The 72,089-nt window shown below is 40.2% G+C and overlaps 1 protein-coding gene and 1 long non-coding RNA gene across 5 annotated transcripts in view; one reads left to right on the plus strand and one right to left on the minus strand.

The window, feature by feature from the left end:
• Positions 1-19,587: 19,587 nt before the first annotated feature.
• BCL6 (BCL6 transcription repressor) lies at positions 19,588-42,555 on the minus strand. 4 transcript variants are annotated; one of them, XM_089680137.1, is made up of 10 exons: positions 42,348-42,555; positions 30,697-30,735; positions 30,281-30,454; positions 29,296-29,517; positions 27,386-28,339; positions 26,668-26,843; positions 25,434-25,601; positions 24,532-24,662; positions 23,880-24,017; positions 19,588-22,504 (listed from the first exon to the last, which is right to left on the minus strand). In XM_089680137.1, exons 3-10 carry the CDS (start codon positions 30,439-30,441, stop codon positions 22,361-22,363), a joined length of 2,094 nt encoding a protein of 697 aa, XP_089536263.1. In that variant the 5' UTR covers positions 30,442-30,454; positions 30,697-30,735; positions 42,348-42,555; the 3' UTR covers positions 19,588-22,360. The 4 variants fall into 4 exon arrangements, with proteins under 4 accessions (XP_089536263.1, XP_089536262.1, XP_089536264.1 ...); XM_089680136.1 differs by lacking the exon at positions 42,348-42,555 and adding an exon at positions 42,244-42,335; XM_089680138.1 differs by lacking the exon at positions 42,348-42,555 and adding an exon at positions 41,820-42,151.
• Positions 42,556-65,637: 23,082 nt separating this feature from the next.
• The window catches only part of LOC149460114 (uncharacterized), an 8,574-nt gene continuing 2,122 nt past the window's right edge, over positions 65,638-72,089 (plus strand). Inside the window, exons 1-2 of the long non-coding RNA XR_016313146.1 lie at positions 65,638-68,430; positions 69,213-72,089. The exon at positions 69,213-72,089 is cut by the window's right edge and continues 2,122 nt beyond it. This is a non-coding gene — a long non-coding RNA (uncharacterized LOC149460114). The remainder of the gene's footprint in view (positions 68,431-69,212) is intronic.

Below are 72,089 nucleotides of genomic sequence, written 5' to 3' on the forward strand. Positions count from 1 at the left end.
TGTAAAGTGTTAGCGAACTGCAGCAGGTTAAAATCAAATCTCCTCTGCTAGAAAGGTTTGTGCTGTGTGGCAGAACTGAGTAAATCTGAGAAGTGAATGGACAGAAATAGAAATCCTTTGGCAGGTTAACCACTTGCCTACTGGGCATTTGTACCCCCTTCCTGCCCAGTCCAATTTTCATTTTTCAGCGCTGTCACACTTTGAATGACAATTGCGCGGTCATGCAACACTGTACCCATATGAAACATTTAGCAATTTTTTCACATAAATAGAGCTTTCTTTTGGTGGTATTTATTCGCCGCTGTGTGTTTTATTTTTTGCACTATAAACAAAAAAAGAGCAAAAAAAAGTTTTTCTTTGTTTCTATTATAAAATTTTGCAAACAGGTAATTTTTCTCCTTCAATGATGTGTGTTGATGAGGCTGCACTGATGGGCAGCACTGATGAGATGGCATGGATAGGCAGCACTGATAGGAGGCACTGATCAGCTGGCACTGATGAGGCTGCACTGATGATGCTGCATTGATATGCAACAATGATGGGCACTAATAGGCGGCACTGATGGGCAGCACTGATGGGTGGCACTGACTGACGGCACTGCTGGGCACTGACTGGTGGCACTGCTGGGCAGCACTGATGGGGGGAACTGCTGGGCACTGGTGGGTGGCACTGCTGGGCACAGGTGGGTGACACTGCTGGGCACTTGTAGGCGGCACTGCTGGGCACAGATGGACAGCACTGATGGGTGGCACTGCTGGGCACTGATCATCAGGGCACTGATGATCGGTGCCGATCCATCCTCTGACAATTGCCGGTTATCGGCAGTACTTTGCTCACGCTGTCACAGGAAAGTGCAGCCAATAACCGGCAACTGCATTTACCGGTGATATGCTGTGTAATTTTTTTCTACTAGTAATGGCAATGATCAGCGACTTTTAGCGGGACTGCGAACATTCTGACACTGGGGGGAAGTAACTTGGTGTTACTGACACCCCAGTGACACAAATACAGTGATCAGTGCTAAAAAAAAAAAGCACTGACACTGTACTAATGACACTGGGCAGGAAGGGGTTAATGTGAGGGGCGATCAAAGAGTTAACTGTGTGCTGGGAGTGTTTTACTAGGGAGCGGGGGGTGTGTTCTTCACTGTAAGCACACTTGATTGAGATGGCTGTACTGTGCACAGCCATCCCGAGCAGTGTGCTCGAGCTGACTGGGAGGCAGATTATTTGTAAACAAAACAATCTTCCTCCCCGTTGGAGATGCTCGGTAATCACCGGGTGCTGGCGGGTAATTACCGGCTGGGACCCGGTGATTGACATCCATGGCTGCGAATGGCGGTGTTGGTCAGGCATTCGCGCAGCTCGCGCGCACCCCCTACCCGGAACTGCAGAATGACGTATATATACGTGGTCCTGCGCACAGGTGCCACCCTGTAGTAGTATATCTGCTATAGAGCGGTCCTTAAGCAGTTACAGGCATAGTCAACTTTCTGCAAACATTTAATAAATGCACCCATAAATTAAAAATGGGCATTTATTACATTTTTGTTTTCAACCATGCAAAACATTTCAACTGTAAAGAAGAACCCCAAGAAGTAAACTGAAAAAGAGAAAAGGATTGTGTCAATGTCATGTGACCACAGCTTCAGGTAAGTAATATGGGCATTTGGATAGTTTTGTTCTCATACCAGTGGTTAGTTAGATGGGGTTGGGAGGGAAGGGTGGTAGGGAGGTTGCTAATATCCTTATGTTGAGTTATAAGTCTAACACCAAAAGCTGGAAGTATGTTTTTCATATGGACATTGCCAACTTTTCCTCTGTAAGTTAGAATCTCTTGGCTAAGATGTTCAAAATAGGTGAGTTCTGGCTATAAAAAGTGAAGAAAACCTGAACAGTAGAGTAAGTGCTGGCCTGGTGCCAACCATTACATCGCAAGCCTGAGCTGTACCATCAGAGTACTAGAAGCTTGTGCTTTTGGAGCATACATTTAGTTCAGTACACTTCAAAATATGAGCAGAATAATCTAGATGAGAAAATCAGTACAACACGTAGCCTAAGACATGCCACGTAAGGACACATGCTCTGTGGACTTTATCTCTCTTGGCTGAGTTTCAAAACATTTACCATTTTTGTTTAAACTAAATGTATGTTTATTATAGTCTGCTACAAGGCCTTGTCCATGTGGTTGCACCATGAACTTGTTTACAAGCCCTGCCTGTCCTCAAAGGAACTCTTAGTCACACAAAAACAAGGTGGGAAACACACTTCTTTTCTTCTTATATATATATGCTATAACTACTGTAGGCTGGCTTCTCTGCCTTTTACTGCATACTAGTCTGTTATTTTTTGTGTAATTCAATTATTAAAATTAACTTTTACATTTCCTATGCATGTATCCAAATGAATACCAGGCCTTTTCTGACACTTTTTGTTTACATGCAACAATCAGTGTTTTCTGCTAGAAAATTTCTTAGAACCCCCAAAATTACTTATTTTTGAAAGCAGAGGCCCTAGAGAATAAATTGGTGGGCTTTGCAATTTTGTATGCCACACGGTATTTGCGCAGCAGTTTCTCAAATGCAATTTGTTTGAAAAAAATCCACTTTTTTGAATTTTAATGCAAAAAAACTCACAAAATATAACCCACATTTTTGGTAATATAAAAGATGATGGTACACTTACTAAATAAATAACAAACATGTCACACTTTTTGGAGGAACACATAGGCCCATTAGCAGAGGAACTATGGGAGCAAGCCTTACAATCCTTCCCTATTGTATCCTTGTCACCGACGCAGAGACTCACCCAACTTTTTATTCTTCATGGAGTTTATCACACCCCATTTAAATTACATAGATGGAATTGTAGAGACACAGATCTGTGTCCTAGATGTGACAGAAGTCCAGCAGACGATCAGGCGGTGCCTGAAACTCCGTAGATATTGGCATGATATTGTTTCTGTTATATACTCTATTTACCAGGTTAACATAACAATAGAACCTAAAATATGTCTTCTTAACATGCTTGATGAGTCTATTGTGCCCACTGAGCTAGTACCTCCTGTCAAAACATAAACATGATCTCGCCCAGCCCTCCCTCAGTAACAGAGTGGAAAAATCAAGTTAATAATGTAATCTCCAGAGAAAAACTGATATTTCAACATAGAAATTGTATTAGAAAATTTGAAGCTATATGGAACCCCTGGTTGGCAATACCCAGTTTGGCTTCATTGCATATGATCGCAGATAGTCTGCTCTCTCTATAAATGTGAGGGGTGTTTTATATTACAACAGTTGAAATTTACACACACAGTTAGACAAATGCAGCATGACATTATTGGAAGAGGTAACAGACTGAGGCCAACTTGTGCTGGTATATCAGTTTTATAGTCTTAGGATATATGTTCATATGGTGTACATATTTGATTGGAAAGTTACTCTATATTTTATATACAATGCCAACTGAACGACAATGGCAGGAATACTGATGATTATTCCTGGAAATGATACTGCGGCACTACCAGTATGCTTACAGACTGGGACAAATGTCTTATTTACTGATTGCTGCTTTGTCACTGTATGTTATTTGATTTGTTTGTAGTTTGTCACGCACAAATTGTGCGTTTGTTTGTTTAAAAATAAAATGCAGAAAAAAAAGTAGAATGAAAAAAAATCTGATTAAAAAAGAAACGTCACAGTTTAAAATTACGCATGCCCGTGCAATTGCGACAAACATCATCATTTTTACCATCTATAGTCAATGCTTTAAAAGCCTTTACAAGTCACCATTTAGATTTACACAGGTCTGGTGACAAAATTACTGCCTGTGATCTGATGTTTACGGTGATACCTCACATGTGTGGGACGATCACTGTTTGCATGCATGAGGGACCTGTACGCATTGCACAAGGGGATGGGGGCACTTTAAACATTTTTTGAATTATTTATATATTTTATTTTTACACTGTTGCTTGAATTTTTTTATCACTTTCATTTTGTCACAAGAAATGTAAATATCCCTTGTGACAGGTACTCTTTATAGAAAAATCTGGGGTCTATAAGACCCCCCTCCTCTGTCCTTTAAAGCATTTGGTCACTCCTGGATCGGTGTAACCAAATGCTTTTCATTTTTAAAAATGACGCCGTTTCCATCCATGTAAACCAGAAGTGATGTAGGGTCATCACTTCTTGGTTAATGTTTAATAGAGCCAAACAAAGGCCAGCTTTGTTTCGCTCTATGATCAGCCAGTGGAAGTGTCAGCTGGTCGATCAGGACTCTCGGGGGGATGGAGATGCCGGTAAAGCCGTGGAGGTTGGGGTGTCCCCTCCCATGGCTTGTAAAAGCAATCCAGCAGCTAGCTAGCCACTAGGATTGCTTTTACAAGAGAGCCGACCACCAGCTCTTAAAAATGGTATCAGGATGATGCCTGCAGCTGCGGTATAACTACTCAAACTCCAGCAAGGTATGGGTACGTTGCTGGAGCTGAAGTACATAGTTGCCAACAGTCACAATTTGTCCAGGACACTCATGGATTTTTAACTCTTGTCCTGACATGACCTTGTCCAGGGCTCCATCCTGAAAATCATGACCAGCCACTAACAGTCAAGATTAGAGACATTTGGCTTGCCCACAAGCTCTGTTTGTTCATTGCAGTCAGAGCTGCACAATCTATATCGGGCACACATCCTTCCCTTACCTCCTCTGATCATCCTGCAGCTATTGGGAACTCTCTCTGGTGATGACATCTCTGAGGTGGAGCCTGCTGTGAGGCTCACAGTGATTGGGTGGGACATGTGAGAAGCTTTATAATAAGCTTACCTGTAGGTAAAATGAATTTTGTGAATATGCACGTTTAGAAGATATTCAGAGGTTTTTTAGCTGGGGCATGCGCTCTGAAGGAACAGCATACTCGTGCCATTCCTTCAGAGCACTGATCACTGTATTGGTGTCACTGGAGATGTCAGTTCCCCCCAGTGTCAGAATGCCCACCGCAGTCCCGCAGTCCCACTATAAGTCACTGAATGACGCCATTACTAGTAAAAAAAATAAATTCCAGTATCTATACCGCCATTTGTAAATGCTATAACTTTCGCGTAAACCAATTAATTTACATGTATTGAGATTTTTTTAGCAAAGACATGTAGCAGAATACATTTTGGCCTAGATTTATGACACAATTAGATTTTTTACATTTTTTACTGGACATGTTTAATACCAAAAAGTAAAAAATATAGTTTTTTTCTCAAAATTGTTGGGCTTTTTTTTATAGCGCAAAAAAAAAAAACGCACAGGCGATTAACTACCACCAAACGTAAGCTCAATTCGTGGGAAAAAAGGACATAAATTTCATTTGGGTGCAGCGTTGCATGACCGCGCAATTGTCAGTTAAAATAACATAGCACCGTAACGCAAAAAATGGCCTGGTCAGGAAGGGGGGTAAATCCTCAGGAGGGCAAGTGGCTAAAGTGGCAAGCAGCACTCCCAATAGGATCTGTGTTCAACATTTACAAACTGGAGCTGAATGGTACTTTAAAAGCTTCAGCAACGTTTGCTGAAAGCTCAGCAAATGCTTTGTCATAGCTTTCAGTTCAGACTGCTCTTATACAAGCTGAAGCCCATGTAAAACAGACCTAAGGACATAGACCAATATCCTCCTCTTAACTCAGCACTTGTGTGTACTAACACAGCCCATCCTTCATAGATGCCAACTGTTCCGATTTGCATGCCTCTCTGCATGGCTTCAGCAACCTCTCCCTCCACCTTTTCCCATTTATTCTGCTAAACTTGAGATAAACAAGCACAGACACAATGGGTGGGTTGTTATGTTCAACATGAAAACAGCACCATGATCTTGACTGAATTATTGGATCAGATATAGCTAGCCGTACGTGAGGTGTATTCATCTGTGCAAATGAAGGCAAAATTGAATGTTATTAGACTATTTACTCTCCACTATGGCCACTAGAACTGACAATCATAGTAAATAAAAATGTATTTCCTATGATCATCAGTTCCATCTAGTGGCCATAATGTTGTATTTTCCTGGTATACTTTATTCTGTATGTAATGAAAAACATTTAACCTGGATATAAAATAACCTCATAACTTTCTTTTTTGCCACCATTCACACAGAACAAACATACATAGCATGAATAGTTCTTCCATTTTTATTTTAAACACACCCCTTTAACTAGACACATAGGCTGAAGATATGTAGCAGTATAGACCACTTTTCTACCCTTAATAGCAGTGGGCCAAAAAAGAAAAATCGTGATGGATAATTGCCACAGTGTGCCACAGTGTGATCCCTCTTAACTAGTTTTATTACACAAGATTTTTGCCACCTGCCAAAACCTTCAACCCATCAGCAGCCACAGCAGGAGTTGTAGTACTGTGCAGAATGGTCAGTGACAAATGATGTTTCCAGAATATTGTTTGCAAAATGTGCTGGCAGTATACTTGGTGTTTATCACTGGATTCTCTGCAAGAGCTGTTGGGTTGCTGCACTGTAACTGCTTCCCAACCGCTCTATAGCAGATATACTGCTACAGGGCATCACGGGTGCGCAATATCAATATATATTTTGAACGCACTATCCGCGCCGCCATTCACGGCTGCAGCTGTTAATCACCGGGTCCCAGTCGGTGATTACTGTAAACAATACAGTTCTCCTTCCTGTCAGCTCGTGCACACTGCTTCGGTTGGCTGTGCACAGCACAGCCATCTGAAGCAGTGTGATTACAGTGAAGCACAAACACACAGACACAAGTAAAAAAGCACACAGTTAACCCTTTGATCGCCCCTTATGTTAACCCCTTCCTGCCCTTTGCTTTTTATTAGCACTGATCACTTTACTGGTGTCAATGGGGACGCAAAAAATGGCCTGGTCAGGAAGGGAGGTAAATCTTCAGGAGAGCAAGTGGATAAAGAGACTGTGCTGTTATGACTAAACAAATACATGAATAATGTTACCGATGAACAATATCTTCTTAGCTGTGTTTCTGACCTTATGATAAATCTCCCTGTATATACTGTACGTTATTTTAAAAATTAAGTGTTACATAGAGTATGTAAAGCACGGCATAACTTTTAGGCGCTACATATACAGTATGCCTTCATCAAATAAATGAATGTGTTAATGATATATTTCTTGTAAAACCACACTTATATTAAATGAATGCCCAACCCCTAATTAAAGTACATGCTCCATCTACAATGGCTTTCTGGGCACACAGAAAAAAAAGGTGTTCCTAAAAACTCTTTTGAAATGTTGACAGCTATGGAAGTGGGTATAAAAAGTGGTGCACTTATAATCTGCTCCCGCCCGCCATATAAGGAAATGATGGGAGGGCGGCAGCTCTCTCATTCTGAGAGGACAGCAAATGATGTCCTCCCACTCTAGCTCTACATGCGCGTCCTCGGCGGCGTGTGGCGATCGGTGGGGCTCTGTGTCCCTGGGACACAGTGGATCACCAATCGCAGTAAAGAGCTGATGACACAGGCTCTATCATGTGATCAGCTGTGTCCAATGAGAAGAGGAGAGCCGGTAAGTGGCAGTCCTCAGAGGGGACATTACACTGATCATCAGGGCACTGATCATCAGTGCCCTGATGGTCAGTGTAGCCCCATCAGTGCTGCCTTTCAGTGCCCATAATTGCCACCTCTCAGTGACCATCAATGCCACATACCAGTGCCCATCAGTGCACATCGATGCCACATATCAGTGCCCATCAATGCCACATATCAGTGCCCATCAGAGCTGCTTTTCAGTGCCAACTATCAGTGCCAGTCAGTGACACCTATCAGTGCTGCCTATCAGTGCCCCCAATCAGTGCCAGTCAGTGCTGCCTATCAGTGCCCGTAAGTGCCCCCTATCAGTGCCCATCAATGCTGCCTAACAGTTCCAATCAGTGCCACCTGTTAGTGCCAGTCAGTACCATATATAAGTGCTGCCTTTCAGTTCCCATCAGTGATGCCTGTCAATGCCCACCAGTGATGCCAGTCAGTGCCCATTAGTGCAGCCTATCAGTGCCCATCATCAATGCCTCTCAATGCCCACCAGTGATGCCAGTCAATGCCCATCAATGTCCATGCAGTGCAGCCTATCAGTGCTCGTTACTGCAGGCTCATTAGCGCACATCAGTGAAGGAGGAAAAATTACTTATTTACTAAATGCTATAACAGAGACTAAGAAAAAAATTCTTTTTTTTCAAAATTTTCAGTCTTTTTTTAGTTTGTTTAGCAAAACAACCAAATGGTAATTAAATACCACCAAAAGAAAGCTCTATCTGTCTAAAAAAATGATAAAAATTTTGTTTGGGTACAGTATTGCATGACCGCGCAATTGTCATTCAAAGTGCAACAGCACTGAAAGCTGAAAATTTGCCTGGGCAGGAAGGGGGTAAAAGAGCCCAGTAGGCAAGTGGTTAAATCACTAATTCATTCTCCAAACCCAAGCAGACTAAATTTTGACTACTTGTCAAAAGTCAGTAGTTGAGCCCTCAACTTCATCTCTAGCTACCGCTCCTGGCTGCTGAGATATCCAGAGAGCAGTGAAATGTCAGTGTCACAAGAAGGTGTTCTTGTACTGGGTACTGCGAATGATAGCCTGGCAACAAAAGCACCAAACGGGGAAAGCCCTGGGTCTCTGGCTCAGACTAGAGCACAGTTTTGGCCACTGATTACGTGTCAGCACATTTTTTTAAGCTCAATAGTTTTGCAGTGGTTTTTGCAATCATCACAAAAAAAGCGTATCAATAAAAGACATTATTGTTGCCAAGAAAGAAAAGAGTAAAGGATAACTGTATCCCCTGACAGTCCTCACTGGGTCATCTCAATGAGTCCTGCACATGCATGTCGTAGACCCATGACTGTAAAGAAGCATAGGCATAAAGCCATCTCCACATTCCACAAACAACCTTGCACCTTCATAACAAATAAAACACGGAAACATTTGTGAATTGGAAGGGCAAGGCCACAGCTTTATTTATCACTTATAATTACAACGTCTATAAATGCCCCAACATAAAACATAAGATTCCAAATTCAATGTGCCAGTCACAGCCAAGTTGTGAGCACCCAATACCAACATAGCATAGATGGCTGTCCCAACCATCAGTTCAGGACAGGCACTATCTTCACACAAACCACTGAGGTTATTAACCAGATCTTTGTAGCTGGCAAGGTAACAGTACACCAGTAAAGCCGATAAAACTGTGACAAAATATAAGATAGGTTAGCAAGGTGTTTTGTATTTTTTTACTTTTTTTTAACCCCTTCCCTGCCGCCCTATAGCAGAAATACTGCTACAGGGTGGCACGGCTGTGCAAAGTCATGTATATATATGTGATTTTGCATTTCCGGGTAGGGCATGTGCTCATCCTACCCGCGCTGCCATTCACGGCCTTGGCTGTCGATCACCGGGTCCCAGCCAGTGACTCCCCACCGGCATCAGCGAACTCCGAGTAGCTGACAGATCTCTCCCCTGTCAGCTCCTGCACACTGCTTTGTATTGTTAATCCTCTGCATTGTGTAAAAAGGATATTTTACCCTGACTCCTCTGATCCTCCCCTTCTTCTATTGTCCCCATCCCATCTCCTGTTAGAATAGAGCCTTGGGGGCAAGCTGCACCCAAGTTGCTAGAGAGTTTGTTTTTTTCTTGGGAGGGTGCATGTGACCAGCACAGGGCCAATCAGCACTGTCCAGACAAAGGGTTGAGGTCCTGCAGCCTCAAAGGACAATGACAGGAGAATGAAAACTCCTCCTACAAGCTTGAACCAATGCTCTGCTGGACACTGATAGAAGACTGCTCTAACTGCTGATGAGAAAAGGTATTTCGCAGTTTATATTTACTGAAATAATTACATTTCCTGTGTACTGGGGAGACCAGATATAGTGAATGCAGGGTCCTGGGTTTAGTAACACTTTAAAATTAAAACAATGGTGGTCGGCACTATCCATCAAATTTTTTTGCTTGCTTTTCAGTTCTCTTCACAGATTCATAACTGAAATTATTAGGGTTTACATAGTGAGAGGTCAAATTTAGTCTTTTGCATATATTATATATATATATATATATATATATATATATCGATCAGTCTCGGATTTACTAAAATGGCTGCCAAGGCCCACCACCGAGAAGAGGAATGAGATTTTTAAGGGAATCCTTGGGAGAACTTTTAGACAAGATATTTATTCTATGGCAATGGCCAACGATTTAAGATGGCAAATTTTCATGAGAATAATAGAGACAGGATGGAGAGTGACCCATTTGATGAGGAGGAGAATGACTATGTGAGATCTGAGGGTAATAATTTTCAAACATGACGTGATAAGTATGAAGTACCAGTGAATAATAGATTCCAGGCCCTCCAAGGATTGCATGATAAGAATATCGGTGCAAGAGATATGAGGGTACATCCTCACCAGTATGGAACGTCAATCAACGAGGTCATGGTTTGGAGCGGTTGGTTACATAATACACAAACAAATGGATCCAGGAGGGAATATGGCAGACCCTATCCCTGAAGGTAATCATATAGTAGAAGGGATTCGTATGATGGAAGAAACAAAAAGGAACCATCTTATTATAATGCACAAAAACAGCAGAGAAATCAAGGATGTTTTTTAGGGTCAGGACAATCCAGGAAAAGAAGTATACATATAGAAGGGGCACAAGAGGTGAAAAAAGGGTCAATCGACTCAAAAAGAAGACAAGTATAACCACAAGTGGTATATTTAATCTGAGCAAGGTGCCCTTAACTACTGAGGAAACTGCTTTGTTAAACAGGGGTCTGAAGATTGCCCCACAGGCCAGATTACATAAATTACAAACGTATGTGGACATACATAGGTTCGTAAGAGAATTGTCTTTAAAGAAATATTTCTGAGAATACTGGTGTAAAAATTCCCAATTGAGAAATGCTTCTATGTTTAATCCCCTGCTGTTATCTATCCTCATACAGTTGTGTTCAAAATAATAGCAGTGTGTTGAAAAAAGTGAATAAAGCGCAAAATCCTTCTAATAGCTTTTATTTCCATACACACAAATGCATTGGGAACACTACACATTCTATTCCAAATCAAAACATGAAGAAAAATATATCAAATTTGTGTTGTTCCTCTAAACAAATTGAAGAAAAGTGAATATTAGATTGTTAAAAAAAATAGCAGTGTTTGTATTCTTCTTTACAAACTCAACATTCACTATATAAACTGAAAAATGTTTGAAGATTTTGCTTTCCTTTGAATCACTTAATGAATATTTAGTTTTATAAGCACTGTTTCTGAGAACTACTGTACATCTGTGTTGCATGTAGTCAACCAACTTCTGGCACCTGTGAACAGGTATTCCAGCCCAGGATGATTGGCCTACATTCCACAGTTCTTCTCTATTTCTTGGTTTTGCCTCAGAAACTGCATTTTTGATGTCACCCCACAAGTTTTCTATTGGATTAAGATCCGGGGATTGGACTGGCCACTCCATAACGTCAATCTTGTTGGTCTGGAACCAAGATGTTGCACGTTTACTGATGTGTTTGGGGTCGTTGTCTTGTTGGAACACCCATTTCAAGGACATTTCCTCTTCAGCATAAGGCAGCATGACCTCTTCAAGTATTCTGATGTATTCAAACTGACCCATGATCCCTGGTATACGATAAATAGACGATAAATAAAACACCGTAGTATGAGAAACATCCCCATATCATGATGCTTGTGCAACCATGCTTCACTGTCTTCACAGTGTACTGTGGCTTGAATTCAGTGTTTGGGGGTCGTCTGACAAACTGTCTCCGGCCACTAGACCCAAAAAGAACAATCTTACTTTCATCAGTCCACAAATGTTGCGCCATTTCTCTTTAGGCCAGTCAATGTGCTCTTTGGCAAATTGTAACCTCTTCAACACGTCTTTTTTTCAACAGTGGAACTTTGCGGGGGCTTCTTGCAGATATCTTGGCTTCACATAGGCGTCTTCTAATTGTAACAGTACTCACAGGTAACTTTAGACCTTCTTTGATCTTCCTGGAGCTGATTGTTGGCTGAGTCCTTGCCATTTTGGCTATTCTATCCATTCGAATGGTAGTTTTTCGCTTTCTTCCACGTCTTTCAGGTTTTGGTTGCCATTTTAAAGCATTTGCGATCATTTTAGCTGAGCAGCCTATAATTTTCTGCACTTATTTATATGTTTTCCCCTCTAAAATCAACTTTTTAATCAAGGTACGCTGTTCTTCTGAACAATGTCTGGAACGACCCATTTTTCTCAGAATTTCAGAGAGAAATGCACTGTAACCAGTATGTACAACATTTGCTGCCTTCCTTCCTTAAATAAGGGCAATAATTGCCACCTGTTTTTCAAAGAATGAATGACCTCACTAATAGAACTCCACACTGCTATTATTTTGAACATGCCCATTTCAATTAGTGATTCAATTACACAGAATCAGTAGCATGCATGTCATGACTGTTGGGTCTGTTGGATTTCTATTACTCTACTACACCTGCTAGTAAATTATTTGCCATGTAGAAATATAATTTCTACCAAAAACAGTGATTGATCAGGTTAGTGATGTCTGACTGCTATTATTTTGAACACAACTGTATAACTGCTTTTAAAGACGTGGTAATTAAAGAGTTAGAAACCCCTAGAACCCATAGAAGGTTAGATTTTTTGGTTTTGTTGTTTTTTGAGTCGTTGCAACTTACCCTTGTTGTGGTTCAATAGCATTGAGGTGACCTATTTTATTTTTCCATCTGTTGACACCTTATGAAAAGCCTGTGTGGATTGATGATCTACTATAAAATGGAGTCTCATGTTTATTTACTGGAGGCTACAACAAAATGGCGCTGGTAATTTCCGCTCCTTCCCATGCCTAGCAGGCTATTTAAAAATGATTAATACTGATGTCAGCAGTAGGAGTATTCCCTGAAGGCATGTATGCGCGCGAAACACGTTGGAAGGGGCCTTACCTGTTGACGTCATTCCATCACTTCCGGAATTCGGATGGACTGATTGTTTGTTTGATATCGCCACGTGGACATTTTAATTGCAGTGCATTAGTCGTTTTATAATAAAATACTACACCATATACCTTCGTCTGGGCTCTGTGGTGTGAGCTCTTTTTTATTCATGATACTTATTTGGCGCCCAGGGGCTTGGATGCTCAGGAGAAGCACTTGGGGTACACATGCTGCCAGGGCATTGAATGCTGAGGAGAGTATCTGGGATATACAGCATTGGCATCCATACATGCTTTTGTATTTAAGTATAGAGGTGGAGGATTACACACTGGTGGTAACAAAGTGGAGAAGTTTTTTTTGTACTTTGGGACTTGTTCATCTGGATATACACTATGTGGATTGGACACATGTATATTGGAGCACCACTGATTGACTCTTTATTGTATTATTTATTCATGATATACTGATTTATGTGAAACTTGTCATATCTAATACATTGAAGGTGTCCCCTTTCCTTTTCTTTTTGTTTTGTTTTGCACTAGTATAGTGATCGGTGTTTATTTACATTTATAATATATGTTTATGTCACAATATTTATTTATTGTAAAATATTTATTTTACAGCCTGCACTGTTCTTTTTCCAGTATTGTTTTGTAAAGTTGGTGTGTCATCTTTTTTTTTGGTACTAGCAGTTACTTCCTCAGAGCGCTCACTTATATTGCTTTCCTAGAAAATCATCTGTGTACAGGGAAATGCCTTCCTCTACATTTCTATGTGTAGAGAATACACCTTGTGATCCAAATACAGAAAATAACAGTTAGTCCTGCTAGAAATGCAGTGTCCTTTTCACTTCTTGTGTGCTGCACCGAACAATATCTTCCTTCCAAGCTATCTTTGGTAAACTACCAATTGTTCTGACTCCTATAATGATGGACCAAACACCCCGATGATGGAATAATGATGGACCAAAACACCCCGAGTTCGGTTGGCGGTCGAAAGTTCGAACCTAATGAATGTTCGACCGTGAACATCTAACTCAGTGCACATCTATGGGACTCTAACTTGTAAATTCAAAAGTGCCCTAATTGAAGGCTTATATGCAAGGTTAAAAATGTTGAAAAGTACCGTTTTCAAAGGGGCAGTCATTTTTCATTGCTTAAAATAAACAAAAAATGAAAAATTCCTATAAATATGCAGGGGGGGGGGTTTCCTCTTAAACTACCTGCAAAGTTTCACATCTGTACAATGTATAGAACCTGCTGCAACAGGACTGAAATTTTTTTTTTAATTACATAAAAAAAAAAGAAAAAAAAAAAAGCGTGGGGTCCCCCCACCCCAATCCTTACCAGACCCTTCGGGTCTGAAAGGAAGGTTAGGAGGGATCCCACAGTAAAAAAAAAGTGCATGGGGTTCCCCCTAAAAGCCATACCAGGTCCTTTTGGCCTTGTAGGACTTTTAAGAGGAACCCCACGCACATTTCCCCCCCATCTTTGGGAGGTGGGGTTCCCCTTAAAAGTCCTACCAGGCCTAAAGGGCCTGGAATGGCTTTTAAGGGGAATTTTAAAGAAAAAAAATTACTGTGGGGTCCTGCCTAATCTTCCTACCAGACCTAAAAGACCGGGTAAGGATTAAGGGGGAACCGACGCTGTTTCTTTTTTATGTATTTGTTGTTTTATTTTTATTTGTTGTTTTAAATATTTATTTATTTATTTTATTTTCTTCGGGGAAAGTATTTTCCTCTCTGTCTTGGGCAGTGTCCAGCAACACACTGCATAAGGCTGCAGTGTAAGCAACCTTGTGTGGGCTGGGGACTGTGCACTGTGAGAGCACAGTGCATTGTTGGGTGTTTGGCTGGCGAACAATTGGTGGTGCCTTCACACCGTAACCCTTCAGAGTTATTCTTGATGAGTGCAGGAATGGACCCTGCTCTAAAAATTCTAATTATATGCACCTGTCACACAGTGTGTTGATAAAATGGGACTGGAGTGTTGGTGCCTCTGCACTGTAACCTGCTCTTGATGAGCTCAGAAATTGGCAGTGCTCTAAAAAAACTAAAATTATATGCACCTGTCACACAGGTGAGGAAAAATTGGGCCTTGGGTGTTGGTGGTGGCTGAACACTGTAACCCCTCACAGTTACTCTTGATGAGCACAGGAATGGGCCCTGCTGTTAAAAATTGGGGGAAAAAATTGTAAAACATTCTAATTAGATGCGCCTGTCAAAAAGGTGCAGAAAAATTGGGCCTTGGATGTATGTGGTGCCCTAAACCAAAAAGATTGTTGGAAGCTAGCATAATCAGGAATAGGATAGGCAGCACAGGCAAGCCTCAAGGGATCCCAGATCCCTAACAAATTTAATCAGTTACATCAGCATCAGGGGCTTGATAACTTCTGTTGTTCCAGGACTGATTCATTTTGAGAAATGTCAGCAGTCAACAGAGTCTGTGGACAGACGCACTCTTTTATCCATCACAAAGCCTCCATAAGCACTGTATGTCCGTTCTGAAAGCACGCTGGATGCAGGACAGGCCAGTAGCTCGATTGCACATTGAGCAAGTTCTGGCCAGTGATCCATCCTCAAGACCCAGTAACCCAGTGGATCCTCAGTTGGAAAGGTCTCCAAGTCTGCTCTTGCCCCTAGATAATCCTGCACCATATGATGCAGATGTTGCCGATAGATGCTTAAACCTAACAGCTCTGGGCACTGAGGACTAAAGAATTGTTTAAAGGCATCAGTCAGCTGGCTGCCTTCACCACTCTTCCTTTGACCATACGAAGCATCAGAAACACATTGTCCAGGAAATGGTAACCTTCCAGTATCTGGAAAGGTGTCGAACAAATTTTATTTCAAGGTGTCCTCAAGATATTTCATCCACTGCTATCTCTGCAAAGGCAAGATGAGCTCTGCAACTTTACCCTTGTAATATGGATCAAGAAGGGTTGCCAACCAGTAATGATCTCCTTGATATCACAAATCCTCAGAACTTTTTTCAGGCTTTGCAAAATCAGGGAGCCCATGTAGTGTACGTTTGAGGAGGCATGAGATTCTGAGTCCTCTGGGTCACTAAGGATGACACTATCAGGAACTACCTCCTCCCAGCCACGTTCTACTCCTGGGGTTTCTGTGAACTGAAAACTATCCCTTGAAGACTGCCGTAGGTTATCCTCTATTTCCATGTTGCCACAATCCTCCTCCTTCTCCTGTGTGTTCTGTGGCCCCTGCAGGAATGGTATCTGCATAAAGGGGGCTTTGAGAGTAAAGGAAGTCCTCCTCTTCCTCCCACTGTTCTGCCTCAAGTGCCCTGTCCATGTTTCCACAGAGTGTGTGCTCCAGAAGGTAGACTAGAGGGAAAGTGTCACTGATGCATGCATTGTCACAGCTCACCATCCTTGTGGCCTCCTCAAATAGTGACAGGACATTGAATGCATCCTTTATCAGCAGTCACTGGCATGGTGAAAAGAAGCCATGCTCTCCTGAGCCTGTTCTTGTGCCATACTCACATAGGTACTCATTGATGACCCTCTGCTGTGCGTGCAGCTGCTGCAGCATTGCCAATGTTGAGTTCCACCTGGTGGCCATGTTACATATGAGGCGGTTGGTGGGCAGGTTGAATTCCCATTAAATGTCAGCCAGCCGAGCACTGGCCATGTATGACCACCTGAAATGACAACAGACTTTTCTGACCTGCCTCAGAAGATCTTGTACGCCTGGGCACCTGTTCAAGTAAAGCTGCACCATAAATTCAGGCCGTGTGCCAAGCGTGGAACATTTGTCAAGTGTCCCTCTCGGTGGGTGCAGAGAAGATTGGTGCCACTGTTGCATACAACCATTCCTGGCTCAAGCTGCCATGGCGTCAACCACATCTGAGCTTGCCACATGGCATCTTTTAGTCTGACTGCTGGTTCAGAGGACAGTTCAGCAGAAGAGGCCATAGAGGAAGAGGAGGGGATGGAGCAGACAGATGTGGCAGAATCACCACCAGCTTTTTGGAGGTCTGGTGATGGAACAAGCTCCAGCACTGAACCCTGTTCTGCACCCTTCCCAGCTGTCAGCAGAGTTACTCAGTGCACCGTGAAGGAAATATAACGTCCCTGAGCAGTAATGTGGACCTTGCTGCTGACCACCCTGTCCAATGAGGCCAAAACATTGCCTTCCACATAATGGTACAGACCTGGGATGGTCTTACATGAAAAGAGATTTATTTTCGGAACCTGCCACAGTGGTACAGTACATTCCACAAGTTCACGGAAGGGGGCAGAGCCCACCAGATGGGAAGGCAGCAGTTGTAACGCTAGCAATTTGGCCAAGCTATTATTTAGATGCTGAGCACGTGGATGGGTGGGACAGTATTTTTTTTTTTACAGTTCAGCAACTTGGGTAGCAAAATTTGCCTGCTGAAATCAACAGGTGGTGTACTGCTAGAAGATTGGGAGCAGATTGGGACCTGTGGCACCCATTACTATACCATCATCCCTGTCAGTGGAGGCTGTTGAGAAGAACTGAGGTATAGTAGTGGTTAAGATCCCAGATGAGGGGCAAGGAGAAGTCTGCACTTTTTTATGATGTGGGTCTTTCAGGTGCTGTTGCCAACGGGCTGCATGGCAGGTCGTCATACGTCTTGTCAAGCATGTGGTGCCCAAACGACTGGTGTGTTCGCCACACTTGATCCAATTCAGACAGAGACTTCAAACAGCAATGCTGTGGTCTGCTGCACGTGTTGAAAAAACCCACACCAATGAACTTTTGGAAGTCAGTGGGGAGTCAGCAGCGCCCTGCACCTGTGGAGCTCTGTCAAGTGATGCAATACGGTGGCTGCCCTTACGCCTGCCCCTGGAGGACATCCTGTCTCGTTAGAGTTGTGCCTCCTCCTCACTTTCCTACTCTGTTCTCTCAGGCACCAAAGTACAGTTAGTAACCTCATCATCCCCTCCCTCCTTGTCACTGGAGCCAACTTGGCAGTATGCTGCACCTTGGGGAACATGACTGACAATTTCTTGCCCATCATTGGCACCCCTCTCTCTAAGCTCATGTCACTCCCTTCATCAACCTGGGAACCATCATCAGAGCATTTAATATGGTGCGCATCCTCCAGCAGCATGGGACTGAAACTATGTTTGAATGATTCAGCTGACTCCTCAGTGCATGATGGTGGGGCTACAGAAAGAGCAGCTGTGGACAAAGAGCCTGTGGAATAGGCCACTTTGGCAGCTGCTGTGGAAGGCGAACTAGTATGAGCCTGTGTAAAAGAGGATGAGGATGGCTTAGTTATCCACTCCACCACCTCTTCTTCGTGTTGTGGCTCGATAACCCGGCTAGCGCCAGAAAAAAAAAAGTGTGCCCTGCCTGCAGAGGATACACTATGTCCACGACCACCAATTTTCACTGTGGACAGAGGCTGCATGCCCTCTTTTAGCCGCTTGTGAGTGTCAGCCTCTCCTTGTTGGCCTTTCGGACATGACGGGGATTTTTATAATTTTTTATTTTAGAGTGTGGGATGGGAATTTGGTGCTTTGGTACAATACGTTTGTGCTTGTCGCACTATAAACGGTTTTATTATTGTTTTCTTTTTTTGGGGGGGGGGGTTTAATAAAGCAAATAGGGTTTTTTTTCTTTTTACTGCTGCTGTGGCTTAATAAAAAAATTGAGAAAGCCAAACCCCCCCCCAAAAAAAAAAATCACTGGTGACACAGAAAGGAGAACACCTGCAATGCAGAAGGGGGAACAGCAATAATGCCCTAAATATATTTAATGCAGCTGCTGTAGCACAAAAAAACATGTAATTCAATTAAATTTAATTTAAATTAAAAAAATTAACAAAGCAAAAAAACAAACAAAAAAAACACTAATGATGCAGTAACAGAACCTGACTGATGCTGCAAACATTAAGAAAAAAAAAATGAGAACAGCAGTGATGCTGTAAGACACGCTGACACTTCACTGACACCACTACACTGCTCTTCACAACACCGCACTACATTACACTCCTAATACACCACTAACTGCACTAAACTCCAGCAACACACTACACAAGGCTGCTGTGTAAGCCTTATATAGCGTGGGGCATGGTCATGATTGGCCAAAGTCACCGTAACTTTGGCTAATCATGGCTCTCACAGTGCATTGTGCTGTGATTGGTCAAAGCATTGCACCTGACCTATGGCCAGGTGTGTTGCTTTGGCCAATCAGGGCTCTCACAATGCACTGTGAGAGCACAGTGCATTGTGGGCCGCCCTTACAGTTCGTGTGTTCGGCGAACACACGAATGGACAATGTTTGAGTCCAACATATGTTATGAGACCAACACTAGTAATGAAGATGGAGATATGGACAAGTTTGTAGTTCATAACAGGCAAGCAACTTTAGGTGACAACCATGGCTCCCTTCATAGACACAGTGGAGAAGTGACGTAGCCACCCAGAGACAGGAAGTGTGTTATTTGAAGGATTACAGGGGGGAAAACACAAACTGAATGCAGCCACCACACCAAGGGCCAGTAAGCTGCAATATATCAAATTTTTGGTTTAGATACAGTTTACCTTTTTAGATAAATGTTTACAAAATGTGAATGTACCGTACATAAAGCTCTTTAGAACACACAGTACAGGAAAACACTCGAATGCAGTTGACTTGCTGTTAAAGATTTTATTTTTCTACTTGTACAGCTATTGTTTACATTGCAGTAATGCAGTTTTAGAAACAGCCCAAACCCTGTTTCCCGGCAGTTCATTATTAACAGAAGCAGGACAAAAAGCATATGAAGTCAACAAAAGGAGAATAAAAACGAGAAAAAAAAATGATTGACCTTTCCTAAAGATTAGTGACTAGCTTTAGGCTGTACCTTGGGAAATAAAAAAAAAAAAAAAAAAAAGATTGGGTTCAAACATTCATTAACCCCTTCACTGCCAGGAGGACTAGCAACATGTTGCTCTATCCCTCTGGCACTGATGAAGTTAAAAGGCACCAAAAGACAAAAAAATATACATATTTACAAACATACAATTAGAACAAAACAAAAAAGTTACACAATCCTTCGACAGGGTGTCTGAGTTTTTAAAACATACTGTAAACCTTCACATCCAGAAAACAAATAAACAAAAAATACAAATAGACTGTTGCGTTTAGACAAAATATCTTCTCACGTACACTGGTGCAATACATTAAAATATCTTGTAAGTGCTCTATCACAATAAAACAAATCTCAGATTGGATTCTGCCCGCAGATACAATCTAAACGTTTGCTGTATTTCAGATTTTTTATAGCGCTTTATTTTTTTAAACCTTTTTTGTCCTTTTTGTTTTTCATCTTTATTATATAGGTATATTTATATATATTTTTTACAACTCTGCCATAAATTCCATTTCCTTTGGTTAAAACTATAACAAAAGTTAAAGCCCTCTCTTAAAAAGCATTCACAATAATTCTTTGTTCTATTTTTATTTTTTCAACTCGTTATATTGAGTGCACATGTTGCATACCGTAAAATTAAATACTTTTGTATATTTTTTAAGGGTGCAAGAAAGTATGAGACTAGAAAAATATTGGATTTAGGTGCCTCCTAGTGCTGGTATAATATTGCAGTCATAGCAAAAAAAGGCACCTTTTGGGTCGCATCAGCCTAATTTACAAGGCAAGGCTACCTCTGGACACCAGAGAGCCTCATTGCTTTTACAGGACAGGGGCTAAGGCGGGGTAGGACATGTGCCAGACTGCTCAGGCAGAAAAAATAAATCCCATTTGAAGAAGGGCAGTCAAGTGAACTTACCATATCTAAGGAAATCCCTACCTTTGTGCTGCCTTGACCAAGGTCAATCTTAACTTTGTAATGCCCTGCTCCTCTGCAGAACATGATATTGGGGATTGAAGGAGTATGCACTTATACTCCCCCACAATCATTAATACAGGCAGCACCTGAGGCAATGCAGGGCCAATGGATGGTGAGAAGACAACAAACCCCAAACTTGTAGGTGAGAACCTTGCCTTTACCATCCATGACAAAGTGCACCTCAGTATTTACTGAAAGGTAGGAATGTCCCTAGCCACAACACTAATGTACTGAACTAAAAGCTTGGTGCATTTGTCTTTTAGCAGAAGCTTCTGTTAGCAAGAAATGTACATTACTTTATATTTCCCCTCATTTCCAAGTACATAAGACCTATAGCACCTGGCACTAAAGAATACATTTGATAAAAGTGCGTTCAGTACTGTGTGCACTTTGCCCTCTACAAATAAACACTTTGTGAGATGTTTATTAAGGGAAGTGCAGTGTAGGCAGTTCCATGCTAGTATTTAAGCACAAACTTAGTATTTTCATTGAAAGTTTTCTTACCAACAAGTGTTTTACCAGCAACCAACACTGATTATCAAAAGTTAAGAGAACTCTATCCACCGCTAAGTGCTTCAAAAAGATTGCCACAAACCTGTCTTGTGCTTAAAAAGTGCTAGCATTGAAAGCCCTGTTCTTAAGATTAGCGCTTTTATGTTTGTAACTGTTGTCCCAAACACATCACATCAGAATATCTGTAGGGGTTGAATTATGGGTTCAAGAGTTAGTTGTAGACAAGGTGCTTAATTCAAGTGCGTAGGCTTTGTTGCATCCATAGAATACATCTCCCCTCAGTATAAGGATTCGATATTGTAACATTGTTCTAAGGATTCATGTCTAAATGACTAGTATTCCCATTTTGTACCATTTTTCTTTCAGTCACAAAACATTGTGGTTTGGTTCTAATACCATTCTACCAAATGACACACTATAAGCCACTAAAAAGGTGCTTTCTGCAGGATTTCTTGGCAAATATTAGCAAAGTAAGCAAGTTATAATAATGCCTTAATATAGGCTTCAAACACTTTGATCCTCCAATCATTGTTGAAGTAGAAGAACCTTAAAATTTAAAGCTGGCACTTATACTTCAGCAACAGATGTTTTCCAACATGCTAAGCATCTTCCGAAGCAAGAAGACCTTACTGAGCCACTTTACATATAGTCTGCATTTCACCCATTCATATGGCTGATGCTTCAGACATTATAAACTGCCCCACAGGGGAGCACCAGTGCAATAGAAGCTGGGTCAGCATAGCTGGCTTTAAACCTGCCTTTTGCATCTCCAGCCGCTTTCCAAATTCAGTCATTTCCATATCACTCAGGTTCTCTTGTGCTGAGAATTACAAGGATGAAATGATAAAAGAGTGCATGGATACTACACCATATGAATATAGGAAAAATATATTTTATATATTTATATATATATATATTTATATATATTAGTTTCTTTACACTAAAGGGTGCACATTTCACATGACCAGGACAAAAATAAAATAAAAATAGCTAAACCCGTTTTGTTTCACCCATCTGCACTAACAGGTCAAAGAGAGGCACTCCAGAATCGGTGTGGGCAGGGCTCAGCAAGACTTAGGGAGTTCCACTGGAAGCTCTGTGGAGGACACACGATACTGGACTTTTGTGTTAGTGATTGCTCCGTGTTTTTGACGTAAATGAAGTCTCAGTTGGCTCTTGTGGCGGAAATGGAGGTTGCACTTTTCACACTAGAAAAAAACCCAGATGAAAGTTAACATATTTAAAAGCAGAAGTTTACAATGCACTTTAAAACTGGAAAAGTAAAGATACATGGAACACAGTACTACAGAACATATCTTCATTGTAATCACCAATGCCAAATATTGAAATTGGGACTTTTATAGCTACAAGGTGATGGCTAGTCCTTTACAATAATCTATATAAAGATTTATTGAATAAGCTAAAACAAAGAACATATACTGTAAAGTGCAGTAGCCCATAACAGACTCTAGTCTCCTGTAAGATCACTAAAAAATCAATTACAGTTAGTTTCAATGGGTTACTATACTTTGGGGTTGACTTACTAAAGCTGAAAAGTGCAAAATCTGGTGCAGCTCTGCATGGAAACCAATAAGCTTCCAGGTTTAGTCAAAGGTTAATTGAACAAGCTGAAGTTAGGGGTCGATTGACTATCATGCACAGCTGCACCAGATGTTGCACTCTCCGGTTTTACTAAATTAACCCCTTTGTCTTTTGTTGGTTTGAATAAACTAGTAATTCTTTACTTTTCAAATGAAAGAATCAAAGAGTTAAAGTGTCAAAGTATAATAAAATACACATTAAATAGCACTTATATTCCATAGCTGATTAACATCTGGTATACATTAAGCAAAACTAAATGCCTGATACTGATTCAATGCAGAAAGATGGCAGCATTTCCCCGCTATTGTACAATATTTTTAGCTGAAAGTAGACAACCCCTCTTTAATGTCATATCTGTTCTGAGCTAATAAAACCTAGAGAAGTAGCTCTGTATTAGAACAGACTGGCTGCTTTAGTAGAATCCCCTCCACTAAGACTGAAGAATATGAATGCATAAAATGCAATTGGAAAGCATTTTTATCTACATATTACAAAATTTATAGTGAAAATTAAGTCAATGTTTAGGGTATTTCAATGAAATGGCTTACAATAGATGCTGCATCCTAATGTTTTAAAGTTTTCTTTTCCTGTAGAATCAGCTGTTGCCCTGTGCACATGATTTAGGGTGGCTCCCACAATTGCATGCATCTCCACAAACACAGAGACAAAAAGCCTAGGATTGAAAGCCCCTCCCCTGCTCCTCCTTCCTCTAAGCTAGTAGATGGATAACTGTTGGTGATTGAGCTGTCTTGTGACCATTGTCCCTTGTGACCTGATACTCTCCCCAACAGGAAGTTCAGGAAAGCTGAGCAAGGGGCAGTGAATTCTAAATAATGTTAATGTTTGTGCCCACATAGATGTCAAATTATGTACTGGGAAATTAATACCATTTTTTATTGCATTACCTAATAAACATGCAGCATTCAATACTGCTTTAAACCATTTCTGATTCAAGCACATTGGACTGAAGAAGTAACTTACATGGTAGGGCTTCTCTCCAGTATGAATACGAAGATGGCTCTTTAACGTCTGCAAGTGTCTGAATCTAGTGCCACAGATCTCACACGGGTAGGGCTTTTCTCCAGTATGAATCAACACATGTGCACGAAGGTGGGCAACCTGTGAGCATAAAGAAACGATTATATAAACACTGATTTCTACCTCTGTGCCACTACACTGTGAGAGAGGTAGTGGAATTATGGATGAAACATGTTAATTATGTATGCATTGAACTTAAATGCAACCCAAGGAGTAGAAAATGTCTCTTCACACTTGGCCGACAGAAACCTGTGGATCAGAGTGCCAAAGCTAACCGTGTCCAGTAAGAATTTATCAGAAGGCTTACAGCATGGTGAATTGGGACAATGGGGTACAATAGTAAAGTGGGAATAAATTTTACACATTACCCTTCAGCCTCTCAATACACTCAAAACACTTTGTGGATGGTTTTCTATAATTCACAAGGCTCCATACGTAAGAAAACAACCATCAAATTATAAGACTACATTACAGCTATTTACATTAAAAGGTTTGAGTTTAGTACGTTTAAAGTAAACAAGTATTGGTCTATTCTACATAAATGCTAAGTGAATCCTAACAATATACTAATAAAGACACACTCTAGGAATCGTACCTGTACAAAGCGGGCTCCGCAGGTCTCACACTTGTATGGTTTTTCTCCAGAATGAATTCTTGTGTGGGTCTTTAAGTTTGCAGGCCGGTTAAACTGTGCACCACAGATACTACAGCGATATGGCTTCTCACCTGATTGACAGAAAGCAAGATTCATTAAAATATGAATCTGTGGATTAAAAGAATGAAGACATTTTACTGTGGCCCTTTCTAATAGATCTATACCTATAGGCAGCTCATCAGCATGTGTGCCACCATAGCACACAACTTGCTATGGTGGCACATGCAGAGGAGGCAGAGCAGAGAGTGCCAGCAAGGGAACTCCAACAGAGGAAGTTAGGTGCTGCTCTGTGCAAAAGTAAAAATGTAAGTACAAAGTATAAACCCCTTTTTTATTTTCGGACAAAAATAAAAAAAAAAGTCAAGGCTTTACAGTCACTTTCAATAAAGAGATTGGGCACCTGTCTGACATGCAAATGTCAACCTAAACTGTACATCCCTATAGCACCTTGCTACCCTATAGGCACTGGGAGGCAGTGACATCACTCAACAGATTTTAGGTGATGCATGCACAGAAACACCATCCACCTATACCCCCCCAGGTAGTGAGTGACATTAGACTGCATTAAGGTGTTTGTGTCCTGGATAGTCATGTATGCAGAATGCCCTTCCGCTTCCCTTTCCCAGAGAAACACTAGTATCACAAGCTGGTAACTTATCAGAGGATGTCCTCCCAGCTTCAAACCAGTGAAAATGTGATGCAACCACAATGCTGCATCAGAAAGCAGCTTTACAATGTTTTATTTTTTAAAAAATTCAAAACGCTATGAGCAAATGGGCACATTTAGCTGTATAAGGTAGTACTTGGTTAAGTGTAAATAAGTAAGGATATCAGCAACACACCAGTATGAACTGTCTTGTGGCTGGCCAGGTTCCCCTTGTAGCGGAATGATGCTTGGCAGCGGTCACACTTGTAGGGCTTGTCACTGTGCATTTGTAGAGTGTGTCTTTTCAAGGAACCCTCCTCAGAGAAACGAGAGTCACATTCATTGCAGAAGAATGTACCATTTTCTTTAGAGGGAAGGAAAAAAAACACACACCACATTAGAAATACCAAAAATGGATTTAAAGACAAAAGTGTTTTGACCCTTACCAACCAAAATTCAGCAACTGAAATATTGTTTGCCATAGGTTACTGTACTTTTATTGCTTAACTAAATAAGCTTATAAAAGGTCAAATGTGTGTTTTTTTTTGCATAAACTCAGAACTTAATTGCACTGGCATCATGAACCACACTAAATTCTCACTAACTCGAAACTCAGTAAAGCACTTCCTTTTTTAAACCAGCAAGCACTGGATTAATGTACATTTACCATCTACACAGAGAGAAATAAACTAAACAGATATGGGTACAATTTTACTACAATTTTGACTATTTGTCAACTACACATACCGGTATACCTTGTAGAACTACTGTAGGGCCCCATTCACACCTGAATGATTTTATGCTTGTAGCTCTAAAACACTTAAAAGGGCAAATCCCATTCATTTCAATGGCCCTCATTCACATCTGAGGATTCTGTCGCCTCTAGCAAAATGCCTGCCACTCACAAAAGTACATGAGCTTCTTTGTGGCAGACTGGGAGCAGATTGAGGCCCAAAGACTTCAATGGGAATGCTTCCAAACACACAACATGAGCTTTTTAGGAGCATTTTGTTGTACTTTTCTGCCCAGATAGCAGCTCTCCACCTCTCCTCCCCCTAGGGCTTTTTACTGGCTAAACAAAAACTCCAGAAGCTGTAAAAATGCTTGTAATACATTAAAAAAAAACTCTCAACAAATTAAACAAAAAACACTTGTAATACACTTCCAAAAACCACTCAAACACTCTAAAAAAAACCCCCCAAATGTTTGAAAATTGCTCCGCTCAAGTGTGAACACAGCCCAAAGATTTATCCAAGTACTGTGGTGGAATTCACAGAGCAATATGGTATGTTTAGTTTATGTTTTTGTAGAATTAGTCTGTAGCAGGGGACAGTAAAAAAAATATAAAAGCATATCCCAAAAACAGACAAATGAGAAGAAGTACCATTTTCACACTGTGTTATTAAATAATTTCAAACATGAACACATACCACAGCTTGAATCTGAATATTCTGACCGAGTCTCAGTTATCTCTTCTCCGAAGTTAGAACCAGGGGTGTGGGGACACATTTCAGGAGGGGACTGTGATGAAAACATGCTGAACTTAGATGTGTGGATGTAGAGAGGGGAATGTCCTTCACTGCTTAGGGGTGATCCTTCCATTGTTCTGTGGAAACAAGTCATAAAACAGGTTTAGAGCAGGAATGTACAGCCACTAACTTTTAACTGTCAAACTGAATGTCTACTAAAAGAGTATCTCCAGCCAAACCTTTTTTATGGGCAGAATAGTTAAGGATTATATTACTCTTTGTTTTCATCTGTGGCCCTTTAGAGATTTCCCCTTCTTTTACCAGTTGAGTGGAAATCCTCACTGGGGACACATCCTGACAGTTTTAATTGCTGTAGCATCTTATGGAGATGTTTACCCTCACTTCATGTCCAAATGACAGTTTTGGGGAACTGAGGAGAAAATCTCTCCTGCAGACATGCAATCAGCAACAAAGAAAAAAAAAGAGGTTCTATCTTGTCCCCAACCTTACCAAAACAAAAAAAATGTTTGGCTGAGTTTCAAATTTTAACATAAATTTGAATATACAAACTAACAATAGTCAACCACATTCATTTTTTATGTTATAAAAGCTCCGAAATAACAAAAGCTGGCATATAGTTGTGGGTTGCATTGTCTTTTAATTAGACCCATATGGTTACCTGTTAACAATGCCATTGAGTTTGCTAGCCTGCGATACTGCCGAGTCATCAGTGTTCCCATTAAGCTTAGGTGACGTCTGAATGTCCAGGTTTTCAGACTTGACTGACTGTTGACAGGATGTTTGAGATGTGTAGAACTGTGGAGACAAGTTTTCCATTTCACTTTGAGTGGCACATCCTTTTTCATTCTGGTTGAGAGAATTAAGCAACTTGTATTTTTTCCAGTTGCAAGCTTTTGGGTCAGTAAAGGCTTTGGACACTGGAGAACCAGATCCTTGTGAAATGCGGGCATTTTTACTGCTGCTGGATTCTGTAGGAGAATTGGGCTGGCAATCTGACTTCTGAGGGCTTTGAGGGCTTACAAGACCCTTACGACTGACCGGAGAGTTTGTTGGTTTAAAGTGCTGAGTGATTTCATCCTCTGAGGATGTCCGCTCCTCCTCTTTCCCTTTGTCACAGCTGTAGTATGGACTGCTTCTAACAGAGGGACCAGCAGACCGAGAGCCTGCCAAAACATTATAGTGAGAGTCACTATGAGGGTCTTCCAGTGCTGCCTCCTTTGGAGAGTACACATTGTGGCACATATTTACAGATATATCCAAAACACCTTTCCTGTATTCTCCTATTACAGTCCTTGAATTTTCTCCAGGTAACACACTGTCCTTGGGATACCTGCTGGTTCTTTGCATGTCAGTCATTTGCACATCTCTTGCCTCATCCTCTGGAAATAGGAACCCATGCACTGGAATGTGACTGTAGAGAGGGTAGGAGGATGGAGATCCACTGTAAATGTTGGGAATGTAGGACCTTCCATCACAAATGGTTGTGTTACGAACTGATACGGTATTTTCTGGCATCTCGCAGTTTCTGTAGGCCATAACATCTGGAGGTAACATTGTCCTGCCTTGCAAGAAGTCCTCTCTGGATGGCTTCACAGAACTCACAATATCCTCGCTGAAAAAATAAGACACAAGTCCTTAGACTTTCACACAACTACATATAACAACAATTTTCTTTTTTTACCATAAAGAATCAGAGTATCCAAGAGTCTTCTCTTACAGGAAATCGTGTGGGTTTGTATCAGTCAATTTTCTTATCTCTCTAGCAGCTCCACTGATGAAAGCTCTCTAAGGTAACTTACAAATCTTTACCAGCCCACATTAGAGCTACAACAATAATGTTCCCGCTACCCTTCTTGTATTCTACACAATAAACAAGAAGTCCCAAACAGGTTTGAAGACCTGGGGAATCAAGTGCAGAGATCTCACTGTCATTGTCCCTGAGAAACACAAGAAGCAGTTAAGTGATTTAAAGTGGTAGTAAACCCTTACATCTACCAAGTGAAGTAACTGGCCTCAAGTGATACACAGAGATGAAACAAATCCTCCTACATAGGCTATACCTGTCTATATGCAGTCTTCTCTTATCTACATCTGTTCAAAGTGCTGAATTTGAACAGCTTGTCTGAGAATTCAAAAAAAAGGAGGCAGAGAGCTGAAGTTACACTCTGCAGAGCTCAAGGAAGGGAGCTTTGAGAGCTAGTTGGAGGGTAGAGACACACCCCTTCCACACAGCACACAGGAACAGAGCTGAGGCTGTCAATCTACTGGAGGTCCCTCCCTTGTCACCATTTTTCTCCTGGTGTCAGGAAAACTTGTAAGAAGTGACTTATGCTGATAGAGGAACAAAGCAGCAGACAGAAATTACACTTAGTGCACTTAATTGTACACACTATAGAGGGATATCTTTTGTTCATATTTGGTGTCTCAGGTTTACAACCACTTTAAGTGTCTGAGGTCTACCAAACAAATTGAATTTTTCAGTTTGGGTTGACTGGCTTCTTTGAAAGTTTACTTCAGGATGGAAGAACAAAAACACAAAACAGTAAAATGAAAGAAAATAAAAGTTACCTTGACTTGAGGAACCTTTGACAGGTGTCTACAACATGTTCCATTTGTAGGTAAAGTGCAGTGCTCATAACTGCCATGATGCTACTGTCTCTTAAACTAAGCCGAGATGTGTACATGAACTCCAGCAGGACTCGGAAACCCTCTGCACTGATTTCTGGATCAAGGTTTATGATGCTCATATTGCACTTCATCTGGTCGGTGAAGATTGTATAAAACAGTCCACTGTGAAAGATAATAGTTTTGAGATTTGCATCTTCTCAGAATGCAAAATATACTGCTTACACGTCTGCTCTGCTAAATTAATTGTTACTGAGCTGCAGTGCAGACACATGGGAAACAGTGTCAAAGTTCAAGGCATCCTATACTCAAGTTACACCTTTTTTCCCTGTAGGCTCCTTTGTGTCCTGACTAGTCATGTGAGGGGTCTGTAAAACCTGTTCATATCTAAGATTGTATTTTTCTTTTACAGTTTAAGGTCAGTTCAAAGTGTATTATCCCACCACAGATGCTTTTTGGAGTATATTTTGGTGCAATGCCCTGCAAGCGGTTTCTCCCATAATCAAAAACTAGTGATAATTAAAAAAAAGTAAGCTAATCGACTTCCATCTGAACTGACTTTATAGTGTACCTGTGGTAGGGTATTAGAATGTAAGGTAATTTGGGTGAGTGGCTCTCTATAAACATTCTAGGGGAAAAAAAGTGTCTGCACTATAGAGTAGAATAGGCAAACAGAGTAGCATCATAGGGGGTAATTTACTAAAACTGCATAGTGCAAAATTTGGTGCATCTCTACATAGAAACCAATCAGCTTCCATATTTTAGAGTCAAAGCTTAATTGAACAAGCTGAAGTTAGAAGCTGATTGGCTACCATGCACAGCTGCATCAGATTCTGAGTGCACCAGTTTTAGTAAATCTACCCCTCAGTGACATACTGCTAAAAACCTAATAGCTGTCATACTGAAATTTGACAAGCTCTGTTCTTACCTGCAAGCCATGAGCACTGTCTTGTGAGCTCGAAAGTGCTCCCTGTTTACAACGATGATCACATCTGTCAGAATGTCCCTACTTCGGAGACGGTTCAGGTTCAGGAGAACATCACTGGCATGTCGAGTGAACTGAATACAGCTGTCAGTTGCCGACGTCATTTTTGCCCGTATCCTAAAAACATTAAAAACGTTGCATTTAAAGGCAGAATATAGGATACCTGGAAACCTTTTTAACTGTAAGCACTTAGGAGTATGCTTTGGCATTTGTGCTATATTTCAAACAAGTTTCAACTTCCACTTTTAGCGGTTTGTGTTATTTATGGATCAGTGAATCTTCAGCAGTTATGAAAGTGATGAAATGTGCAGGTGCAACTCCCACTGCTCAGATAAAAAAGGCAAAACATAGACACTTACCCCAATTCTCGATTCAAAATTCAAACTTCTCTTTGATGGCTATAAGAAAAAAAAAAAAATAAATTCAGTATGCTAGTAAAAAAAAAAAGCTGAAAACATGAAATAACAGCAATAGATCTCTAGCAGCTGAAGGCCAATAAAGCGCAGAAGGGTCCTCCAAAAGAGGGGTCTAAATATTTTATGCAAATTAAAACCTGCCAACCTGCCATGACTGTCTAATAAATATATAGGATTTCTGTGGAACTATGAATGTAAATTAACATTCTATACATGAAGGCTACTTACTGTTCAGAATAACATTGGAAAGCTAAAGAATTATATTGTAGACTGCAATGTACTTTATCTCATTGATAAAGAGATCAATCCATGGTCTAAACAGAAGAGGCCAACCTTATTTATCCTATATGGGTTAACACAAAAATGTGACTTAAAGTATAGGTGTAAATCGTTAATCTTCCTCTTCTTTGGAACTTTGAAACTAAACATTTCCCCATGCTGTGGTTTCTTCTTTTTCCTGCACACACACCTTCACATAACCCCACAACACAAATGGCCATAGAAGGATGCTTGCAAAAAAAAAAAAAAGAAAAGAAAAATTTACTTTCAACTGAATTCTGAAACTGATGCAAGGCTCCTGGCAGTTTTTTATTAAGAGTTACAAGAATGCTGTTGCAATAGATTTAGATCACATTCCTTTGCCATTGCACCCTGTATTGTAGAGGTATAACTGTTGGCACACTTCATCCCACTGATACTTCACAAGTTCCTAGGAAAAGGGTCCTAGTTTGGGTGATTTCAACATAATATATATATATATATATATATATATATATATATATATATACTGTATATATATATATACACACATATATACACACATATACACACACACACACATATACATATACATACACACACGCACACACACACACACACACATTTATTATGTTGAAATCACCCAAACTAGGACCCTTTTTATATACACACACACACACACACACACACACACATATAAATATATACACACATATACATATACACACACACACAAATATAAATATATACACACATATACATACATACATACACACACACACACACACACACACATATAAATATATACACACATATACATACAAAAACAGAGTGTTCGCACACAGTATATACATACATACAAAAACAGAGATGCTCAGTGGACAATAAAATAATATTTATTAAACTACTAATAAAAGCTAAAGCTATATGTCTATGGGAAGACATTGTTTATTTTAATAGAGAACAACTGTCCAAGTCCAAAAGTACAATTCCTCATGTAACAAACTGTTGCCTGATTATAGTTATGTGCTATAGACAGCCATTGCTACCAACCTCAGTATCTCTGGGGAGTTACCAAACCGAGAGAGAAACTGTACTCATGACACAACAAAACTGCCGTCACTCTTCTTTTCCATAGAAATAAAAATACGCCCCCATGGTTTCACTCACTTTTTTGGCAACCTAACTTTTCAAACAAACATGTTAAGTAAGGGAGGCACAATTGAAGTCATATCACTATGTCCAATTTTCTCCATCTAGACATTAACCCTTTCTATGGCAGCCAACAAGCATCTTAATTGTAACTATAAAAAGCAATAGTTGCAGGTATTAGAAATGACCCAAATCACATTACCTGACAGAGAGGCTGACAACAGTCTCCTGTACACATGGGTTTGCTGGTTGAGTATTAACTGCTGTGCGTCCCATTTTACCAGTACACTTCACCTGCCCACAGATGCTATACATTAACATTGTTTTCAGCAGAGGAAAAGGGGTGGGCATTCCAGCCATACTATTCTGGGAAGTATTTGACTCAGACCAGGATTACTTCATCCATCCAACTCTGCTAGAGTAAACTTTCCAGGAAAGCCAACCTAGGACAGGCTTCCCACAGTCTGCATACGTATACATAGACCAACCCTTCAGTTTCCTTATGTAAGGCAAGCTAAGTAAAAACACCATATACATACACTGAACTTAAAAACCAACTAAAAGCCGCTAATGCATTCAGATAAGTGTTTTTATTCTCAATTGCAGTAACCAATGGGAAAAACATAGAAAATAACCTGCTTCAGGATGAAAGATTTTAATTGAATGTCTGGGTCTGCACATTGGATGAATGAGGCCCAGGCTAAGTTAAGAAATGCAGGATGAGAATGATGATGGTGACATGTCTGATTGCAGTCATTTATAGCAACCAGATTTTGGTTAAACTGTAACTCTAGCCTTTTCTTTTAGTCTTGGCCACCAGAGTGGGAAAGTTTAAACAGCTTCTATCATTGATTTTATTGCCCTACTAAGATTTCATCTTCACTTACTGATCCACTGATTATTGAAGAGTAGCGTTAAAAGAGCAAGATGTAAGGAGAAATCTCCCCAAAGGGAATACAGGTAACAATGCATACCTTACTAAGGCTCTAAATGCTCACCAGTCTATCAAAAAGGTAAAACATATTCTGGCTGGAGTTCCACTTACGATAGGCAGATTAGTAAAAGGTGATTCTACTGGATTGACCACAGCACAAATTTCACTGCGGTTTGTCCAGGCCAATGCAGTACACACAGTAAACACTTATGGGGAGATTTACTCAAACTCGAGAACTGAGAATCTGCTGCAGCTCTGCAAAGAAACCAGCTTCCATGTTTTATTGTCAAAGTTTAATTGAACAAGTTGAAGTTAGAAGCTGCCCCAGAGATTGAGATTTTGCACTCTCCAGTTTTAGTAAATCTCCCCCTTAGCTGATGAAAACTGTGCAATGTATTATACATATTAAATATGGTTGTTATTCTTTAACAGTATTAGCATTTACCAGTAAAGGAGGCAGTCTTTTAGAGGAATTAACAAATCTGCCAGCAGATGGCGACAAAAGAATTCAGATGTTATAGACTGAAGCGTTTGGCTCTGTTTTCCCATGCATAAATTGAATACTAAGCTCCAGAGCCAGAAATAAAACTACTGGGGAGAACCTCTTTCATTCTGCTATATTATATTAAAATGATTCAATGTAATAACTTCATTCTGTACTACACAAAGCTAGGTTGCAGTATCCAGAGCTGTTAATCCTGTGCAGCCAACAGGTTCCCTGTGCACTATTATCTGTTATCAGCAATATTATCATATAAATAAATTACACACACACATATACACACGCACACATATATATATATATATATATATATATATATATATATATATATATATACACACACACACATACACGCACACACACACACATATATATATATATATATATACACACATGTATATATGGGCCCAAAAATAGATTTTTCCCTGCTGCTTACTTGCCATTATTCACTATTATTATTATTATACAGTATGTATAAAGCGCCAATGGTTCGCTCAGCGCTGTACATTACAAAGGGGGACAGAACATGTGACAGAACAATACCAATACAATGCAAAACATGAGGGGATTGAGGGCCCTGCTCTTTCAGGCTTACAATCTAGGAGACTAGGAGGACTACAGCATATTAATCTTTCCTCACATGTGCTTTAAATCATGTTCACTTAAAATATTATGCTTAATGCAATACTTAATTCTGACCTTAACATATACAAAAGGTATCTGTTTATATAAACTGGGCCACGCCTACGGAGTTGCAAACTCAATGATATAAAACAATAACTTAATGCTGTACTGAATATTGTTAGCTGCAGAGGCATAAAATTGCTTGGTTAGGTATATGGTGGTCCAAGGACAATTCATCAGAAGCTGACACATCCAAAAACAAAAAAAAACACAGTTCTTTGGTTCATAAAAATATCCAACACCAATCATTCATATCTGCACAGTTAGCTATCAATATGTATAAACCTGCTATGGTTTCGGTGATGGGTATCTACAAAGCCTCAGAGAAAGTGTAGGTGGCAGATCTTTCTAATGGAAGCAGTGGAGATTAGAAAGCAGAGTGGGATGTGTGATATCACTCTGTGTAATGTTTGTTTCATTATGAATGTAAAAAAAGTAGATTACAGGCTCTGAGCACTCAGACATACTGAGCCCTTTTATTTCACTGTAACCAGGTAATAAGGTTCAGCAGTAGTAAGGTCTTGATTTGATATTATAGGTCTGGCAGTAAATGTGTTTAATAACCCAAGGGGAAGGGGAAGCCGTCAAAGTAAGAGTTAAAGTAGAAATCATTCAAGACATAGCCAGCGTTCTTACCACCCAGACACTTCAAGGAAAGGAAGAGTTTACTTGATCTTAAACAGGCTGGCCTGGGAGTCTAATTCAGATGGCTTCTTCGTAGGGAGAGGAAAGAAGGGCCAATTCTCCTAGTTTGCTTTCCAGCTGAGAATCACTTTCAAGTTCATTGGATTAATTATTTAAAAATACACAAGCCGCCTGGGATTTGTGACTGACAGAGAGATCTCCCTGCAATGTTACTCATTCCTTATTTAACCAACAACTTGTAACAGTATCAGAGAAGTGCACGTTCCAAGGGATACTTCACAGGCCAGCGCCGGACTGGTTAACCCTCTTGCCAAGCAGTCACGAAGAGCCAAGAGGAATCAAGTGAAGACACAAGACTGGGACACCTTATAGGAAGGTATGGTATTGCTTCTGAGTGTACAGGAACAAGTACAATTCCTCTACTGTAGGAATGCAGATGTTATATTCCAAATATATATATCTGTTTAGTTGTATCCAACTCCTGGTGAACCTATGGGCCAGCAATCTAGGCACCATGTCTGATACGCTTAAAAGACTTTTTCTATAGAATTTTCTTGGCAAAGTAGGTCACCAGATGATACGAGCTTGGGTTCAGTCTGAACCTGGAAGAAAGCTGCCAGTGCTGGACCGATCGGCTGCAGCCAGGGCATTCCCTGCCCTGCAGATGTATGTACACAAAGAGGAGGAGGTTCTCATGACATCATTGCCCTAATATGGTCATACGTCAATGACATCAAAAGCATCCCTGTTCTTCTGTGCAGCTGTGGGGTGAGAAACATGCTAGCTACAGATGATTGGGCTGGCACTGACAGCTTCCTTCAGGGTTCTGACCCAACACAAACTCACCCCAAGTCATCAAAAGGGAGATTTACAAAAATTGGTACACTCAGAATCTGGTGCAGCTGTGCATGGTAGCCAATCAGATTCTAACTTCAGCTTGTTCGGGTTAAGCTTTGGCAATAAAACCTGGAAGCCAATTGGTTTCTATGCAGAGCTGCACCAGATTTTGCACTCTCCACTTTAGTAAATAGCCCCCATGGCCTTTCTTCCACCCTCCCCAATTGCTCGGCTTGGGAATGTGAAAGCACATGTGCACGGCCAATTTGCATGCACATACTAGGGCTAATTTAGACAATAGCCATGTAACCTACCAACCTGTCTTGGAAGTGTGGGAGAAAACCGAAATACCTGGAGTTAACCTAAGCAAGCACAGGGAGAACATACAAACTCCATGCAGGACAATAAATACAGCAACTAAAAAGTTACTCTGTTTAAATTACTCAGGAAAAACTACTAAAGAAAGCAATGAAAATGTTAAATAACACAAAAAGTAAGCTTGCTACATGAAATAAACATCCAATAAATAACCACACAGACAATTAAAAACAGTAAATTTGGAGTTTGCATGGTACACTTTATTGGCTAAACATTAAAAAAGCAATGTGGAAAATCCTAAGCTATATATTTATTTACAGATGCTTCTGTATCCATTGTCCTGTAGTTTGACACTGCAGGGCTGACGTTTATTAATAAAGCCGAAAATGAAAACCTTTCTGTGCATCTGTACCACGACTTTGATTAATCTAGTGGAAATCATTAGGAACATACTTTTCAGGATTATAAATGTCACAAAAAAACTCTTGTATTTACACAGACATTCTTGAAATAGATGAGTGCATTCTTTGCAGCACATCATTTCAGTTCCCACCGGTCTCCACAAGGTGAAATGACTTGTGCGTCCAGCGGGTGGCGCCAGCCTCTCTCTTTTCACCTTCTGGCACACACTTTCCATTATGGCTCAAAAAGTTGTTTTTGGATAAACACACTCACAGGGCTGCTCTTGTGTTTTGGCTTTCCTCGCTTTAAAAAAAAGAAACATTTTTATGGCGTTTTGGATCTTGACACAACATGTGATTTTGTTTTTTTCCACCAAGTCACCCTGGCTCCAGAAGCTTGGCTGGGAAATAACAGTGTTCAAGTAAAATGGCTTGTGGAGCTGGCAAGGAGCTGCCTTGGAATGCATTAGCTAGTAGCACTGTGAAGAGACACCTCCTTTGTAATAGAACCTGAGCGGCCTCACTGACACTGCCAAACACATTCCCAGCCTCCCAGGGATGACACAGAGGGGATTTCTATTATGGGGACAGCTAACCTGTACTTCTCACTCTTTTGTGGCTTGTGCCACCCAACAGGCTCTGCCACAGTGTAAACCCAAATCAATGGCACACAGGCCAAGTCTAAATGTAGTCAGCCTTCCAGTAAGTGCCAGGTCGCCCTGTGCAAAGCACATGATAGCCCACTCCCAAATATCTGCTAGCCTTAGCATGCCACATCATTCTCTTAAAGCCCAAATTAAATGTCACTTCAAATCAGCTAAATGCATTCTGAGTGCATTCTTTCTAAAGCAGCCACACCCGGAGTAGAAAAGCCTGTCCCCTGCCAACTGCTGCAAAGCGGGAGCTTTGTTCTTTTTATGTAGAAGCAGAAATCTCTTACTGAGTGAAACCTACAGCTTTGCAATGAGCAAACCAAAGGCTTCCTGCTGCTTGGGGACCTCTGATTCTAAGCAGGGGGCATGTCAGACCTCTGCAGAGAGACCACTGCTTCCACACAGAGAGCAAAAGACCTTCTCTACAGCATACGGGCAGGGAGAAGACTTTACTCCTCAAACTGAGGGTGCTTTCTAAAAAAACACAATGCAAGGGTTTGTTCTCACTGGCACGCATGGGATTTTTTTTGTTAACCTTATTGAAGTGGCGCTTCATTCAACTCTAGGACTGCAATGTGTGCACAGAACTGCATGGTGCGGTCACATACATTGCGCTGAGCAAAAAAGCAGATATGTTGCATTTGAATGTATTTGCATGGTGTGTACAAGACATATATAAATCATTTTCTAGGTTCCCTTGGCATGGATCTGGGGGACGATGCGGACACTGTGGTTGTTATGGATTTTGGAGTCTATGCAGAATTAGAGTTCTTTGCATACGTTGGGTTCTATGCAGATTTGGGGGTCTTTATAGATATTGGAGTCTATGCAGACATAGAGGTTTATGCATATATTGGGAGTCTATGCAGACCTAGAGGTTTACCCATATATTGGGGGTCTATGCAGACTTAGAGGTTTATCCATATATTGGGGGTCTATGCAGACTTAGAGGTTTATGCATATATTGGGGGTCTATGCAGACCTAGAGGTTTATGCATATATTGGGGGGTCTATGCAGACCTAGAGGTTTATGCATATATTGGGGGTCTATGCAGACCTAGAGGTTTATGCATATATTGGGGGTCTATGCAGACCTAGAGGTTTATGCATATAAACCTCTAGGAGATTTGGGGGTCTATGTAGGTATTGGAATCTATGCAGATATGGGGGTCTTTGTAGATATTGGAGTCTATGCAGATATGGGGGTCTTGCAGATTTAGAGGATTTTGTATATATTGAGGTCTATGCAGATTTGGGGGTCTTAATAGACTGGGTGTCTATGGGGATATTGGAATCTATTCAGATATAGGGATTTATGCAGATATTGGAGTCTATGCAGATATGGGGGTCTTTGTGTATACTGGAGTCTATGCAGATATAGAGGCTATGCAGACCTGAGAGGTTTTTGCATATATTGGGAGTCTATGGAGATTTGGGGGTCTTTGTAGCTATTAGAGTCTCTGTAGATTTAGAAGTTTTTGCATATATTGGGGTCTATGCAGATTTGGGGGTCTTTTTAGCTATTAGAGTCTCTGCAGATTTAGAAGTTTTTGCATATATTGGGGTCTATACAGATTTGGGGGTCTTTTTAGCTATTAGAGTCTCTGCAGATTTAGAAGTTTTTGCATATATTGGGGTCTATACAGATTTGGGGGTCTTTGTAGATATTAGAGTCTCTGCAGATTTAGAAGTTTTTGCATATATTGAGGTCTATACAGATTTGGGGGTCTTTGTACACATTAGAGTCTCTGCAGATTTAGAAGTTTTTGCATATATTGGGGTCTATGCAGATTTTGGGGTCTTTGTAGATATTAGAGTGTATGCAGACTTAGAGGTGTTTGCATATATTGGGGTCTATGCACATTGAGGCTTTTGTACAGACTGGGGGGTTGGCCGATGCCATGAATCTGTACCCCCATTATACCCAGGAGCCCCATGGTAAAAGACAAGCAGACAGTCGGACTGGGCGGCTGACATTCCTGACTGATGGCAGAAACCTGAGGAAAGGTTCTCCTCCATTCTGCCTTCCAGCCAGTGCAGAGGAATGTGAAACCTCAAGTTAACCTCTGCGGAGCCACGGGGGAAGGAGGGGGGAGAGGCCGCGTTAACCCTTCCCCGGCCGGCCTGCTGTGCTGGGAGATCCCGGCTCTCGCTCTCCTTCCCTCCACATGAAGGCGAAAACAAGCGGCGAGTCTCTAAATGTAGCGAGTCACCGGGGAATGGGGAGCAGGCTGCAGATGACACGGCGTCCGCTAGAGGTCGCCCCAGGCCCGGCCATCTCCCAGACAGATGTTATTTCCCCGGATCAGGCAGCGTGTCACCCCGACATAGCATGCTGCACCCCACACCTCATCACCGGGAACCCGCCATCTCCCGTTTATACTAACGAAGGAGCACATCGTACCATCAGACATCGATCCATGTGTGCCCCCCATCACTAGACAGGGGTCTCACTGTCCTGGCATACAGAGAATAGTGGGGTGCAGCCGAGTCGGGGACATGGATGGCTCCCTCCAGGAATAGCGCGTGGAGCCCGGCCAAGAGCACTTCATTCTGGGAGCAGGATTTACGAGGCTGGGGGATGGTGCCAACTTCCTCCATAGTAAACAGACCCTGACAGATCTCTATGGAGGGGGCACAGACACATGGAGGGGGCAGCCATCCTTCCACCTGATCCTCCATGCAGTGCACTGTCTAGACACGGACAACCCCTCCCCTCCACACTCCGGGGGACACAGGGCGGATGGAGGAGAACGAAGACAACCGGGGACACCAGATCCGTCCCGGGAATCCTGACATCAGTGTGCGGGATCACTCCGATGGATGGAGCAGGAACCCCACAACGTCGGACAGCGGAGGAGCCGGGCACGGGTGTACAACACACGGACTACAGGAGCGATCAGAGCCGACACAGACAGGGGCTGATCAGCCGGAATGACAGAAGTCATCAGCCCCAGAAAAGAAGACTCTCTAGAACCCTACAACACACCAGTGATCAGATTCACAATACAGAGCGGATCAGCCCTCGGACATAGAAGAGATCAGCCCACTCATGTCACACTGATCAGTACTGGAACATAGCAGGGATCAGCACCAAAATAAAACAGAAGAGATCAGCCCTGGAACAGAAGAGAACACTCATCAACCCTACAGCACACCAGTGATCAGCTTAAGAAGTGATCAGCACTACAACACAGAACTGATCAGCTTCACAATAGAGAAGTGATCAGCTTCACATACAGAAGTGATCAACAATACAACACAGAAGTGATCAGCTTCACATACAGAAGCGATCATCCCTGGAACACGAGTGATCAGCACTAGAAAATAACAGCCAGACCTAGAAACTAGAATGGATCATCCCTCTCATATCACAGTGATCAGCCCTGGAGCACAGAGCACCGATCAGTCCCACAATACAAAAAGTCCAACAACATCTAGCAGAGATCAGCCCCAGAATGTCATCATCCCTAGAATACAGAAGGGATCAGACTTAGAAGTAATATATAGCAGTGACAAGTGCTACAACAGAACAGTGATCATCCCTACAATACACAAGTGATCATTCCTATAATATAAAAGTGATGGTCCATATAATAAAACGTGACCAGACCTATATTATAAAAGTAACAAGTTCTATAACATGGGAGACTGATAATCTGCATATAATAACAGTGATGATCGGTGTACTACAGAACAAGGATCAGTCCTATAATATGACACTGATCATCCCTATAGTATAGAAGTGAGCATCCCTATAATAGAACACTGACAACCCCTATAGTATAAAAGTGATCATTCCTATAATACAACACATATCATCCCTATAATATAACAAATATCATCCCTATAATATAAAAGTGACCAACTCTAGAATAGAACATTGACCATCCCTATAGTATAAGAGATCAGTACTAGAATATAAACGTGATCAGTCCTATGGTATAAAAGTGATCATCCCTATATTAGAACACTGACCATCCCTATAGTAGAAACGTGATCAGTCCTAGAATATAAAAGTGATCAGTCCTAGAATATAAAAGTGATCAGTCCTAGAATATAAAAGTGATCAGTCCTAGAATATAAAAGTGATCAGTCCAAGAATATAAAAGTGATCAGTCCAAGAATATAAAAGTGATCAGTCCAAGAATATAAAAGTAATCAGCCCTAGAATATAAAAGTAATCAGTCCTAGAATATAAAAGTAATCAGTCCTAGAATATAAAAGTGATCAGCCCTAGAATATAAAAGTGATCAGCCCTAGAATATAAAGTAGATCAGTCCTAGTATATAAAATAGATCAGTCCTAGTATATAAAATAGATCAGTCCTAGTATATAAAGTAGATCAGTCCTAGTATATAAAAGTGATCAATCCCAGAATAAAAAAAGAGATCAGTCCTATACTATAAAAGAGATCAGTCCTATACTATAAAAGATCAGTCGTAGAATATAAAAGAGATCAATCCTAGAATATAAAAGAGATCAGTCGCAGAATCTAGAAGATCAGTTCTATAGTATAAAAGTAATAGGTCCTATAACATAGAAGAGTGATGAAGCCCATACAGAGAAGTGCTGATCCGTGTAATACAGCAATGATGATATGTATAATACATAGCCATGCTCAGTGGTATCATATAATAAATAATACAGAAGTACACTATAAAAGTAACAAGTCGTATGACCCAGAAGAGTGCTGATGGCTGTAATACATGGCAATGCTCCTTGGGTCCCCTGATCCCCATCGTACAGCGGTGATGATCCGTGTACATATGAGTGCAGGTCGGTGTACTAGGCAGCAGTGCTGAGCCCTATGGCACGCTCGGTGGACATTCCCGCACACACACACACACACATAGACACACAGTGCGGAGCCCTCCATGCACACATCCCGGGGAATGTCCCCAGCCAGCAGCCAGTGTAATGTCATGCCTTCCTCGGGAGAATAGTATGGTGTGGAGAGGAGAATGGAGAGGAGACAAGAGCGGGGAGAATAGAGGGGAATAGAGAGGAGCAGAGCCGAGGAGAGGAGCAGAGCCGGGGAGCGGAGGAGTCCAGCAAGTGACAAGCTCTAATAAAAAAAGTGAATTAAAGAGAAAAGCGGATCACCTGGTCGGGCTTTCCTAGAAAATCCTTGCATCACCACTTCTAAGAACCCCCAGTTCTAAGAATCAACAGGGCTCAATTCTCGGAATTTTAGCTTCTGATCTTACCATTATATGGAGGCGGGGGAGGACCGAGCGTCCGCCAGCCAACCCCTTTCCCTTCTCTCCCGTCCATCGCGCTCGTCACACGGCTGCCCGTCTCCTTCCACACACATTCCCCGGACACGGAAAAAAATGCCCGATATCAGGGGGCCTGTTTGTTTGGGGTCTGCTCCAGGGGACGGGGATTTGGGATTTCTCGGGCCCCCCTCGGAGTGTTGGTACGGCCCGGCTGGACGGATCACGTGGTGTGTCTTAGGCTCTGACGTAGGCTTTCAACTTGGAAGGACAGCCCAGAAATTCTGAGAACTAATTTGCTATTCTGTGACATAAGAGAAGGGAGAGAATTGTGGGAAATGTGAGTTCTCCGGCATCCCTGCGGACGTGCTCGCTCCCTGCTCGGGGTGTCTTGTGCGCATGTGCAGGGCGGGCTGCGCTGGCTGGGTCAGACGCTGGCTGCGCTCTGATTCCACTTCATGAAGTGTTACTGCTAAGCGTTCTCAGTGTGTTGGGACTATAGAAAGGCCCTGTTTATTTATCTGTCCTGGGATTGTGTAGAAATACAATAATAGCTTATATAAGACACTTACATTTCTGTTATATTCAGTAGTGTCCATTCACACCTGACTGAGGTGGTTTTTGAAGCTCCTCACAGCTCTCAAGAACTGGTCACACCAATGTGGTGCAGGAAACACTGTGAATCCTGTGTGAATCCATTGCATTTGCATCGCATTCATGCGATGGTGTCAGTGATAAATTGGTTGTAAAGGCTGCTTCTATGCATGAAGGTAAAAAACCTGTGTGCAGCAGCCTCCTCATTACTTACCCGAGCCTCATCGCGATACAGCGATGTGAACGGCAGTCTCGGCTGTCCCGCGTCTCTGCCTCCCCATTGGTTAGGACAGAGAGGAGGAGCCATTGACTCCCACTACTGTCAATCACAGCCAGTCAGCCAATGAGGATAAAATGGGGGGGCAAGCTGTGGATAGACACAAGGAGCAGCAGGTGCCTCCATAGCAAGCTGCTTGCTGTGGGGGCACCTGACAGACAGGAGGAGCCAGGAGAGCCTGCAGGGGACCTGAGAAGAAGAGGATATGGGCTGCTCTGTACAACACCACTGCACACGGAAGGTAAGTATAGACATGTTTGTTATTTTCCAAAAAAAAAGCAACCTATAGAATGTGATGCGATTCAGGTGCAGGTTTATAAAAAAAAACAGTCCTGTACCTTTTTGGTGCGGATGCAATGCGATTTGAGCCATACAAAGTGTACGGCTCAAATCACACCACACAGACATTTGCAGGTAATTCACACAGGAATGCGGTGTGATTCCTGTGCGAATTACCCGCACTGCATAGTGTGAACCAGGGCTTAGGGGCAGAGTCCCATGTTTTGGCCCTAATAGAAGTGTCTGAAAAGCACATATCATGTTTAACCACTTGAGCTCCTGAAGGTTCTACCCCCTTTGTGACCAGGCCATTTTTTGCTATTCAGCACTGTTCTACTTTAATTGGCAAATACACAGACATGCAACATTTTATCCAAATAAAAGTTTTATCTTTTTTATCACACAAATACAGCTTCTTTCTGGTGTTATTTGATAACCACTGGGCCGCATTTGGGAGCGAGCGAGTGGCTTTTTTGAAGCCCTGCATTATGGCATTATTTTGCAGGGGTTTTTTTTTTTGGTGGTTTACTACCACTTTAAATGGTTTGTGCAAAAGTTATAGCATCAACAAACAATGATATATTTACTGGAATCTATGCAGCTATGACACTATACTGGTAATGGCGGTGCTCAGCGACTTAATTTGTGACTGTGATAGTGTAGCCGGCAATCTGGCACTAGCTGATGCTGGCTGGGGGAGACACTAACTGACTGACACTGACATCAATAGTGACACTAATACAGTGATCAGTGCTAATACTGTGCACTGTCACTGTACAAATGGCACTGTCAGGGAAGGGGTTAACAGCTAGGGGTAATCAAAGGGTTAACTGTGTGCCTAACAAGTGTAATGTGTGTAACCCTAGGTTCACACCCATGCGTTTTCTGCAGCGTTTTGCAGTACAGTCAATTTAATATGATTTCCTATGGGACAGGTTTCGCATCTTTTCACCCAGTGCATTTTTTGGAAAGGGTCAGGGACTTTGTTGAATGCAAAACGTTGCGTTTTTGGTTCTATAGACTTCAATTGGAACGCTGCAGAAAAGCATGTATTGCATTTTTTATGCGTTTTTTATGTGTTTTGTGTTTAAAAGTTTCCTAGCAACAAGAGATATTAAAAAAAAAAAAAAAATGCAAAACGCATCAAAAACGTGCCAAAAACGCGCGTGCAAAAACGCAATGCAGAAACGCACAAAAAGCAATCTGCATAGGTGTGAACCTAGGGTAATATGTGCTGCTTTTACAAGTAGGTGTGGCAGTTTTTACTCCCTGCTTAGCACAGAGGAAGAATAGCCACATCCCTGCTTCTGTGTACAGAGCCCTGTGTTAGTAAACACAGGGCTCTGTGCTGTGATTCTCTGAGCAAGTCAGCAGGTCACGGCCATAAGTCATTGGCCAGGACCTGATGACTAACTTGTGCTGTACCGAATCACAGCACAGTCGGGCAGGGGGTGCACACTTGCCCTATACCCAGAAATGCTGGACCACGAACATGTACATGATCCAGCGCAATGGGGCTTGCCCGTCTGCGGTATATATACTGTGGGCGGTCCTTAAGTGGATAATACACCTTTACCTACCTGTGCATGCATTCCTGCTAACTAGCTTTCCATTGCTAAAAAAAACAGATTTAAGCCTGTAAATATGCAAAGAAAAACAAACAAAACATGCAGAAAAACAAAAATATAACCAAAGGTGCTCAGCTCCGGGGTGAATGGGGCCCACACAATACATTTTTGGTGCCTGCAGACTTCAGTGGAACGCTGGAAAACATTTATAGCACACATATTTCATGCAATTTCATGCTTCACCTTTTCCTAGTATCTAGCTTTCCATTGGCTAAAACAAAACACTGAAGTCTAAAAACATCTGTACTAATATGCATACGACTTAAAAGAAAATTAAAGTGGAACTACATTGCATCTGAGCACCATAAATCAAAAACACAATTTAATTTCTTGTTAATATTGAAAGCAAACTCACCCATCCATTCATGTCTCTGTGTTTTATTTTGCTGAGAATTCACTTTGAAAAATACCCCCCTAACATTTCTGACTGTGGTCATCTTGAGTAAGGGCAAATGATTCATGTAGCATTTACTTCCTGGAATCCATTTGCCCAAAGCTCAGCCATGCAGGCAGGAGGAGGAATAAACACCTCCTCCCTTCTAGAAGACTCCTAGGATGTATGACATCATTTGCCTAGGTCAGAAACCAGGAAGTAACTAAAGAAATGCAAAAAAAGTTTAAAACACATAAATATGATATACTTACCTATCTACTAATGTTAGCAGCATAAGGATTAAAAATAGTCAATTTTGGTTGAGAGAGGGAACATTCACTTTTAAGAAGCTCAAGCATGAGCCTAGAGTAAGGGCTAATTCATATAGTAGGCACTGAGCAACATTGCCTGACACATATACAAAGCAATTTGCCCTATGTTCTATTGTTTCAGTTCATACTACTGCACTGCATTGGTTTGCACTGAAAAAAGGACAGGTTGAATTTTTATGCAGTGCTTTGTAGTATACTACAACACATCGCGATGCGTTATGGTGCATAGAGGTGAATGGAATGTAATTTTGTGATATTTCAATAAAGCAAAAAAAGGTAAACAGTATGATGTGTTGTAAAGACACCTCCCAAACAGACATGCACACACAATACACACTAGTGCGTGTACATTAACGTGGAACTAAAAGTATCAATTTAACAGTTTCAGAAATCAGTTACTTTCCCAGCATGCCGAGATTGATGACTGTTACATTTGCTGGTGCTTCTCAAGCAAACTGACAAGCCATCAAATGTCTGGTGTCATAACTGATCGCATGTGCAGCACCATGGCATTTGCAGATCAAACAGAAGTTAAGATGACAGCTACCTTGGCTGAAAAGAATAGGAAGGTTTAATCTCATGTGAAACAGAGTATCATACATGTTTGCTGGTGTGAATGGGCCATAACAGTCTACTATTTATTGCTATGTGTTTTCTATAGATAAATATTTCAAGCATACGCAGCAAATACTAACAAATACCTACAGTGGCCTTTATCATAGGGAATAGTTAGCTGTAGCACTGTCATGTATGGCATTTTCCCATGATACATGGACAGCCTCAGGATATGATATTTCCAGAAACAGGGCTGTGGATAAGGGGGTACCACCAATCCTCCTGTAAGGGTCCCAGGCCACCGGGGGGGCCCAGGCAGCTGGGTGAATCGGATGTGGGCGGGGAGAGTGATTGGCATGGTGGGAGGGGGGCAGTTACTGGAACCAATCCCCTGGATGGCTCTCTTTGCAGCAGCTGAAAGCTGTCTTTTTCTCTTCTCCCTCCTGCTGGCTTTCAGCTGCTGCAAAGAGAGCCATACAGGGGATCTGTTCCAGTAATTGTCCACCCCTCCACCCGTCATTATCCTCCCTGTGCACCATACATTTCCCCCTGCTGCCCAGGCCCCCTGTGTGCCCCCAGCCCCACAATGTAGCCGGATTCCCTCTTTTCCTTTCCACCGGCAGCTGCAAGCACACAATAGGATCCTTCAGGATGGAGAGTGGGGGAAGGGTCTGGTAAATATGTCACATTTACCAGCCCTTTCCTTGTCTGAATGAACACAATGAGTGATCAGTACCGACGACACTGTGTTCATTCATAACTGAAGCATAGTTTTATTTTGGGGGGGGGGGGTACTGTCAGGTGGGCTGTATGGAGCCCCATGGTTTCTAACAGCAGCCCTGCCCAGAAGATACAAGTCCCCTTTGGCCTTTCCCCATCCATGATGGAATGCATCCCTAGAAAGTTATTGATCAGAGATAGTACATTGTGTATGCCATGGCATCCCCTATGATATGTGGCTTGGCACCTGATTTCCAAACCACGATGTGTGGGAAGACCATATTGTATGTGCCCAACAATGGCCTTTCCCAAATGCAGTGGACCTGTGTTTAAGATGGTAAGTTGGTAGTGATAAAATGTTTTACCTATAAATTTTAATTGCAAAAATTATAATGATAAAATAAATAAATATTATTGCAGCATTTTTCAAGCAGGGTATGATGGCACCCTAGGGTGCCTTTTGGGTTCTTCAGGGGTTCCTTAACAAAATGCCTAAACAAATTCCCCAAATTGCCCAAAAAATTAGCAAATCTTAGATTGTAAGCTCTAATGAGCAGGGCCCTCCTGTATTGAATTGTATTGCAACTGTACTGTCTAACCTTCAAAAAGCACTGCATAAGTGTTGGTGCTATATAAATCCCAAATAATGAGAATAATAACAATAATAATAATAACAAGTTGGTGGGTAGATCACACTTGTCTTTTTTGTTGTTGCACAAATTCATAGTCATTTATTTTGCAGCAGTACAACCATGGGCACTGTCCATGCCAGCTGCCAGTATCGTAACAACCGATGACATCATAGATTGACAAGGAGGTCATCAGGCACGTGAGGACGTCCTTATTTGCCCCTCTCTCCATTGTCAGTGGGGTCCCGACAGCTGAATGTGGGAGAAAAGAAATGCTGGGATACTAGTCACTACCAGTGTGCAAAGGTATATTGCTTTGCGGGCTACATTCAAAGCAGCAATTAAGGATGGAGCGAATTGTTACGGCAGGAATCTTCTGTTGGCAGCTGCGGATGATAGCAGCTAGATGCAGCCGCTGGCCTCATTCATGTAATGACAGGTCACTGACAGCAGCAGCTATTCGCAGCTCTCCGCACAGCCAGCGATTACCTAAGCTGATTGCTGCTGGATGTACACAAAACAAAGCAATTACCACAAACAATCCTTGACTGTTCAGACAGCCACAAAGAGCTGCGGCCACTGGCCACTTGTCATTGGAGTGAATGGGGCCGGCGGCTGCCCCTAGTCAACTGTAAAGAGATGACTCCTGCCAAAATAATTTGCACCAGCCTTAATCGCTGTGTAAATGTAGCCCAAAAAAAAAAATCACCTCTAATGTTGGGTGTCCTATATGTGTTGAGACCATTGCATTATGTAAAACTATTAACATTAACTTTTTATATTTTAGAATTGGTTGCCTTAGGATTTTGCAAAATTTTAAAGGGTACCTTGGCTGGAAAAAGTTTGAAAAATACTGTACTATAAAATTGTATTTCACTGACAGCCTGCCTTATACAATGTAATAACCATATCTGATCAGCAATGAGTGACATTCAGTTCTGCACATGCGCAGCACCACTCAGAGTCAAACGAGGACGAGCAAGGAGCGTGCACATCTGCAGGGGTTCTGGGGATGCTGTTTTTCCCTAAACACCGGATCCTGTTCTGTACTGTGTGTTGCACATAATCCACTTTCTGCACCCAGCACACAGGGGGACACTGCATAATGCAAACAAATAAAAGGCTTCTTTACAATATTCACCAGATGCCATCTTTTCTATGAATGCCCATATCCTAGGCAAGGGGCCAGTGTCAAGTCTGTGCCCCACACAAGCTGCTTTTGGGGTCCCTTCTGCCCCATGAGCAATTTTCAACCTGGACTGAGAGCAAATCTTGCTGGATCTCTCTTGGACACCCTGGATGTGAATAATGGATTCTTCTTTTATATTGGCAGATTTTATTTTTGTATAGGTACAATCATTTCTTGAAGCATCTGGCCTTTTCATTTTCATATTTCACTTTTCAGCTGTCTCAGAGGACTCTCTTGGCATCTTTTATTCCATGGACTGAAGTGGTATGGTATTGTGGTATTTGCTCTATTTATTTGCATAAATATAATGACATGTTGTAGATTCATGTGTTAAGTCAATGTACATTCATTTCAAATTTTTGTAAAGACTCTGGGTTTTTATTCTCATTATTATCATTATTATTATTGTTATTACTATGAGTGTCATGTTTGTGTGCTGTTTTTGACCTTTCCATCACAATCAGATCACCTCCTGGTTGAGGACACTCACTGAAAGCTCTATGCAGTAGAAAGTGACCTGGAAAGTTTATATAGAAACTAACCTCAAGCAAGACAGCTCTCAAACCTTATGTTTGGGTGCATAGGTGGGGTTGAAAGTCTACAGGAAATAGACATTGATTGCTCTGTAAGATGATAGTACAAGTCAGGTTTCCCTTCCCTTACTGCATTGGCTTCTAGGGAGGATTGTGGAAGTAGCAGCAATAGGCTGCGATGGACTAAGAAGAAGCAGCACCACTCTTACATCAGTAGCCGGAAACAGGATTATAACCCCACTAATCAGATTGACCATGGTTTAATGTTGCTGCCTGTGTCTATAACATGACAGCTTTAAAAAGTGACACCATTGCATGCTATTTGTCTTTTTATAGGATGTCAAACTCCAAACTCTCTGTGTTTTCTAGCTTGACATTCAGGAAAAGGTTTTTTTCCTGTAGAAATCTGCACAATTCATGGCGCGTAAAAAAGCTTTTTTGAAAGGCAATCTTGTTAATAGGTATAAGATAACCTATTTTGGATTGCATTGTTTTTAAATAGCTAGTAGTAGTTAGGTACATCCAACTGGACTTGTTCTGTAATGATGAATGTGACGACTACAAGCTATACCATGACCTGGATAAATGAGAACCTTCGCAGACATTAATTATTTAAATGTACACCAGTGCCAAGAGCAGCCCAGTATATGAACAATGATGGGATGCTGTTTCTTACATCTAGACTTTATAATCAGGGACATCCACTGCTTTCAATAAAATGTTATCCCAATATCCTGTTCATTTTTTATTACTATACTGACTTTTTGATATTATTGTGAATGTAAGCTGTAAGCCACAATGGCCAGCCTGTCCTGAAGATGTTCCTTATTCAATGTTATCCCAATATCCTGCTGATTTTTTTTCATCACTATGCTGACTTACTGATATTATTGTAAATATATTTGTTATATCTTTAAGCTGTTAGCAGCAATGGCCATCCTCTCCTGAAGATGTTCCTTATTCAATGCTATCCCAATACCCTGTTGATTTTTTTTATTACTATACCGATTTACTGATAATATATTAAATGTATTTGTTATATCTTTAACCTGTTGGCATCGATGGCCATCCTGTCCTGAAGATGTTTCTTATTCAATGCTGTCCCAATACCCTGTTGATTTTTTTTATTACTATACTGACTTACTGATAATAATGTAGATGTATTTGTTATATCTTTAAGCCGTGAGCAATAATGACCGTCCTCTCCTGAAGATGTTCCTTATTCAATGGTATCCCACTTCCCTGTAGATTTTTTTATTGCTATACTGACTTACTTATATTAATGTAAATGTATTTCTTATATCTTTAAGCCGTGAGCAATAATGACCATCCTGTCCTGAAGATGTTCCTTATTCAATGGTATCCCACTTCCCTGTAGATTTTTTTATTACTATACTGACTTACATTAATGTAAATGTATTTCTTATATCTTTAAGCTGTGAGCAACGATGGCCATCCTGTCCTGAAGATGTTCCTATTTAATGTTATCCCAGTATCTTGTTGATTTTTTTTCACTATCCTGACTTTCCAATATTAATTTACATGTATTGGTTATATCTGAAGCTGTGAGCAATGACGGCCATCCTGTGCTGAAACTATTCCTTATTTAATGTTAAAATGTTGCCAATCTTATTGACACCCATACAAAAGAAGCATTCCTTTTCTTTCTGTTACTTTCCAAAAATAATATAATTTCTACACTTAGTATTATACATATGAACTGAATGTCACATCTTACATGACAGGTGCAGTTATTAGTATGGCAGAACATTATCTGTGAATCCGAAAGTATTACACATAGCTTGCCGGTGAAAATATACATGCCGATTATGCTTGTAGCAAGTGTATAATTCACTGTAGCATGTGTTTACTTTCAATATCCAGTTACTTCCTTTGAACCTGACTTTGTGTTTGCATACAGGTTAGGATGAACATGGCTTTTTCAGTAACTAACCCCGATTGTGATAACCAAAAACATTTCATGAGTGCAAACTGGTTCTACAAGCTGTATTTCATTGCCTGCCCAAATGTTAGTGTTTTACCTAGGCCCTAGCACAGCCTAAAGGCTCATCTGGCATGTGATAGGCTGCGTGGATGCAGTAGTGTTTTGGCCTTTTTTTTTTTTCGTGACCTACTTTTGAACAACTCGACAGTGCACGCTTAAGTTGTTAAAGGCCCAACATCCATTGAGTGTGCAGGTAGCTGGTATATCTAATTTCATCCTGGACTCTACAAAGTAGAATGTCCATCATAGCTGCACCCTTATTTAAAACCTAGTGACCCAATTTATTCAAAGAACGTAGAACATTTTCAAAGGGGACAAGTGACGCGCTACAATTAGTTGAGCAACTTAACCCTTATATAGCAGGAAACAAATTGACAAGCATGCTTGGTGTTTGCTATTGCATGAATACCTGTTGATTGTATAATTATGCAGGTTTATAGGTTTTGTAGCATAATGCAATCTAAAGTGTTTCGTTTGATATTGCTCTGCAGCACATCTATTACAACTCATACAAGTCCCCGACTTAATGCCACCTGAGTATGTGTCTTGTTTCAATGCCCTTCTTGCTCATGATCCTATTGCCGTAGGTTTAAGCTGTTTCTGATCCTTGTACCAAGTAGAATATAATAGACAAGCCCTGGTACTTTTCCATTGAGAACAACTGTTGCTTGATTTGTTTGTACCCTGCATGCAGAAGCCTTTCACATTACATTCCAGTCATGGGTGCATTCCCATGGGTCCTAAGCCATAACACAGCTCCTGCCCAGAATCTTCACTTACTGCTTTCCACTCATTTCATTACAAAGTACCCCATTGCTAATCCTGGTTAATCAATAACAATAGCCAAGACCGGTCAATTTTTAACTTATCATACAGAGTGCAAAGTCTGACTATTACATGAGCTGCACCAGCTGCTCGATACAGTTCTTGAGAATGCAGAACCTGCCTTAGTCAAAAAGTTATGTGTTGTGCTAGATTCTAACATTAGTAAAGACTTCTTGAAAACTCTGAATCAATTAGTGGTATAAAAAGAAAAGAGGAAGTGTCAATCACTGTAAAGTACATTACAATACCAAAGCAGCTTTGCATCAGCCCTTAGCAGACACTGATTATGAAGTTTTCATAAAGACACAATACTTATAAGAAGATAACCTAAATAATGTGATGTTCTTGTATACTACTACATAACACCACAAATGTTTTGTCAGTTTTTTGTATTGTTGCTACCACTGTGACCACTGGTAGGTATAATAGGAAATTAATTTTGCACCATCACCTAATAAGATACTTTCAGATGGGGTGATGTCACAGTCAAGTCATCCCACCTGTGCTTAGCACTATTCATTGTTCCCCTAATTATATCTACGCCATGCGTTTCTATACTGTGAAAGAGCCACTTTCACTTGCACAGTTGTGATTTACTGTGGTGGTATTCAAGCAGTGCCAGAACCCTGCCTGTAAAACAAAATGCTTACTATAATACTTACATGATGTTGCATTAGGAGGTAAAAAAATAAATATATATATATATATATATATATATATATATATATATATATATACATCAAATAAAAAACTCTAGTAAATGAAAGTCAGAAATTACATAAAACAGCAATATTGTGATGTAGCACTGGGGCCCATACATATATATATATATATATATATATATATATATATATATATATATATATATACTGTATATTTGAGACCAGTGACAATGAACATTAAAAATTGTGAGACCTGTGACAATGAGCATGAAAAATCATGTCATACCATATAACAGTATGACAAGCTGTTGAAGAGTAGATAAACATGAAAATGTCTTATTTTGGAATATTTTTTGCAATTTAATCACTGTAGCACCATGTCTATTTATTAAAAAAAAAATTATATTTTTGGAAAAGCATAAATCTTTACAAATAACTCTTCGGTTGGCAATGGTAATAATAACTAAGAGGGTTTCGTAGAATCAGGCTTAACTGGAACATCAAAATACGCAAAATAAATATTCATAATATTCCAACTAGTTTTACTGGTGTCTCAAGTCTACTATTAATGCTTACATTCAAGATTTATTCGTATTTAATGTAGGTAGTCTCTGTCAAGTTTATATAAAACCAAATAAATTGCTATTCCACAGCTGAAAATAGATTGTTATTTTATATTTTATTACATGTCAGCTAATCCCAATATTAGAAATGTGAACATTATTGATAGTAGAAATAACTTTCCTCCAACATAGACTACACAGCCAAATCATCCTTGACAATTTCTTGTGTATTCATACATAGTTGGATATAAATAATGTAGATTTGTAGTTATTTGATACTACTAATATTTTTCAGCTGAGAACATTTAAAGGCTCACTTCATTCCAGGATATCTAGCGCTATCCTAGAATTAGAATAGACTCTCAGTAATTACAGTGTTAACCCTTGTGTATTTATGGGGGAGTTGGTGGAGAGTTGTCATTTAAATAATCTCAATGCTCAGAAAACATTAAAGTAGGAAGATGTACAAAATCAAAAATAACATACATGATGCAGATTGTTAATAGCATTAGCACAGGAGTCTATGTTTTCCACCATAACATAGTTTTATTATCAGTTGATAATGCCAGTAAGTCTGTTATTTTCAACTTTCTTTATTAAAGCAAGCAGTCCAGAAAAAGTGGCCGACAGAGTTAGACAAACCATTTAACACTTACAACAGTCATTTTTTTAGTCATTTGGTTAAAAAATGTATCCCAAAAGCAAACACACCTGTTGCTTTAACTGCTTAACAGGTGTTAGCAGGAGTTAAGCTTTCATTTGTTGTTCACCTATGTAAAATCCATCTAAATCTGCTAACACTACCCTCTCCACTGGTTAACAATGTTGCTGTCCAAGGGTGGCTAAATTGCCCCTCCATAGGTACAGTGAAGGAGTGAGCATAGCCACCCTAAAAAAGGAAAGTGTTGATTCACTGAAGACAAATAGGCTGTGCAGTTTGCAAGAGAAGAGAAATGTTCTCTAGATCTTAGTAAATGCAGTGAAATTTCACTTTGCACAAGTACCCAATCATGTGCTAGCAAATAAAACAGAATAGCATTTTTGCTTGCACATTATTGCATGATGGAAGACAGCAGCGCTTCACCTCATTCACTAAGCTCTGGGGAAAATTCTCTTGCAAAAGTGTATGTTTGCCTTTGTTAGATCAACCCTGAAGTGTTTTAGTGACTGGATCAGCTGGTGAAAGTAATGAGGAAAAAAAAGAACACATTCACCACATGTAAGGACTGTTAAGCTATAATATATACATTTTTTTTATTGGGGTTTAGATACACTTTAAGATAAATTTAGCTCTATGTATTAAATATATCCTAATAATATTTTAAAAGGTATATTTTGGGAATAGGGAGGTAGAGCAAATCACTGCAGACCCATGCAGCCTCCTTCTACTTAAAAATGTTTCTTTTTATCTATCATCAACATCTACTTGCCTGCATGTTCATGTCAACTATACATACACATGTAGGTGAAAACATCTTGAAGAGCGAATATGTCTATTTTGAACCTTTTTATATTATTTATATTATTGAGATTCGTGCTATAACTTAACCAAGGAATGTAAGACTGGTTAGCTATGCTAAGCATGCTGCCTTTTCTGTGTTTTAGACTGAAGTGTTTTAGTACACTGCTTTGCATCATGTCTTGTCTGCTGTAATAGACATGCTTCGCAGACAACACACTTTGGTAATTTTAGACACAAGGGCCATAATGGCCAAACAGAGATTATCTATCTTGCTCTGCCTTATCGCCTGAACTTCATGTCCTTTATCAGATCATGCTTGTACACTGTCTAAGAATTGTGGGGGTGGCTATTAGTAACTTTTTATTAGCTTCATGTTAAGTAAGTCATTTTTTCAGTCATACGGTGATATTATAATTGGATTTGTGTCACTTCTGTTGCCTTGCACACATATGGCTTTGCAGAGTAAATGTAGCACGCTTACAGTACACACTTCCATTAATTCTGGCATGCATTGGTTAGTGAAGTATTATGAAAGCAGTTCCCTTGTTGCATTCTATGTACCTTAATCTTAGTCCAATGCTTAGGTAATGCAGATAAAACACCTTTTACTACTAGTCTCTGCAGATAACTTGTACATGTGAATACGTGGTTGATACCTCAATTTTTTTCTCCGATTATTATTATGCATTGATTAATAAGTACCAACAGCTTATATCAATCAATCAACCAACCAACCAATCAATACATTGGCTCTTATATGTCATTAGCTAGTTTGAGAGTAGGAATAATATTGGTTGTCATTGTTTAGGTAAGTAATAAATAGGCACCAGTTCATCAAAATTTGTAAGCACTCATAGTGACAAATGGGACACTAGTGTTTGTGTGGGCACCATCACAAGCATTGTGACATCATGATTCTGCCGCTTTTTTTTGTCATTAGACATGACAATGGATATCTTAAAGATGCAATGCAGCATACAGCAATAATGCAATTACAATTAATTTATAGGCTGCAACTCATAAGCTTTACATACTGCACACATTTATGTAATTAAAGCAGTGCTAAACCCAAATGCAAACAATTATTATATTGTACCTTACCAATTCTTAAGCAGGGCATAGACAGAGTGATTTTCTTTCCTGCAACCATGAGTTGCAGGAAAGAAAATCACTCAATTCCTCCATCAACATGGTCAGTGATGATGGGGGAATCTTTCCCACTGAGCCACTGTGTTCTCCCAACGGGTGGGCAGGGGGAGCCATCCCCACCTGAAAAAATACAGTGATTACTGTTATAGCCGCTAGCAATAATCGCGTGTAGAATCCAACAGGCTGGTTGTAGCCAAGTTGATCAATCAATCAACTTGGATACATTCAGCCTGCCCAGTCCCTGCTGAACCACCCAAGATTCGAACCATCTATGGCCATCTTTAAATGTGATGGCTGTATTTGTTTTCTTTTTAAGGCTTTCTTTTATTTTCTTCGGGTGGTCTGGCCAGTAAGTATATTGTTTTTCAACAAACCAAGCTCTCCTGCAAATGTATCAATTACAGGGATGAGGCAAACCATTTAACACTGATAGAGATGCTTAACATGGTCAGTTTTTATTTCTTTACTGCATGTAAAACCTTTATCCCAAAAGGAAAAAAAAACTGTTGCTGTAACATCTGGTGTAACTGCAGTGTGATCTGGAGTTTGGCTTCAATTTGTTAGTGTATCTAAATCTGCTAGTGTACTCCCCCCCTGGATTACCAATGCTGCTGTCTGCTGTCCGTGCAATTCGGTGGCAGCTGGGGGGGGGGGGGTTGGTGCTTCCTGCAGTTCCCTCCAGTAGCCCCTGTCTTGGTTGGGTCTGTCAAGCCACCAATAAAGCTAGAAAGTATAATGCTGTTTCATGAAAACAGTTTGTCTTGCAAAGGAATTACAATAAATTAAATTAAATAAGGCACAAATCCAATTGGGTTGATTTATGAAAGGAGTAGAGTTTGGCAATGTGATGATTGTTCACTTAGTTTAGTGTATAAAGTAAAAGAATGTTTGCTCTGAATGCCTTGTTATGTGCGCAGGGAAAAAAAATCTGAATTTATCCAAGATGACGAAATGATTGACGTGAATGCAGCTTTGCCTTATTCAATAAGCTAAGTGAACATTCATTCTGCAGACTGAACATTCTCCAGTTCTTTTGTAAATCAATCATCATGTGTCAGATGGCTGCAGTTATGTCACACGTTTTACACCCATGATGTCAAACAGTTTATATTAGATTGAATATATCAGCATTTGCTGAATGGGATCTCTGTACTTTATGGCAGTGTGCTTAGAGGTTCTTTATCAGTAGTACAGCTAGATATGGTGGGGGCTCCTAGCAAAGTCATAAGGCATGCTAACCTTCATCGTAAATAAAATTACTACCACTACTATTACCCATGCCTTTCTAAAACAGTAACTAACACTGCCACACATGTATTCCCTTGCATAGCAATCTGATAGGGGTCCATGATCTATATACTTTTATTATGTCAATCCTTATTTACTATGTTACCTTAATAAATTACTATGCATCCCAGCACTTCCATGGCATTTTTTAATGCTAAGCCCCAGAGAAGACATGTGGTCTAGGAATGTTAGTTACCCTGCTTCAAACTATATTACAACTGACATGTGCAAAGCTAAAAATGAGAAATACTGCCTTTGTCATAAAGAAAACCTGTAGTGAGAAGAACACAGAGGCTGCCACTGTTGACATCATTTGGAAAAACACCAAGACTGCCTATGTTCACTACATTTAAAAATGCTGGTTGCCTGGTTGTTGCTGACTTTAAAAGAGAAGTTCAGGATGAAAAAAAACACAAAAATATTATATTCACCTAGGTGGATGCTTCATCAATCCGATGTTGCATTTGTCCCCCAGTACTGAGAAGTGAGCCATGAAGTGAGCAGAGAGCTGGTGACTGTCAGTCACTGGCTCTCTGCTCTGCCCCTCTAGCGCTTACTGGAGCACGGGGCTGTAGAGGGGAAGGGAATGGCTGGGTCCCAGTGGTTTGTTGAGAGGCTGATCTAGGTGCCAGTCCAGGTAACTGTGTGGATTCTGACACCCAATAGGGGACTTTAGCCCACTGACTGCTGAATACAGGTCACAATAGTGTAGAGCAAAGTGATCCTCAAGAGAAGTAGGACCAAAAGAGCTTTGACCCTAATTCTCCTTTAATGCGTTTAGTTCCTGATTTTGAACAAGCATGCAGAAAGTAAAACTGAAGTGAAGGTAGAACTATTGATCCGTGTACTTGTTTCAGTAAATCACTCAGAAAGTAAAGAGTACAGCTAGTAATATAAGAGCCAGGCACCTAGCTTTTTTACAAACAGATGTAAGTAATGGAAAACTCTATGTACCTCTTACTGCAGGTTTACTTTGACTGACATAGCCAGTGTTTTATTCATGTTCAGTAACGTGCATTAAAATGAAATTTCAGTTGAACTGCTCTTTAGTGGTCTTAGAGGTAACATCATTATGTTTTTTTTATGTATTTTCCAAATGTTTTGAAGCACCAAATAAAAAAAAGTCTAGACACTAACTTGGTTGGGTGATTTCTATATCTTGACTTGATGTATCCCTCAAAGTGAGATGTGGTAGTTAAAGAAGAACACCCAGTTTGGGTGAACTAATATCTCACTCAAGTCTTCCAACTTTGAGAATTAAAAGTTTTCTAATCTCCACACAATGGGGTTGGTTTACTAAAGAGCCATCTTACTAAAGCAGTGAATGTGGCTTTCACCAAACATCCAGAGCAGGAAAGTTTTCCCATTGCCAGTATTTTAAATAACAGAGATTAAACCCCTAACTCCTGTGGCATATGACCTCTGCGATTGGCTCTCACAGTAGTCACATTATCATGAACCTGTCTCACTAGCTTGTAATCAGAAGCTTTGACCGAGAGCTGTTGGTGATAGTTCAGTTAGTATACTGGGATCGTGCAGCCATGGAGGCATACAAGCAGTTATTGGGTGTTAAAGCCTACCTTTCTTGCTGCCGCATATATGCATTACACAACTGGCAGAGGTTAGTTAACCTGCAGTGAATGTTTGGTATATGACACATTTGCTGTTTCATGAATATACTGCATAGACTTGTAGGCAGGTGTAGTCTACTTTCTCCTCTGCAGGTGGTGCTCAACCTTAGTGGCATTGCAGAGGGAGAGGAAGTGAAGAGGAACATGGCTCCTTTATGGTTTCCTGGGTCACTGGGGAAGCTATCTGGTTGGATGCTGCTGCCCCATATGACTTTGGTGGCCATCTTGGGTCAGGCAGAGTCTATTTAAAACACTGGCTCCCAGGCATGGTGCACATTTTGTGAGTGGGTAGTGTAGGGACAGGTCATCTGTCTGTCAGGGAAAGTGAATAGCAGTAAGTAAAGGTTTCAGATGCATAGAAACAGGATAGGGATGCATCATCCTTTCTGGAATCCTCCCATCTTGGTACACACCTGCCAGGCCGCATTCCACCCTCTGTGACAGTTGGTGTTGGCACGCCTGAGACCTGCTCAGATCTACATTGCTATTACAACCTGTGCTTGTTCCCGACTGGGTGCCTTCTCACCGAGCTGTTTGTAAAGTTGAACTTTGACTTTAATACTAGTTCTCTTTCCCTGCGCATTTACTGCCACAGCTCCATGCTGCACCTCCTAACAGACTGTTCACTTTGCAAAGTGGATGTGCATTTAGCTTAGGAAATACGGTTCCGAACAAAGCTCTATTCACTTTGATATCCCAAACACATGAAAGGAAGATTACAAAAATGGGGTTTTTACTCACAAGTGCCAGAATAATTGAAGTGAATATAGCTTTACCCTATACACTAATTTAAGTGAACATTCACTGTGCACAGTGAAAATTCTCTATTACTTTAGTAACTTAACCCCTCTAACTATAAAGATGAGTAACCAGATCCCAGAGGAGCAATAGTCACCGATTCTGAAGGCACAGACTGGCAGTGGAAAAAATTTTGGGAAGTCTGCCACTCATGTAGCACTGCTCATGTAGTGTGTTATCATGTAGCAGTTCATCAATAATAAAAGAAAGCATTTACCCCATTCACAAGTATTCTTTGTTTTAGATTTGTAAGTCAACAACACATAATACTCACATAAATAATATATGGATAATCCTCAAGTATTTCATGATAATACTTCACATAAGCTTTGGATATTTTTTTTATTATTATCACTATCATTATTCAGAGTCAACTTACAATGCTGTTGTATAGCACAGGGACATTAAACAAGTCACAGATGTCCTTGCCCCTCTGGAACTTGCAGGATACTTTCCATTCCATGCAAGCAAAAGAGACAATTAGGTGCCAATTAATAAACAAGTGTGTTTTTAGACTGTATGGGTCCTGATTCATGCTATGCACCAGGCCATAGCACTCAATGATATTTATGCTGCCTAATATGTCACTTGATCTCACTTGATGATAAAGCATTAATCTCCTACAAAGAGCCAATAACATCCTAACTGACCACAAACAAGCAACACTGCAAAAAAAAGGGTAATGTGAGCAAGTTCTTACAGGAGGAGTTGTGATTCATTAAACATTTGCAAAATTTGGAATTGCTTTCATCCATGGCTAAAAAGCAACAATATGTAGGAGCTGATTTAATAAAGGAGTAGAAAATGTTCATTTGATAAGTGAAATTTCACAGAGCCCTGGTTCACATATATGCGGCTGTGCAGGCCGCGTTTTGTGCGGGCACGAGAGCCCATTCATTTGAATGGACTCCCGTGCCCTGTGACACGCAGGGGAGAAGTCCCTGAATTTCTTTGGAAACCGCAGCCCGCACGGGAACCTCGGTTCCCAGTGCGGGCGGCGTACCATTAGAATTAATGGCACATGCCCGCGGGTCTGCATTCTTCTGTGCAGGTGCTGCGGCTGCACGGATTTTCATGCGGATCCGCAGTGGCACCACCCGAACATATGTGAACCAAGCCTTTGTTTAGTGTATTAGCTGATGCTGTGCTCACTCTGAATTTCTATCCACATGCAAAGGTTAAAATACAAATAAGGGTTGATTTACTAAAGGCAAATAGACTGTGCACTGCACAATGCAGTTTCTCCAAAGCTTAGTAAATGAGGTAAAGCTTCACTTTACAAAGAATACTCAATCGCATGCAAAAACCCCCCCAAAAAACTGCATTTTTGCTTGCACATGATTGGAGGATGGAAGTCAACAGAACATCAACTCATTTACTACGTTATGGAGCAACTGCAGTTGAAGAGTGCAACTGCACTTGCAAAGTGCACAGTCTATTTACTTATAGTAATATCAACCCCATTGGGCTTTTGCATGTATATGTGTGGATTGTAGTAAATACAGCTTTATATTAGTCACTATGGTAAACGAACATTAACTCTACCAACAGTACATTTCCTACCTACTTTAGTAAATCAACCACAATGATATGATTTACTAAAGCGACAGAGACTGTTCACTTATTGATGTGAATATTCACTTGGAAAGTGTGTGTTGAAGCTAATTAATTACAGAACGCTTCACTTATCATTCTAGGTATATGCTTTTTATTAGTGTGGTGATTGCACTTTTTGTGGTAGTTGTTCTGAAAAATTGTTTTTCTTTTTGTCCTATTAATAGCGTAGGGTTCTTTTATCTTACAGAGTGTAACTTTGCTCATTCAGAATACTCATTTATGTAAATAAAATCAGGTCAAAAATCAGATAAATAAATTGCACCACGTGCAGTTTTTCTGCCTGCATTTTAAAGCATGTGAACAAATGTAAATGCAATGCAAGCAACGCATCTAAAAGTGAAAAAAAAAATAAATTGCTGTTAGTATTTTGGTCCTTCCAGAAATCTGTCACTGATATGAAAAGCATGCCAATGCACATAAAATTGCAACACAACATGCATGAAAATGCATTTTAAATGCATTATGGGCAGCACAGTGGCTAAATGGTTAGCACTTCCACCTGGCAGTACTTGGGTCACTGGTTCAAATCCCAACCCCGGCACCACTTGCCTGGAGTTTGCATGTTCTCACTGTGACTGCGTGGGTTTCCTCCAGGTACTCCGGTTTCCTTCCACACTCCAAAGACATGCTGGTAGGTTAATTGGCTCCTGTCTAAATTGTCCCTAGTATATGTATGTATGAATGTGAGTTAGGGACTTTAGATTGTACACCCCTTGAGGGTTAGGGACTGATGTGAATGTACAATATATGTATGTAAAGCGCTGCGTAAATTGACGGCGCTATATAAGTACCTGAAATAAATAAATAAAGAAAGATCAATGCACATGAATTTTTGATGTTTTGCGGTGAGTTTTTATATGCTATAACGGTGAAAGGACCCATATCTGCACATTACTGGATGACTGAAATGAGCACAGCTTTACTTCATTTATAAAGCAGTTAAGTGAACTGTCTCTACACCCAGGGGCAGACTGACAACTCATGGGACCCCCGGTCAATAGGGGATCATGGGGCCCCTGTGTCCTTGCCCGAACTCAAAAAAGCCTATGAAAAATGTACCAGGGGCATCTAATGGGGCCCCCTACTGACCCTGGGCCCTCAGGCAGTGCCCGAGTTTCCAAATAGTCAGTCCGCCCCTGTCTACACCTATAGCAAATCAACAACATTATGGGGTCTATTTACTAAAGGAAAATAGTCTGTTCATTTTGCAAGGGAATATGCACTTTGTAATGGAATTGTTTCTAAGCTTACTGAATGTGGTGAGAATTAACTTTGTAAAGAGTACCCAATTATATGCAATAGATTAAAAAAAACATGTTTGCTTGTATATGATTGGAAGATGGAATTCAGCAGAGCTTCACCTTATTAACTAAGTTAGGGGAAAATCTCTTGCTTTCTTTCAAACTCGATCTTTCTGAAATCAAAGGTTTACTCATGTCTGGAAGGTATTGATGATAAAGCACTATTTCTCTTTATTGGCTCCCATCGGTGCTTCCACCACATCCCCCTTACCCACAGAAGGACCTTTTGACATTTTTATATTTGCTTGTGGTATAAAGTGGTAGACAATTTTGAAATGTGAGCCCAGATTTAATAAAGATTATATAAGCCACCAACAATCATTACTTGTGATTTTTATAAATCTACTTCTTCCAACTTATATTTGCATGCTTTCTGAAATGCATGCTGCCAACTAGCTTCCATCAGTCATTTACTGTATATAAAAATGATTAAAATTAGATGACTGGATGCCATGGGAAACAAAACATTTTACTTTTAATACATCCGGCACAAAATGTTTTAATCTTTTGCTGACTATTTAACCCACATTTGCGTAGCAGCAAGGGGTGGCTCCCAGCACAGTGACCAAGCTGCCACCCAGTTCCCAGTTTTCTTGTTGTGATCAAGAACTGGAGGGATAGACTCCTGAATATCTGACTACTGTGATGGCCAATCATAGTGGTCACGTGATCAGGAAATCCATCCCTCCCCCTGCATTAAAGTGATTGTAAATGCTCATATTTTATAAAATTAAAATAACAAACATGTTACGCTTACCTGCTCTGTGCAATAGTTTTACACAAAGCAACCCTCATTCTCCTCGTCTTAGGTTCCCCGCTGATGCTCCTAGCTCCCCCTCACCGCTGAGTGCCCCCATGGCAACCCACTTGCTCTTGGGGCACTCTTACATGCTCAGTCCTAAGTTACGCTCTGTTTGTCTATTGACACTCTATAATTACTGGCTGTGGTTGACAGAAGTAGGATTCAATAGGTCGCACTGCTGTCTCTGAGCCAATGAGGAGGGAGAGAGCAGAGAGAGCCTTTGCTCTTGTGCACATCACTGGATTGAGATCGGGCTTAGGTAAGTATAAGGTGGGGGGGGGGGTTGGGGGGAGCTACATGCAGAAGAGAATGCATGAAGGTAAAAACCTTCTGCCTTTAAAACAACTTTAAGACCCAGTTAAAGGGCTGAGGTGGACAGGAAGGGGTTAACAATTTAAAGAGGCGCCCATGTCTTACTATGTAAACTTACAATCTGTTTATTTATATGCATTATATTAAAGCATACATCAAAGTCAGTTTCTATGCTGCTGTTGTTTACTAAAACTGAATTGTGCAAAATCTGGTGCAGCTCTGCATGGAAACCAATCAGCTTCCAGGTTTTATTGTCAAAGCTAGAAGCTGATTGGCTACCTTGCACAGCTGCACCAGTTTTAGTAAATGTTCCCCAGGATCTACCCAGAAGGATGGTAATGTCACCTTAGTCTAGGCACTGCAGGCAATAGTGGAGGTAAGGTAAGTATATTTTATTCACCCACAATTTTTGTTATATATATATTTTTTTGTATTTCAGCATACTGACAAGTGGGTAGAGGATCTTGGTACATAACTGGACCGCACATTTTTAGTGGAAGTTAGTTTGTGGAAGTCTGGCTCTCCTCCAGCTCATTTGTTGCATGCTTGCTCTAACCAGTATTTTAGATCAGATAAGCGAACAAATAGCCAAGCTCTATTATATTGCTTTTATGGTGTCTCATATTCTTGCCATTTCACTTGACACAGTTTTATCAGCTTGATTGTCGAATACCTGTTAATTCCTGGTTTTTGGTCTTCTGTTGGAAGAAATGAGACATTTGTGTTCTGTTCTTAGATTTACCATTTAAGCCCAATCACAAATAAATTGCATTTAAAACTGGGGCACTTGATGTACTGTTAAAACTGGTGGCAGAATAAAAATGTCTCTGCAATGGCAAAGAACTATAAGTGTCAATTGGGAAAGTTATGTGCTTTCACTGACAAGACAAATGATATGAACAGCTTGCTGGTGTATAATGTTTCTGAGTTTATATTGGGCAGGCGTCTTTAATTCAGATAAACACATATTTTTTACCTCTGATATGATCTAACTGATCACAATGGGGTTGATTTACTAAAACTGGAGAGTGCAAAATCTGGTGCAGCTCTGCATAGAAACCAATCAGTTTCCAGGTTTTATTGTCAAAGCTTAACTGAACAAGCTGAAGTTAGAAGCTGATTGGCTACCATGCACAGCTGCACCAGATTTTTCACTCTCCCGTTTTAGCAAACCCCTATAAGTTTTGTGCTACAAAACAAATGCCCTACAGTGCTGTCTGTCAAAAGAATTGGGAGAAGGAGTGTACAGATCCACCATTCTGTAGGACTGCTAAAAGATAGCAACTAGAAATAATGACTGCACTCATGTGCATATATAATATCATACAATGTATACATTAAAAAAAAGTTTAGAAAAAAAAAATAGGACACATTAATACAATTACATCAACCTGATTTCTTTTACATCTGAATATAAAAAAACAACATATTTAAATGTTATAAATTTCCTATGAAGCTAGACTTAGTGAGGGGTGCATGAATAAGGAGTAAGGTCCCAGAATAAAGATGGTTCAGAGAGATTCTCATTGGTCTTTGTGGGTGAGCACCTGAGCACCTTTGCATTTACTTCAAACCTAGAGTGGCTCGGCTACCCTTGGAAATATATATATATAAAATATAAATTATATATATAAATTATATATATATATATCCAGATATATATATATATATATATATCCAGATATATATATATATATATATATTATAGAAATTATATATATATATAAATTTTTATATATATACTGTATATAGTACCAAACTTTGGATCATAATTTTGATGAAGGAGAAGAAATAAATGCCATCTGTCAGGGTTTAGTTTGCCCATACCTGAACCTGATTCTGATTGCTGTAAGCAAGGCCCAGGTGCCTTGCTTACAGCAGAACCTTGCAAACCAGGTTTTGAGCTTTATCTGGCGTGTTTAGGGTTTCCTAGGAGCCAGTACTGATTATGGAACATAATGTTGCACAGAGAGATTTGCCAATACGTTTGCGTAATACAAAAATAGGCAGTCAGTAAGTGCATGCTACCAATCCTCCAAAGCTTTTAAAAAGTCAGTGGGCAACAAAAGGGAATCTTTGATGTGGCCCTGTGGATTTGAGGTCTAAAGATGCCCACCGATATGAGATGATTATCAAGCCCATTTCTGTGGGATCAGGAAATAATTGTATATCTGTAAACAATCTGCAACCTTTGCTAGTATGCAGAAATTTTGTGGGAAAAATTAATCCAAGATGTATTTTCTCAACCAGTGGGTGTTACTCTATAAAAATGGTCAAACATATGTATGCTTAGGTTAAATGAACCTCCATACTTATGCCACAATGGAGAGTGATTGTTCAGTATTAGATTTTTAGACCTCCATATAATGGTTGCACTAGACAATTGTATATATATATATATATATATATATATATATATATCATTATAAATACTTTTTTTTACATGTTCTTAATAAGTGATTACATATTCTCAGCTGCATAAGGGGCTTAGAGAGGTGAGGGTGGAGAAACACCAATACAGTGATCTTCCCAGTAAATGGCTGTGCAGTGAGGTATGTCAGTACAAGTTTAATTGAAGGACAGGAAGGCTGTTCCCCCAGCACAGCCAGAAAACTGACCACATTGTGATAGATGTGTTCACACGTCTAGTGTCGTCAGTTTTTAATAAGAAAGCAGGAAGACTGGCAGGAACACCAGGCATTTCACACAAAGGAAGCAATTCAAAGAGAATATGATACTTTATAATATAAATACTGTACATGGTACAACAGGCACATCAGGAATATGAAATGATGGGGTAAGATATCTTTATAGGTTGAATGCCTTTGATCCATCAATCTTTGCAAGGGACAGGACCATGCAGCCTTGGTTTAGAAAGCATCCTTGTTGGGCTTTCTTCATCCTGTGCATGTATGCCATGACTCAATTCATTCCTATGGGAAAAGCCATGCTCTAAAGAACTGCTTGAATACAGCTTCATATAGGAATGAATAGAGCTTCTGCACATATACTGTATGTAGGAGAACAAAGACATGGTGAGGATGATTTCAAGTTAATGCTGTGGGACTCTGGGCATGGTCACATAACAACTCGCTGAATTGAGTAAAAATGTTCCAGTTTGCTACCACACTTCCTTAATGTGACACTCCCCGATCCCCAAAGTACAGTCACCACCAGGACTGAGACAATGAAAGACCAATCAAACAGTAGTAACAGTAAAAATACATGTTTGTTGGCTGAATATTGGTTAATGCAAATTTGTATTTTATCACATTTTAATGCAAAATATGCAGATTAAATTCTTTTTTGTCATTTGAATGACAGTTGAATATCTATTAAGAACATTTTAAAAAACTACAGAGCTCTGTAATTGGGCTATTTGAAAAAGCATTTTGATGAAAAATCCCTGGGTTTGAGGAATATATTGTTGTTTGTGTTTGTTTTCTTTCAGTTACCTAAAGAACTGCGACATATTGCAACCATAGAAAAATATTCCAACATAACATGTAATGTGGTTATGACTTAAATGCCTTGCATGTGTTATCATAATTGTGGCATATATAATTAATATTTTCTTTTTTACTAAAAAGCTTAGTGACACAGGGGCTATAATAAGGTTAATATATACACTAAGACACTGGGAATGTGTATGGTAATTCAGATCAATCCAAATAGGGGATCAGTGTTCAGGCAGGGCTGTTCATTGGTTGGCTATGTATAATTGTTAACTTACCAAACATCTTTAAAAGAGACCATGTGACTAATGCCATGGTGCTGGTCACATGACTGCCAGAGTAGGAAACCTGGAGAAGGTAACTATATCAATGCTTTTTTTTCTCTTTTGTTATTGGAACAGGGGTGTTAAGATAGTTGGGGATTAAGATTAGTGGGTCACTATAATAGCTAGGCTGCTAGAGTTTTCAGAAGCAATGGTAACCATATACTGTATCTCTTAAGAAATATTTACTTTAAATGGCCATAAGATATGTCAGAAGATATATACAGCCTTTATTTACATCTTTGGTAAATGCAGGCTGTAAGGCACATGCAGCACTGCTGAACACAGGAATACATATTTAATTGCACAGTTGGCATAGGCCTGCCTTCCCATGCATGCTGAGATGCTCCATGCCTTTGTCTGTAAAAGGTGAATTAATGGGACAATTGTATAGCACTGTGCCATATCATTAAGATGTGACTGTAAGTAATTATGTTGCAAGGGCCTGAAAGAACAAGTTTAAAACCCAACTCCAGAAATTCTACAAAATATAAACTTGCAGTGGGGCAGGCCTGCACTGTAAGTGCTAACTTCCCATTCAGTCTAGGGCTTCAGGGATAAGGGGTAATACATTATTTCTCACTCCAGCAAGGTCCCTTCAGAGAAGTCTCCTGTCTAAGGCACACCTGCCATGGTTGGACTCCTGCCTCCTCTACACACAATGAAGGGTCAATAGCTCTGCATTATATGGGATGGTATTGAGGGACTGCCCACAGCCTGGATTTCCGGATGGAGAGGAAGAGAGTGCTGGAGTCGGCCAAAGTGGGGGTAAGGTAAGTGTTACAGCCTTTTAATCTCGGTTAAACTTAATGGGAAATAAAGGGTAGATCTTGTCTATTTCCTTGAGCTGGGCTTTAAAGCCTAAAAGTGGCCATACATGGATTGAAATTCATCTGGTTCAGCCAAATTGCAATCCATATATGGGCAGGTTGATTGTACAGAAGGCAATCTACAGATCTGTTTGCTGTACAACCAGCCTGTCAGGTTTTTTCTGAACAATCAGTGGCACCAGCTATAGCCGGCAATGCTGATTAATGTACTTGGAGGGGAAGGCTTCATGCCATCAGAAAATAATAGCTCAACGGGAGTGATCCCCCCAGGGGGCGGACTGACAACTCATGGGGCCCCTGGTCAATAGGGGATCATGGGGCCCCTGTGTCCTTGCCCAAACTCAAAAAAGCCTATGAAAAAGGTACCAGGGGCATCTCATGGGGCCCCCTACTGACCCCGGGCCGAGTTTCCAAATGGTCAGTCCGCCCCTGTCCCCCCCATCTACCTCGAATGTATGGATGAGGAAATCTGATCAGTTTTTTTGTTCATTCCACTGGTTAAAAAAAAAAAAAAGGATTAACTTCTTAAGTCCAAGGTTCTTGTGACTTTAAGTAGTTTGTTAGGACCAGGCTGCTCTAAACAAAATATTTAAAGTAGCATGCAACCCAGTGTTAGGCTTTAATTGTATTATATTTCTAGTTGTGACCTACTATATATTTTATTTGTTCTATTTAATATTTAATATATTATTATATCTAATTATGTTTCCTTTCTCTTTGCACAGATCTTTTTTTCCCTATGTGATACTGGCCTTGCCTCATTTTTTACATTTTGTTGGTTGTTTTGGGTGATCTGTCAAAAAATGGAACTCCTGTGCCAATACAATGTCTGCTGTATTTAACCTATGCTTATTGTAACAGCCAAACATGAAGTTCTTCCACGGTGCAAGTCACATAAGCCTCAGTAAAAAGCAGAGATTTTTTTTTCCTTCCCTCCAACCCTGCCTACGCAGTAACTAAATAAAAGGAAGTTTTAACTAGTACCTAAGTTATATGTAGATTAAAATACGTAGATACAAAATATATTCAAAATGAGGCATTTATACGAACAGTGTTTTAGTGTAAGGGTTTTATTTGAAGTAAAGCTACAAGTTAAATGCACTGAACTACCAGACTGTATTGATTCTGTTGACAAATATTTTGCAAGTCTCTGTATAACTGCACTAGCTACACTTTATTAGCCAACAGTTGCCAGCTTCCTCTACCAAAATAAGGAAATAAATATTCATAAATAAGTAGCAACTACAGTCCAGTGTTATATTTGTGTTCTATTACTGTGACTGGTGTCAAGTCACACTTCTGCTGGTCAAACTGATAAATTACTGGCCAGGTGGCAGCATTAATAGATACACTGTCAGCACTGAGTACACTTGCAGACAGTTTGGGACATTCAAGGGATTTAGTATGATAATATGTCAAAACAAGATCTGCAAGACAGGTTAATCCCCCTTATGCACTTTTACCACCTGGTAAAGAAAATAATTTTCCTATTACTTAAAAAAAAAAAAGAGGGAGAGAAAATCAAACCAGATTTTATTATACTTTTATTTCCAAATATAATATGTATTGGCTTTCGAGCCAACAGACAAAATAAAGTCTAAGTATGTATCTAGGCTATTAGTGCAGATTATTTCCAAGAAGTATTTTGGTTTAATTATGATTCTATCCATGCAGTTTAACCGACACCAGTCATTTAAATTAATTTATGTATGTATTAATCATTTGATCATTTAGCAGAAAAATGCTAGTTGTGATAACCTGAGTACTCTGTAATATAAATTGTGACAGTGATCTAAATATTTAGTACAGAGTAGATTATTTATTTATCCAGTTTTGTGGTTTTATTAAATTTTAACATTATTTGCTTTTTTTCTCTTAGAACTAAGATGTCTCTGAATAGGTTTCATATTTTTCTTCTATACACTATTTTTCATTTTCGTCTGTGTTATCAGTATCTATTAATTTAAGTATCACTGGTGCAACATAATAAAGAACATTTGCAAACAGTAATAATGAAAAATAGCTTTTTGTAATTTATAACAATGGTGCCACATCCCTAATAGTGAACATACATTACAAAATATATGGAATGAGACTTTCTGCAGGCACTATCAATACAATACACAAATACATTTTGTGCATTGTATTGATGGTGCCTGTAGACAATTCCATCCCATCCCATTTATTTTGTAATAAAAAATCACAAAACCACTGAAATGTTTATAATAGTGTATAATACAGTATGTAGTATTGTAAATGAATTCAAAGTTATATTCTATATTTTTAGTGTCAGACAGTGGTTCTTTGGAAGGCTCCACAGTCACTGGAGCTGTTTTACCAAAGAAGTAGAGAATGCTCACCTACCTAAGTGAATGAAATAAAGGTGTGCTCACTTTTAATAAATATGCAGCATTTTTTTTCCTGGCACATGATTGAATTATTTTAGTGAGCACAATTTAACTTTGCAAACATTTTGTAGTTATTTCATAAATCAGCCAATTATGTCAAGCACGTGCCAAAAAGATATATACATATGACATCACATGTGTATCTCTACTCCAAAAAGGGCAATACAGGTGATGTAATTACAGCCCCTGACAAACATCATAGGCATACTAAGACATCACCTTATTCTGCATGTCAAGAAAATGTACATAACCCTTGATTAACTGCCATTTTTGCTATGCTATTACAAATATACTCATACAAACATTTTGTATAATTAGATAGTATTTTATACAGTTTTTCTTTTCTCCATTCCTAAGAAATTGTAACATATATCATGCAGCTTAAATATTTTCTCTATAAAACAGATTTGACAGGTGATTCCTAATGGGATAAAAGTTGAAGAACACTGCCAAGGTCATGAAAACATTGCTAAATTGTGTACATTATAACAAATAAATTTGTGTCCATTACCGTTTGCTTAATGAACATGTTCTACCTCTTTGGTAAATCAACCTAAAGAAGACAATGTTCACTTAGTGAAGAGAATGTTCACTCAGCTTATTAAATAAGATGAAGCTACCTTCACTTTGAATATCCAATCATATGAAAGGGAAATTATTATTCAGGATTTATATCCTTTATATAGTGCCAACATCACAAAATAAAGGGAAACAGTTACAATACAATGCAAGACAAAAGGGATAGAAGGGTTCTGCTTGTGAAAGTTTACAAGCTAAAAGGGATTAAAACTGGACTTCTGTTGCACATGATTGGATGAAAGAGTGGACATAGCTGCACCTTATTTGCTAAGCTTGGTGAACTTTAACTTGCATATTGAACTTTTACTTTGGTAATTGACCAACCTTTTCTCGATTAGTAAATTAACCTTACTTTCTTTTCCAAAAAAATCCACTGGAACACATACGAGCCTTGACAAACTGGTTCAGCATGCAGTCCATAATATCTGCAAATCACACATAATAATATATTAAAGTGGAACTTTATTCAGAAAATGATGTTTTACAAACTCACTTCAGGCTGGTCCCTTTTGCAGGTATAGCTATGTAAAACATTAAAAGTAAGTGCCTATACTGTTTATTATCCAGAAATGCACTGTCTCACTCTGCTCTGCACATGCTCAGTTGCTAAATTTG

This window comes from Staurois parvus, unplaced genomic scaffold (genome assembly GCF_062004578.1).
Source record: "Staurois parvus isolate SC_StPar_1 unplaced genomic scaffold, SC_StPar_1.0 ptg000235l, whole genome shotgun sequence".
NCBI classification, from domain to species: domain Eukaryota; kingdom Metazoa; phylum Chordata; class Amphibia; order Anura; family Ranidae; genus Staurois; species Staurois parvus.

What these genes read in the sequence shown, in the direction of transcription:
- BCL6 (XM_089680137.1), bottom strand. Translation starts at nt 30,441, where the DNA reads ATGACGTCGGCAACTGACAGCTGTATTCAGTTCACTCGACATGCCAGT. An exon ending in ACAGTGCTCATGGCTTGCAG is followed by an intron (nt 29,518 to 30,280) that starts GTAAGAACAGAG and finishes TATCTTTCACAG; the next exon opens with TGGACTGTTTTATACAATCT. An exon ending in CTGGAGAGAAGCCCTACCAT is followed by an intron (nt 22,505 to 23,879) that starts GTAAGTTACTTC and finishes GTTTTTTTCTAG; the next exon opens with TGTGAAAAGTGCAACCTCCA.